The sequence below is a fragment of the Oncorhynchus nerka genome, linkage group LG21, assembly GCF_034236695.1.
Source record: "Oncorhynchus nerka isolate Pitt River linkage group LG21, Oner_Uvic_2.0, whole genome shotgun sequence".
In the NCBI taxonomy this organism is placed as follows: Eukaryota; Metazoa; Chordata; class Actinopteri; order Salmoniformes; family Salmonidae; genus Oncorhynchus; species Oncorhynchus nerka.
This window is the reverse complement of record NC_088416.1, coordinates 31760126-31829637: the sequence shown is the minus strand read 5'-3', so window position 1 is coordinate 31829637 and position 69512 is coordinate 31760126. Positions and strand designations below refer to the sequence as shown.

The window sequence follows — 69512 nt, the reverse complement described above, 5'->3', positions numbered from 1 at the left end:
GCTAAGGGTATTTATCTGCTACTGATTTATCATTATCAAGCCTGAAGTCGTTCAAACCGAAGAAATGGAAAAGGAGCGAAAATCCTCCAAACAATATGGGTCTTTGGAACGAACAAAATTGGATCGAAAACCCGATGAGAAGGGTGAGCCTTTGCAAAATGCTTAATTATATACAGTACATGGCATAGAAAGTTGTATATATGCGGGCTGCCTTTTTTTATCTATTCTACTGTGAGTTTGTTTTGCATGAGGAAAAATTGAGTTTGATAGAACGTGGTGCTGAAATCCTAACGTTTTTGTCTATTTTCTTTACAAAAATCCAATATGTTTTGTGATTTGGAGACTTTATGGAGATTTATATGATACTCAAACTGAGCTCCACCTATACATTGAATACTTGCAGTAATTCCGATTACATCAAAGTGTTGTCATATTATTCATGGCTATAAGGCTCGATGTTACTCTGGTCCATGTGCTGATCATAACATGAACAACACTTGACTGTGTTAAGGACACTCATGGGTGAGTGGAATGGAGTAGTTTTCTTCTGTACTAGTAGAATCATTACATGAACATGGATAATGTTACTGTATTTAGGAGTAAAAGCCAGGACGGGAAGACTCGTGGTGAAAGATAGATAGATTAGATCTGAGAGTGAGAATTATTTTCTGAAAAGAGAATTTGGTGCAACAAGGCATAGAACAGAGCGAACGTTCACAGGATCTTTACGTAATCCGGTAGTGGGTGTGCACTGCAGAATGCAGGAGAGTACACTTTAAAATGACATATGAAGGCTGGGGGCGGCAAGGCGACCTATAGAGCGACCTTCCTTGGAATTAGTAGGCAAAATGATGAAAATCGAGGGTGTTTGAGCTGAGGTTGAAGAAGTCGTTTTTTAAAACTTCTTCTTCGTTTTTTTGTTATATGCAGAGGGGCTCAGTATAGTGGACTAGTATCCTAAAAGAAAAAAAACTATCAGGAGCTGCTAAAACGCTGATGATGTGTGTGTTTTTTGATGGCAGTAGCCTTGTTATCCCTAGTGATTTGGCCTCTGTTTTTACCTAATGTTGTCTTTTCTGACAAGGTGAAGTAATTAAGAGCCATTTGCAGCACTGTTGGAGGAGTCATAGCTGGTTTGTGAGGATTCTGCAGGATTAACAGCAGTGGTGCATTACTGGGCTTTCTGTGGGCTGCAGGATTACACAGTGGTGAGGAGTCTAACTGGGCGGCTGGTGGTCAGAGTGAGTTGTTGACTCGTCAGGGCAGTTCACTATGGGAGGTGTCTTGAGTTGCCTCATTAAACTGTTAACTAAGAACACAATAGCATTGGATCAGAAAAGCACCCCTGTAACAATAGACTAAAGAAGGACATTCAGCCTTTAATCCAAAACTGAGATCTGAGTCATTTGTCATCAAGCTGCCTCAAATTCCCCTCGCCATCATATTCAATTCTTTCACTCATCCCCAGCCAGTGTAGCGCAAGTCTGTAGAGTGTTACACTGAGCAATGGATGGTTTATTCCAATTATCCAACCCATTGTCTATTGTAGGATGGAACATTTCTAGACCAAATGAAGAGGAATCTACATGATTATCAGTTATTGTAAACTAGTCCTAATTCCAAATGATTTATTGTTGTAGTTGCCCAATTCATGCCCAGTTCATGCACCAGTTAGTGTATGCATTGTTTACGTATGTATAGTGTTTGACAGTTCTAAGCCACTGCAGGTTGAGATGACTATAATGGAGATGATTATATTCCGTGTGTCATATCATCTTGGTAAACTAGGATCTCCTCACGGTAGCAATCACAGCGCTTCACAGACTATGACCAATGAAACAGACCGGCCCCCTCCTGGCACCACTGCCAAATTAGGAAATGTTAATGAGACTGCACGAGTCTACTCAACTGATGACCTTAACCAGTTCATTATAAATTCTAGAAATGTACTAGTTCATGGGTGCTCAGCATCTCTTTCCTACTTTAATTGTCACTGATTCTGTCTTCTTTCTCATTGTCTGAGATTATTTCTCATTGTTCATGAAACTCAGGCATGTATCAATATCCTGAAGTCAACTGTTTAGCGAGAGCTGCCGTCATGCCATGCCAGTCTTTCCACCACTGAGTCTCTGCCCAGCCTGGCAGTGTGCCACTCAGAAAGGCACGTTCCCTCCATGCTGTCCCACTGGGGGAGGAAACCCAGGAAGCGTGTTGCACACATGCTGTAATTAAGGCAGGCTGAAGACACACACTCACCACCATGCACACACCCACACACTCACCACCATGCACACACCCACACACTCACCACCATGCACACACCCACACACTCACCACCATGCACACACCCACACACTCACCACCATGCACACACCCACACACTCACCACCATGCACACACCCACACACTCACCACCATGCACACACCCACACACTCACCACCATGCACACACCCACACACTCACCACCATGCACACACCCACACACTCACCACCATGCACACACCCACACACTCACCACCATGCACACACCCACACACTCACCACCATGCACACACCCACACACCCACCACTTATGTTGCTGCCATACTGTTTACTATTGTTGTTATTGTTTATTATTATTTATCCAGGTACCAGTTACTTTTCCTAATCCCTGCCTACATTTACATATCTACCTCAATACTCCAGTATCCCTGTACATTTGGTGCTGACCCTGTATATAGCTCATTTATTTTTTTCTTAGTTATACTATTTTGATGTTGAATACTTTACTGTTGGGTAGGGCTTGCAAGTTAAGCATTTCACTGTACTTGTGAATGTGACAAATGAAATTTAACTTGAAAAGACAGGAGTTCTGTTCTGGCCTCTCATCTATGACCCGATCATGTTGTGCTGGGATAGGTGGCGTGAGCAGAATAAGCAGTCATTTGTTCCCATTTTCGTGCTGATGCACAGTACTATGTCAATGTAGCAGTATAATAACTTGCTAATACACTACATGGCCAAAAGTATGTGGACACCTGCTGGTCAAACATCTCATTCCAAAACCATGGGCATTAATATGGAGTTGGTCCCCCCTTTGCTGCTATAACAGACTCAACTCTTCTGGGAAGGCTTTCCACTAGATGTTGGAACACTGCTGCAGGGACTTGCTTCCATTCAGCCACATGAGCATAGTTCTAACCTTAAATATGAGTGGGAGAAGTGTCAAGAATAAGAAAGCAATATATTCCATACTACACTAGAACAACAAAACATGAACAACAACAGTCTAACCATAACTGAGGGCAAATTAAGCAAAATGTCCACTGGATGACAGCAAATGGACCCATCACAACCCTACAGGAAGGGTGAGAAATCCATATCTTCATTTAAACCAGGGTACTTAGTGGCCTGTAGTTTGTAAATCCATATCTTCATTTAAACCAGGGTACTTAGTGGCCTGTAGTTGTAAATCCATATCTTCATTTAAACCAGGGTATTTAGTGGCCTGTAGTTGTAAATCCATATCTTCATTTAAACCAGGGTACTTAGTGGCCTGTAGTTTGTAAATCCATATCTTCATTTAAACCAGGGTACTTAGTGGCCTGTAGTTGTAAATCCATATCTTCATTTAAACCAGGGTATTTAGTGGCCTGTAGTTGTAAATCCATATCTTCATTTAAACCAGGGTACTTAGTGGCCTGTAGTTTGTAAATCCATATCTTAATTTAAACCAGGGTACTTAGTGGCCTGTAGTTGTAAATCCATATCTTCATTTAAACCAGGGTACTTAGTGGCCTGTAGTTTGTAAATCCATATCTTCATTTAAACCAGGGTACTTAGTGGCCTGTAGTTGTAAATCCATATCTTCATTTAAACCAGGGTATTTAGTGGCCTGTAGTTGTAAATCCATATCTTCATTTAAACCAGGGTAGTTAGTGGCCTGTAGTTTGTAAATCCATGTCTTCATTTAAACCAGGGTACTTAGTGGCCTGTAGTTGTAAATCCATATCTTCATTTAAACCAGGGTACTTAGTGGCCTGTAGTTTGTAAATCCATATCTTCATTTAAACCAGGGTATTTAGTGGCCTGTAGTTTGTAAATCCATATCTTCATTTAAACCAGGGTACTTAGTGGCCTGTAGTTTGTAAATCCATGTCTTCATTTAAACCAGGGTATTTAGTGGCCTGTAGTTGTAAATCCATATCTTCATTTAAACCAGGGTACTTAGTGGCCTGTAGTTGTAAATCCATATCTTCATTTAAACCAGGGTATTTAGTGGCCTGTAGTTGTAAATCCATATCTTCATTTAAACCAGGGTACTTAGTGGCCTGTAGTTTGTAAATCCATATCTTCATTTAAACCAGGGTACTTAGTGGCCTGTAGTTGTAAATCCATATCTTCATTTAAACCAGGGTACTTAGTGGCCTGTAGTTGTAAATCCATATCTTCATTTAAACCAGGGTACTTAGTGGCCTGTAGTTTGTAAATCCATATCTTCATTTAAACCAGGGTACTTAGTGGCCTGTAGTTGTAAATCCATATCTTCATTTAAACCAGGGTATTTAGTGGCCTGTAGTTGTAAATCCATATCTTCATTTAAACCAGGGTACTTAGTGGCCTGTAGTTTGTAAATCCATATCTTCATTTAAACCAGGGTACTTAGTGGCCTGTAGTTTGTAAATCCATATCTTCATTTAAACCAGGGTACTTAGTGGCCTGTAGTTTGTAAATCCATGTCTTCATTTAAACCAGGGTATTTAGTGGCCTGTAGTTGTAAATCCATATCTTCATTTAAACCAGGGTACTTAGTGGCCTGTAGTTGTAAATCCATATCTTCATTTAAACCAGGGTATTTAGTGGCCTGTAGTTTGTAAATCCATATCTTCATTTAAACCAGGGTACTTAGTGGCCTGTAGTTGTAAATCCATATCTTCATTTAAACCAGGGTACCTAATGGCCTGTAGTTGTAAATCCATATCTTCATTTAAACCAGGGTACTTAGTGGCCTGTAGTTGTAAATCCATATCTTCATTTAAACCAGGTTACTTAGTGGCCTGTAGTTTGTAAATCCATATCTTCATTTAAACCAGGGTACTTAGTGGCCTGTAGTTGTAAATCCATATCTTCATTTAAACCAGGGTATTTAGTGGCCTGTAGTTGTAAATCCATATCTTCATTTAAACCAGGGTACTTAGTGGCCTGTAGTTTGTAAATCCATATCTTCATTTAAACCAGGGTACTTAGTGGCCTGTAGTTGTAAATCCATATCTTCATTTAAACCAGGGTATTTAGTGGCCTGTAGTTGTAAATCCATATCTTCATTTAAACCAGGGTACTTAGTGGCCTGTAGTTTGTAAATCCATATCTTCATTTAAACCAGGGTACTTCATGGCCTGTAGTTTGTAAATCCATATCTTCATTTAAACCAGGGTACTTAGTGGCCTGTAGTTTGTAAATCCATATCTTCATTTAAACCAGGGTACTTAGTGGCCTGTAGTTGTAAATCCATATCTTCATTTAAACCAGGGTATTTAGTGGCCTGTAGTTGTAAATCCATATCTTCATTTAAACCAGGGTACTTAGTGGCCTGTAGTTTGTAAATCCATACCTTCATTTAAACCAGGGTACTTAATGGCCTGTAGTTTGTAAATCCATATCTTCATTTAAACCAGGGTACTTAGTGGCCTGTAGTTTGTAAATCCATATCTTCATTTAAACCAGGGTACTTAGTGGCCTGTAGTTTGTAAATCCATATCTTCATTTAAACCAGGGTACTTAGTGGCCTGTAGTTTGTAAATCCATGTCTTCATTTAAACCAGGGTATTTAGTGGCCTGTAGTTGTAAATCCATATCTTCATTTAAACCAGGGTACTTAGTGGCCTGTAGTTGTAAATCCATATCTTCATTTAAACCAGGGTATTTAGTGGCCTGTAGTTTGTAAATCCATATCTTCATTTAAACCAGGGTACTTAGTGGCCTGTAGTTGTAAATCCATATCTTCATTTAAACCAGGGTACTTAGTGGCCTATAGTTGTAAATCCATATCTTCATTTAAACCAGGGTACTTAGTGGCCTGTAGTTGTAAATCCATATCTTCATTTAAACCAGGGTATTTAGTGGCCTGTAGTTGTAAATCCAAAAACTTTCCCTTTGGTTTAACTGTTTAAGATGGTCCCCTTTTCTAATAGAGTCCGGAATATGATCAATACCTATAGCTTGTAGGGAGGCAGGGTTGCCATGGTGTAGGGACTTGTAGTGCCTTGCCATGGGGTAGTCTTCATTGCCTACCCATATGGCGTACTTGTGTTCCGCTAAGTGTTCTTGAAGGCGTCTCTTTGTCCGTCCAATGTAGAACACCTTCCAATCTATAGATGACATGAGGGCTTTTGCAGTTAATGAAATGCTTGACGTAATACTCCATTTTGGAAGCTGTGTCAACAAAATACATCTTCTGTGCAATATCACTGCAATGGTTGCAATGGTTACATTTAAAAGAGCCCTTGGGTTTGTGGTCAAGCCAAATTTTTTGAGAGTCACCCGGAAGATAACTGTGGACTAATTTGTCATTTAGGGTCGGACATCTCTTAAAGTTTATGACTGGTGGCTCAGGAAAGACTTGGCGTAGTAGCGTATCACTTTGGATGATTCCCCAATTTTTTATGTTTCTTTTAATGTTCTCTGCTTCAGTGCTGTATTTTGTAACAACATACTCTCTCTCTGATGTATCACAAGGCTCTCCCCTTCGCAACAAGTTCTCTCTGTCAAGTAATCTAGCCCTTATACCGGCATCTTTCAGGACCTGAATGCTGTAGCCCTGATTCAAGAAGCGATTCTCCAATTCAGCAGATTTGACACTGTAGTCTTTTTCCTGATTCTGCGGACTCTTTGGAATTGGCCATATGGAATATTCTCTTTTAGCCTTTTGGGGTGAAAGCTGTCTGCCCTCAGAATGGTATGCCCATCTGTAGGCTTCCTAAAAATTGATGTGTGCAAACAACCTTTGTCATTTTTACTAATGTCGAGGTCCAAAAAATGAATGTTATCCTTGCTGTACTCCACAGTTTCTGATACTTGTAGCTTGGAGTTTATAACTTAGCTACAGTATTTCACCTTTTAATGTGTATAGTATTGCTTACTAGGTGTTGTCCAATCAATGTTGTAACCACTCCCTCTTCCAATTAGGGCTAATTGGAAAAGCTGTTCAAAAGTGGACATTCTATTCCTTTTTTGTACTCCCCGACGAAGGCCATGCTGCCCAAACGCTTCGGTTTTTAAAAAACGGTGTTTCTATTGAACATGTCATACTAATAAAGGCATTTTAATTAATTATATGAAGAGTGCCTTCGTCCTCCTTTCTTTTTGATGACCAATTTACCCCTTTTACCAAAGAGCACCTTCTATCTACCAAAATGTACTATTGTGTACCTTAGTAGCGCTTCCCTTCCTCCTCTTTCTACTAATGAAAAACAGCCCCAGACAATTATTGCTCCTCCACCAAAATTTACAGTTGGCACTATGCATTGGGGCAGGTAGCGTTCTCCTGGCATCCGCCAAACCCAGATTTGTCCGTCAGACTGCCAGATGGTGAAGCGTGATTCATCACTTCAGAGAACTCGTTTCCGCTGCTCCAGATTCCAATGGCGGTGAGCTTTACACCACTCCAGCCGATGCATGGCATTGCACATGGTGATCTTAGGCTTGTGTGCGGATGCTCACGAACTGACTTGTTGGAAAAGTGGCATCCTATGACGGTGCCACGTGGTAAGTCACTGAGCTCTTCGGTACAGTTTATTCTACTGCCAATGTTTGTCTATGGAGATTGTATGGCTGTGTGCTCGATTTTATACACCTGTCAGCAGTGGGTGTGGCTGAAATATCTGAATCCACTCATTTGAAGGCGTGTCCACATACACTATATATACGAAAGTATCTTTGTTTTCTTGTTTCTCTTCCAGCAGAGGAAGACATTGTCTCAATGGCGGACTCCACCATCACAATAGATCACATTGAAGGGGAGCTTTTCAGAATCGAGCGGATACGTGATGTTCTAGTACGGAGGGAATCAGAACTAAGATACATGTGAGCATTTTTTTAAATAACTATCCAATCACACCAACACTCAGTTTCTGACATCTTGTGGTGATTTATCAAAGCCCTCTAGTATGAGGTAGAAGAACAGGATACACATGTTGGGCCTTTTCAGTCTCACATAACATCCATGCCCTGGCTCCTTGTGGAATGGGTTGTGGTTGAACTGTAGCAGGTTTTCACAGGGCTCATTAGAGTTGATCCCTTCGGACTTGGTGACGCTCCACATATGACAGCATCTAGCGATTGTTAATGAAGGCGAATACTGTGTAGAGGACCGCAGCGCTTGGCCTGCTGTCCTATTAGTCTACCAGCTCAGCCCGCACACTTGTCTCAAAACTGCACATGGACTTTGTTCTGAAAACGAACGGTTTTATACTCCTCTCTGTCCGATCCCCTTGGCTGTAAAGTTTCTTCTTCATTATTGTGACATGTGCAGGGGAAAGAGGGGAGAGACTCAGATAAAAGATAATGATGCTGGGTATGGGGAGGTCCAGTTTCTGGGGAGATGTGCACCGATGCGTACAGTAGGCTACATTCTCACTATTGCTCCTCAAGACCTTTCTGGGTTGGAGCTGACATATAAGAATCCCTTTAATCAAAGTAAAACATCCTATTGGATTTCTGTGAGAATCAGTATGATTACTGAACACTAACCCTGCTCTACACTAACAATAATCACTATTGGCCTGGTAAACAACCGCACTTCCGCTCACCATTAAGTAGATGAGCACAGCGGCACAGAGAGCTTTTCTCACTTCTTACTGTATCTGTGATTCCTCGTCTTTCATCTCCAGGGACAGGAGCATATTGACGCCAGTCGCTGCAGCGCTCAAGGTCTTTTCAAGGCTGACCACAGCTCTAACAGAGAGAAACTGAACAGTGATAGCATAATAACAAGCAATGTACCTTTGTTCATGTGGAAAAGTAATTACTGTTAGGTTTCTGATGTGTAAAGTAGCTTGTTTCCTTATCTACGTAGGTGGAAGTGAAATTAAAAACAAACATGACATGGTTTACATATGGAATTAAATGAGAACTCTCATTTGCATGCAGTGCATTAGGTGTATGCAGTTCAGTGTGTATTCTTTAATGCTGTAGGCCCCACGAGGTGCTTTATTGTGAACGTGTAATGTCGGGATGCAGCTTCAGACACAATGACAGGGCAACACAAAGGGAATCCATATTAAAGCACGTACACAAGTTCCATGCAAATAAGCTGTGATGCAGGTACTGTATTGGTCACTCCTATGAAGTGGCTTGAAAAGAATAACACATTCCCCGTGTTTAAAGGGCTTGGGTCATGTTTATCTAGGAGTTCATTTTCCTCTTATTGTCTGACGGAAAAGCCCAGTTATCCAGAGCCTCAGTGTCTGACCAGTATTGTTTACTTAAACCTCCCTACCTGAGTCAATTAGTGAAATGAGATATGATGCAGCTGCAGCGCCGATAGATGGGGAGTGACTCATTCTCAGAGGCCCTGTGGTATCAGAGTTAATTCAGCTAATAAACCCTCAGCCAACAATCATTTCAGTCCACCTGGGAAGAGGAGAAAGCTAATTTAGTTCGCCATTTCCACTCAAGTGGTTTCTGTCTGTAGGATAGGCTAATATGGTTATTGTTATCATATCTATGTTTACCAAGCTGAAATGGGAAATCGCTTATATTCTATAGCGTTACATTCTACTATGTATTTGGCCATGTAAATGTACTGTGTTCGAAATGCTTGTGGAGTCGCCAAATGTTTTTTTTTATTTTTTTAAATAAAAGTCATTATCTTTACACTCATGTAGAGTAGCCCTGCCTGTCAGTTTAAAAAAAAATTTTTTTTTTACTCAGCAGCAATTATTTTTTAATTGCTATAATTCGCTGTCGTTATATTGACCACGTTCTAATAGAGGAGTTATTGCAGAAGCTGAGAGCTTGAGAAAAGTTATGCCTCAGTAGACCGGACACCTGTAGGGATGTCTGGCACATTGTGGTCCCAGGGGAAGGGTGATCACATCAGAAGGTCCTCTATGTCACAACCCTTATTACTGCCCAGCAGGATCTGTCTGACTGTAGTGACTGTCTGTATAACCCTAGCGTGGGGCTATACATGCAAGCCACAGTGTCTTCAGAGAGACCACTCAACACTGGAGCCAGCATCATTGTATCTTTAAGACTACAATCTCTCCGTCCTCTGTATGGAAGCATTCTGTATGGGATTCAGTTGTTCTGTCAATAAGAGCAATTAGGATTGATTCCTGAGTGTCAGACTAAGTGTAGTACAGGGAGAAGAACAGCCCCTGTATTGACAGTCGATACATGACAGGTTCCGATTCTCACCTCGTCCCGGGTTCTCTTCCCCTGGGTCATACTAAACGGCTGTGAAGAGAGATTGCCTTTGAAGTATATCAATGTGGTTTATGATTGAGAATGAAATAGAGGAATCTATTTTTTTCCCCTCAGGATGGACGACATTCAGCTTTGCAAGGAAATCACACGGCTGAAAAAAGACCTTCAGAAGCTGGTGTCTGTTTCAGGTAGGCTACCATACACTCTTAGGGAAAAAAAGGGTTCCAAAAGGGTTCTTCGGCTGTCTTCATTGGAGATCCCTTTTTGGTTCCAAGGAGATCCCTTTTTGGTTCCAAGGAGAACCCTTTTTGAGTTCCATGTAGAACCCTCTGTGGAAAGGGTTCTACATGGAACCCAAAAGGGTTCTATCTGGAACCAAATGCTTCTCCTATGAGGACAGCCAAAGAACCCTTTTGGTCTCTAGATGGCATCTTTTTGTGTGAGGTGTTCAATTCACATTATAGAGAGCACACACACGCTGTGCCAGAAAATGAGGGAATATCTGCATCAAAAGGGCATATGGTCCAGGTACAGTAGTGCTCTATGAAAGCCAATAATAAAAGATTTGCAGGACAAACAAGCAGAAGATTTGGAGCACAACATCCTCATTATCTCAGCTTATCATTTCAATGTTTCAGCCCCAGCCTCTCTCTGGTTTATCTCACATTTAGTAGGTTAGATCCAGTGGTAATGCTATCCACGCCACTTTCTCAGTATTATAACAGGAACACCATGCACAGTCATCTGGTGGTTATTGATCCATCAGCCTAAGATTCATTTACCTGGTTCTTAATCTTGAACTGGAGCTGTATGAATGCTTAATGATTCCTAACATCTATGATTACTATATGAACTGTCTGTGACTGCTGTATGACCACTCCATGACTAGACTGTCTGTATGACTCCAGACACAGACAAATCCAACGAGGACCGGCAGAGGGAGGAGGAGTTGCTGCAGCAGATCCACAAGCTGGTGGAGACCAGGGACTTCCTGGTGGATGACGTGGAGTTTGAGAGGCTCAGGTGAGTGCGGCCATGTTCTTAAAGGCAAGGAGGGTTGGGCCATGTTCTTAAAGGCAAGGGCTACTGTAACTATCCATGTTGCCGAAGTAGCATCTAGTGACCATTTAATATTTGTGACTCAGTTGTTGTCACCTCTGAGTCATACTGTATCTGAGCCAGTTGGGGAACATTCTTCCATGTCAATGTGAATTAAACCCATGCGATCGAGCTGTTGAGGTGAATTTAAAAGGGTATTTTTCACTTCTGTAGTTTATTGGGTATTGTATTCTCTCTAGAGGCTGAGTGTTGTGTTGCTCAGTGTATATTTAGTGTAAATGACAGTGAGTCTCAGAGGAAGCAAGCCCCTTCCACATTGCATGTGTTTACAGCACTAAATTAGCTGTCTTGCATGTCAGGCATCCCTGCTTCTCTGACTACAAGTCTGAGTGACACTTGACAGCTCTCGGAAAGGTGGGATACGTGGGAAGCAGATACTTAATAATTTACAGTAAAGTGATGTTGACAGTAGAAAATCATGAAGTGAGTTCACACCATCCACACATATGAACAAATGTCGGAGCTGTTCGCGTATGCCTCTTTGTTACTATCCAGTTGGTTATTTATTTATTTTGTGTGTGCATGCTTGTGTATGACTGTGTTTTATGGCAACAGTGGCTGTGAAAGATATAGGAAGATTTTACCTTTTTGTTAACTGTGCTCATACCAATAAATCTCCTTCAACAGGGAGAGAGAGGAGGACAAAGAAATGGCTGATTTCTTGCAGTCTAAATTTCCCAAGACCTTGAAGAAAAAAGGTATGTGCAAATGTGTTACCATAGTGCTGTTAGTCAAGGCTCTAATATGAAGATTCCTTTTGTGCAGTTAGTCCAAGACGCATTGAATGAACCAAGTTAAAATATGATAACAACATTAACAATGCTGATGAGGATGATAATGATGTCTCTTTTTTTTCCCAGACATCACAGAGGACCGAAGGATGACCTCCAAAGCCCAGCAAACTTCGTCCACTCCCTTCGTCACCAAAACCGGTCTCACCCTTCTGAAGGAGTGCTGCGGCTTCACATGCTCTGTCATGTAGACTCCCTGCCCTGTGGAGAGACTGAGACACGTTGTTGATTTCGGGATGGGGTCATTTGTATTGAGTGGGCAGACAGAGCTCTCATACTTTGACTATAACCCTAAACATATGTACAGTGACTGTTGGAACTGTGTTCCCGTCAATTAATCTATTGCTGGGTCATTGCACCAATTTAGTGCATTTTGAGAAGTGTAACTTGGTATAAAAAAACAACAACTTTAGATTTCAATTTTTTTTGCATTCTGTCATAAAGAGCACATGTACAACTTCATATTGAAACGAGAGTTCAGTTCACGTAACAGGGTTGACCTTAAAATGAGGGACAGATGTAAATTAATCACTAATAAATAACAATCTTCAGAAATGACTTTGTCAAAGCAACAAAATAACTAGGGCTTTACAATGATGGTGAATTTTGGGGGTTGTGTTTTTTTAGTCTTTTTAATTGAACCCTTTATTTAACTAGGCAAGTCAGTTAAGAACAAAATCTTATTTACAATGATGGCCTATACTAGTGAATTAACTGCCTTGTTCAGGGGCAGAATGACAGCTTTTTACCTTGTCAACTCTGGGATTCGATCTAGCAACCTTTCGGTTACTGGCCCAGCCACAAGGCTACCTGCCGCCCCATGAAAATCTTCAAATAAGTCACAGATTGTGCACGGAGGGACATGTCAAAGTGCTGATTTTTTTGCACTTTTCTAAGTCTTTATTTATATAAAAAATCATAATTTTAGAATTTTGATAAAACAGGCTTTTAAAATTCAACATTGGTGAACAATTTCTACTTATAATATCAAAGGGATGCAAAAGGCACTCTTTTCATGGAATGACCTTGCTGATCATTTCCTGATAAAGGCCAACTTGACTCAGCCAAGTCCATAAATCAACACATATCTTCTTCATCACCATGGTCAAAAAAAGTATGCCAATTTAAAAACCCTTTTTTTCTCCCCAATTTCGTGGTATCCAATTGTTTTAGTAGCTACTATCTTGTCTCATCGCTACAACTCCCGTATGGGCTCGGGAGAGACGAAGGTTGAAAGTCATGCGTCCTCCGATACACAACCCAACCACTGCTTCTTAACACAGCGCCATCCAACCCGGAAGGCAGCCGCACCAATGTGTCGGAGGAAACACCGTGCAACCTTGGTTAGCGCGCACTGCGCCCGGCCCGCCACAGGAGTCGCTGGTGTGCGATGAGACAAGGATATCCCCACCGGCCAAACCCTCCCTAACCCAGGCGACACTAGGCCAATTGTGCGTCGCCCCACGGACCTCCAGGTCACGGCCGGTTAAGACAGAGCCTGGGCGCGAACCCAGAGTCTCTGGTGGCACAGCTGGCGCTGCAATACAGCATCGTTAACCACTGCGCCACCTTTGGACAGAGTGAAAATGACAACAGAACGTTTCCATTCTGATACATTATTTTTATCTGTAGTCATTTTCAGGAGCTGACCCACATTTTCTATCTGGCCACCCTTGGATGGTTGGTGTATATTTGCGGATCTACAAATGATGAAAAAGCTGTCTAAAACCTGTAGTGTGATTTGAAACAGTGAGTAACAACGTTTAAAAGCTCTACAGCGGGAGAGTCATTGAGTATCAGTTTAATAGCAATTATCTTATTCAAATGGACCCTGTCCAATTAAAGTCATTAGACAGTTATGTGTTGCTATGACTACAATTATCATTTAATGCATTAGAGCTTGACACTTCATTCCCACGGGCATTGTCTACACAGCTATGACTAGCAAACCTCACTCTGTCTCTTGGTGACATTTTACATAGTCACGGCTAACTATGACACTGCTTAACCTTGCTAAAGGCCACTGCTTGCTTGGCTTCCATGGTATCTCCCCTCTGGACTAGCTGCTTTACTGTGGTACCTACCCTGTCATTAGCTGTGTCTGATTCCTGGGGAAGTCACCGGAATTACATTCAGCTCTCTGCTTTCACAATTGTAATATTGTTTCAATTTCAGTTTCAAATGCTATGTTTAGCTTTTTTTGTTCCCCATTTACCTTCTATTATGCTGATTGGTCTGATGGGAATTGCTGTTGCCAATTTGCAATACTTGTAATTCTTTGTGACAGAGGTAAATGTGTGAAACCATGTACTGTGAACGTGGCTTTGACAAATATCTCAAGAGTATCAAGGACAACTTTCCAAGCATAATGGAACTCAGAATTTCTCCCCTTTGAATTAGATAATATGCCTTGAAATACACTGTCTGCTGCTTATTCTATTACAAAACACTCTTTAACCTGACATCTATCAATGTGCGCAGTCTGCTCAATGTAACAGCTCATTCACAATGCTCTGTATGTTTATTTTTAATTCTCTACAATGGTTTAATCCAAACTGACATGGGAGTTGATTGTGATTAGGCTACTTGTTATTATGTTTTGTGGCTTAGAATGTCAGAACTTCTGGTTGTACATATTGTATCGGTTTAGCGTGCTTGTCTAATTAAAGACTTGTAATGTAGGTTTATTCTCCATTCTTAAACCATTTTTATTAAATAACTGTTTAAATCTGGACTGTTTTACCACCAAGCCAGGTAAAAGCTTGTGCACGGATATTGTAAGCTGGTTATAAGGAGCTAAATTGATTTATTTCAAGATCATGTACATCTTTACCTTAATTGAATCTTGCGCTTTCCGTACGCTCATCTCTATGAATCACTGCGCTAACAAATGCTTTGTGTTATCAAGTGAGTGTGATAATCAGGCAGTTTGCTTCCTTCTCTTCCATGCTCACATCTCAGAGACATGGTGTCGAGAGCATGGGAAACAAAGACACAGGAGCCAGTGGAGGCTGCTGAGGGGAGGACGGCTCATAATAATGGCCGGAACGGAGCAAATGGAATCCATGTGTTTGATATATTTGATATGATTCCACTGATCCAGCTCCAGTTAGTACCACGAGCCCGTTCTCCCCCGTTAAGGTGCCACCAACCTCCTGTGACAGGAGCGTTATTAAACTGTCACCACAAAGCAAATGTAATGCGTGAGGTTTTGGCTTTAACATCTAACCTATTACAAAGAGCATTCTGCCACATGCGTGTGCAACTGTCATGACAACAGCCCATGATGGGAGCGATGGTGTTGCTCTACACTAGTGAGAACCAACTGTTTGTATTTTCGCCCCAGAGCACGTTCCTCTCACCTCAGCCCCCCTGTGCTGCGCACACAGATGACTCATCCAAGGGACTCAGGGGGAGATGGATTGTGATCCACTGGCTTTTTCTTTCTATGAAATCCTTCACTCCATAGCAAGTCCACCACTGGGGGACCATCTGCAAAGGAAAGTTGATCCTAACAAATAATAATACACACTGCTTCAGAATGGAAAACTGTCAATTGACAATACAGTAGCTGTTCAAGAGTTTGGTTTACTGGACCTAATGATATGGGTGCTTTAGATGTAATTATTGTTTTGCAATATATTGTTGTGGATTGAAGATACTTGAAGACTCAATCATTTCTGTGGCATTTACCTGACAGCTGAGAGAGAGGCACAGCCGGTTGCAAATTACCAGACTCTGCGTCAGTGAAGACACCTTACTGCATTTCATTTGCAGGCCAAAAAAGCATACAATCAAGCAGCTGTACAGAGAGAATTCAGACACATTACTTCCAACCCACCCTAATTGGAAGCTGCTGATTCTCAGCTAGCTCGTTCTCATATGCGGCGTGGGCCGAGACATTAAACAATCCCTGCACAGAAGATAACACGCCTCACCAATTAGGGACCATTTCTGGCAAACACATGTTTCTCTTTTTCTTTCTTCCTCCTGTCCTCCTCTCCCCACCTGGACTTCCCCTCTGGTTGTGAGTTGTTATGACCGAAACACTCAAAGCAGGTTCAGACAAATCAATTCCTTGTAAATACAACCCCATAGTCAGGGCTGTATGCTCCCCTGCTGTACCTATTTTGTTCCCTTGACAAATGATTTTGACATTTACACCAGTGAAACTAAAGAAGACATCTCAGTGTGCATGTCAGATATGAAGAGAGGTGGCACATTGGGAGGGATCAGGAGGCTGCCCACTGGAAGCTGTTGGTGGAGTGGAGGAATATCTCAGGCCTCTCACAGAGGGCCAGAAGAATAACCCAGCATGCCTTAATAACATGCGTCCTGCTCCAACTGGATGCAGCCACTCTTCACAGTTTTGTTCCCTAGCAACATGTCACCTTGCCTTTCAATGTAATGTTGTTGTTATTGACGAATGTAGAAATGAAGGCTGTGAGATGATTCTTTTTTATAATTGAAAGCATGGTGTCAGAGAGAGCATGCTGATGTAAAGTGGTTTCAGTTAACAATAGAGGTGTTAGAATGTAAGTCAACATCATATCAAATTCATATGCTTTACAACATTAATCCAGTAATAACTTAAGCACTGTGCATTTAGTGACATTAAAGAAATTAAGTATAGGTTCATAATGGCATCTCAATTATATATGAAGGGCATTTGAATCATGTGGTTTCACAAATTTGCCTAGGAAGCATAGGTGAGCACAAGTTGCAAGAGATGGCCTTTCCAACCATGCATGTTGCTGCCTGTCTTTCTACTGCGTCTCCATTGACCTGTGACCTGTGACCTGTGCCCTGTGGCTGGTTTAATTTCATTCATTGGTGGAGGATTAGAAAACTGTTGAAGTGTGACAATGGGAGATTGAATCAGTACTGGTTGATAGAGCTGTAAAAGAAAACTTCTATGGAATTGTGTTATCTGACTCAGGGTTGAGGAAGAGTTGATGAGAGTTGAGACCCTTTCCTCCATCACATTCCATGCATTTCTGCAACCTTTTCTTGATCAATTTGAACAGTATTTATATTCTGAAAAGAATCTCACACCTGGAAGATCTAGTGTACAACAGCTAAATAATGATCTTCAATGTATCAAGTTACTGTCGATTATGTCTCAGTTCCCAGGTCAATATGTGATGTGCAAGATCTTGTAAACAATTGGCTCAATAACCGGAGATAGGAGAAATTACAGTACATTGGCCAGACATTGACTTGCTTCCAAATTGCATGGAATCTGTTTATATTTTCTATTCATCTTTATCACATTGATGATCAGACAGTGATGATGCGACATCATTTTATGTGACATTTCTGTCTATTGACTCAGAGTTGGGCTCAATCTTGGTGACCACTGGCATTTTGCAGTCCCTGTATTGAACCCATGAGCTTCCTCTGAGAGAAGAAATCACGCTGTGCCAGCGACTGTCTTTCAGCTGTGGATTGGACAGGACCATGTAGGCTGGCTATTGGTTCACTGCAGTGGTCACCAAGACTTTGCATTGGAACACACTGGTACCCTTCCTTACCAGAAAGACCCTTTCTCACACCCATTGTTCAACAAAAGATAGCATGGGCCACCATGATTCAAGGGCTTATCACTCCCTAAACATTTTTATACCAACATGTCCTAATAAGAAATCCCCATTGCATTATGATTATGGTATACATAGGCCATAATGGTTCATTCTCTCTGTAATCATCCAGATAGTTTTTGTTAGCGTTAATTTCATGGGTACAGATCAGTGGAGGCTGCTGAGGGGAGGACGACTCATAATAATGGCTGGACAGCAAATGGAATAGAATCAAACACATGGAAACCACCTATTTAATATATTTGATACCATTCCACTCATTCTGCTCAAGTCCTTACCACGAGCCTGTCCGACCCAATTAAGGTGACACCAACCTCCTTTGGTACAGTTGAAAAACACTTGGAATCAGATGGACAATTGAATGCCATTGAAATACACATACTGTATGTGGAGCAAAATGTCACAGTGAATGGCCAGTGCCTTTTCAGTCTCTGTGCTGTGGAACCCAGTTGTGTCAGAAAGTCCCTGGGTGTGACAGGCCAGCAGTAGAGAAGAGCACAGTGATGGTTACCCTGATTCAAATCAAATCAAATCAAATATATTTATATAGCCCTTTGTACATCAGCTGATATCTCAAAGTGCTGTACAGAAACCCAGCCTAAAACCCCAAACAGCAAGCAATGCAGGTGTAGAAGCACGGTGGCTAGGAAAAACTCCCTAGAAAGGCCAAAACCTAGGAAGAAACCTAGAGAGGAACCAGGCTATGTGAGGTGGCCAGTCCTCTTCTGGCTGTGCCGGGTGGAGATTATAACAGAACATGGCCAAGATGTTCAAATGTTCATAAATTACCAGCATGGTTGAATAATAATAAGGCAGAACAGTTTAAACTGGAGCAGTAGCACAGTCAGGTGGACTGGGGACAGCAAGGAGTCATCATGTCAGGTAGTCCTGGGGCACGGTCCTAGGGCTCAGGTCCTCCGAGAGAGAGAAAGAAAGAGAGAATTAGAGAGAGCATATGTGGGGTGGCCAGTCCTCTTCTGGCTGTGCCGGGTGGAGATTATAACAGAACATGGCCAAGATGTTCAAATGTTCATAAATGACCAGCATGGTCGAATAATAATAAGGCAGAACAGTTGAAACTGGAGCAGCAGCATGGCCAGGTGGACTGGGGACAGCAAGGAGTCAACATGTCAGGTAGTCCTGGGGCACGGTCCTAGGGCTCAGGTCCTCCGAGAGAGAGAAAGAAAGAGAGAAGGAGAGAATTCCCAGACTCATGAGACAATTAATGAACAAAACAACTATTCCAGGTGCAACACAGCAACTCACATCTGATGACCACAGACAGTGACCATCTCTCAAACACTATCTGCTGCACGTTCAATATTCATACTCACACATGCAGTTACCGGCTCTGAAACACTCTCGCAGCCTCAAAGCACCTGAAACCAAATCAGTCACACACAGGAAGATATGATATTTTTATTAGTGATATAATGGAATCATATCTGTGAGGTACAGAACAGTAAAGGCAGAGACGGTGAGAGTAACACCTCTAAAGTGTTTTCATTTTCGTCTCACATGAGTCATTCTGAGTCACTCAACTTTGTGGCATAACAAGTAAATTATTGGGCTTTTCTCCTGCATATCTCAGCCTCTTTGAGGAAGAATACAACATTTAAGGAATGTAATTTACAGGTTATTTACTTTAAATGCACAAACTATTCAATATTTTAGGAATTTTGCAATAAATACATGCTATTACAATGTCATAGCATCCACAGTACATATAATTTGTTTTTTTGTTGCACATATTCTCATTACTATCTAAAAACACTGTAATAAATAATATAGACGTGTCTATAACTCCTTATAGTGCACAGTAAATAAAGTGAAATAACCTATGTGAAATAGAAACCATACCATAACATAACTAGTGACAGACTGACTAGTAAATCTAACATAACCCTAACATGTACGTGATCTATAATGAAACAGTGCGACCTGGTGGCAGAAAACTGAATTAGTTGAAATAGCTGTAAAGCACAGAGCCAACAATATTGTTACTTTAAAGTTTACATGACTCAAGAAAACAATGACACAATTAGTGGATTCGGATATTTCAGCCACACCCGTTGCTGACAGGTGTATAAAATTGAGCACACAGCCATGCAATCTCCATACACAAACATTGGCAATAGAATGGCCTTACTGAAGAGCTCAGTGATTTTCGACATGGCACCGTCAACGGATGCCACCTTTCCAACAAGTCAGTTTAATAAAATTCTGCCCTGCTAGAGCTGCCCAGGTCAACTGTAAGTGCTGTTATTGTGAAGTGGAAATGTCTAGGAGCAACAACGGCTCAGCCGCGAAGTGGTAGGCCACACAAGCTCACAGAACGGGACCACAAGAGTGTTGAAAAGCGTAACGTGTAAAAATGGTCTGTTCTCGGTTGCAACACTCACTACATCGTTCCAAACTGCCTCTGGAAACAATGTCAGCACAAGAACTGTTCGTCGGGAGCTTCATGAAAATGGTTTACATGGCCAAGCAGCAGCACATAAGCCTAAGATCATCATGCGCAATGCCAAGCGTTTGCCGCCAATGGACTCAGAAGAAGTCAAAACACATTCTCTGGAGAGATGAATCACGCTTCACCGTCTGGCAGTCCGACGGACGAATCTGGGTTTGACGGATGCCAGTAGAACGTTACCTGCCCCAATGCATAGTGCCAATTGTAAAGTTTGGTGGTGGAGGAATAATGGTCTGGGGATGTTTTTCATGGTTCAGGCTAGGCCCCTTAGTTCCAGTGAAGGGAAATCTTAACGCTACAGGATACAATGACATCCTGGACTATTCTGTGCTTCCAACTTTGTGGCAACAATTTGAGGAAGGCCCTTTCCTGTTTCAGCATGACAATGCCCCCGTGCACAAAGCGAGGTCCATACAGAAATGGTTTGTCAAGGTCAGTGTGGAAGAACTTGACTGGCCTGCACAGAGCCCTGACCTCAACCCCATCAAATACCTTTGGAATGAATTGGAACACCGACTGTGAGCCAGGCCTAATTGCCCAACATCAGTGCCTGACCTTACTAATGCTCTTGTGCCTGAATGGAAGCAAGTCCCAGCAGCAATGATCCAACATCTAGTGGAAAGCCTTCCCAGAAGAGTGGAGGCTGTTATAGCAGCAAAGGGGGAACCAACTCCATATTAATGCCTGTGATTTTGGAATGAAATGGTCGACGAGCAGGTGTCCACATACTTTTGGTCATGTAGTGTAGCTTCATAGTCCACGTATTTTGATGGGGTAGAATGTGAAGATGGTTTATCGTTTAGCCTTTAGCTAAAATAGTGTTTATTTTGTTCCTCTCTGTGCAACTGTTCTGGTGGCTCTATTGTAGACTACCCTATTAATCTGCATATATTAATATGGTCTCATTTTATGCAATTCCCAATTAGTACAAAATAATGTTCAGTGAATGTAACGTTCACTTTAACAGATGACGTACCCTAATTTAATTCAATGTGTGCTGCTTCAGTTCTTTGCGGTAACTCCTCTGCTGTGGAAACGACGGAAGCGCAGTTCTGGATTTTGGTTTGACTGGCAGAAAGAAAGATGGAGTTTCTGACAGGAAACCCGTTTACTACACCGGTGGGCCAGCGAATAGGTAATTGTTACATTTTAACTAATAAAGTAGGTTTATAGTGGTTTGGCGCGTGAGTTTGTAGATAGTTTACATAGTTGCATCGGGCATGACAGGCTACAAGACATTGGTAGGCTATTGTTGGAAAACAGACACTATCACTCCATAAAACGACACTAGATAATCCGTAGGCTATGGAAAAGGAAATTGACGTTATTGTTTATGTATTTAATAAGAAACGAAACTGTGATAATTGCTTGCTTATAGTTAGTTAATTGATCAAGATTGACAGTGCAAAAAGATATTTAGATTACGCTATGACTTGACTGACACTTGCACCGCACAATAATACCCTAGAGGCGGGTCTACAGTGTTTTAATCCTCAATTTAATTGGCCAGTTTGGGTATTGTGGTTGGTCTATAGACCAATCGTTTGGCAAGCTCTGGGTGGGGTGGTGAAAAGTGTTCCCTTCCTTCGTGACCTAATTTTAAGAAAGGGGAATTTATTAAAGTTCCAATCCCTAAAATCTCACTAGAAGGAACAGGTTGATGGTTTCAGCCATGGTATTCTCATTTTCCTTATGTTGTTTACCTAACAAGCATCAGGTGACTATTTTTCAGGAATACTCGGGTATTTCAATTTATTAGTTTGTTCTTGTATGACCAGAAGACATATTTTGTTTACAAATTTACGAAGAAGATTGAAAGCTGTATTTATGTTTTATATATACAGTAACTAAGATACTGTTTTAAAGGGCATACAGGTCTGCTCTGACTTTACACGGCTATTGCTCTATTTAGTATTTAATACTTATTTCCAAAAAGGTCTTAGGAACGTTTATATGTAAAACATTTTTTATTCCATTATTTTATTATCAGTTTTCATATGCATTTAAAATAGTAGGTACCCTTTTATTTAAATTATTATTTGTTATTTTATTTCTCAGAATAGTTCCTGATTACACTAAAGAGGGTTTTTAGTCTCTCTTACTACAAGAACCCTTGGTTTGGTCTTGAACATAATTTTCAGTTGAGTTGAATTTCAAAGCCAGATAACGTCTAGCTCAAAGGTTTTGGTATAAGCTATTTTCACTTTAAATTGACTTAAATGGTGCAGATCTCGGTTCCTTGTCGTTTACGTTCACTGCTCCTACGTCTTTGACTCATCCTACTACAGTTTATACTTTTATATCATCTTTATTGTTTTGTCTTTGTCTATAGTTTCTCTTAATGCTAGGGGGGTTATGAAACAATGTGAAGCTCAAGGTCTTATTTTTATTTGCTAAACAATTTTGAACAGATTTTTGCTTTTTTCGAGAGTCTCACTCATGCCAACTTCTGGAGGTTACAGTGGGGCAACGATATTTGGCTTTCCCATGGATCTGAACACTCCGCTGGTGTCACTATAATGAAAAATACCTTTGGCGGTAATATTCTACACTTGGAATGTGACCCCTTTGGTCACTTTATTTGTCTTGTGATCAGTTACAATGACATTATGCTCATTACTGTAAACTTCTACAGGTACAACACCAAACATGAGAATGATGAGTTGCTTGAATCTATAGAGAAACATATACTTCATTGGTTATCTAAATTTCCCAATTTGTTATTATTGATAGGAGGGGACTTTAACATTACAATAGATAATTCAACTGATAGATGGCCGAACCAATCAGAATTTGGGTTAATACTTTTTATGGAAAAGTTTGATCTTACTGATATATGGAGAGAGAGAGGTTTCCGGCCGACAGATCATTCACTTGGAGTAACAAAACAGGTTCCAGACAATCAGAATAGATTTTTGGCTTATATCCAAATGTATTGATGGTGAGTGTGTTACTACAAATATTTGTACTACTCCCCTCACAGACCATAAGGCTATTTACATTGATATCAAAATATTTACCCCTGACACTAACCTTGGTAGAGCATTCTACTGGAAGCTAATAGCTCATTATTAAATTAAGATATAGTTCAATTTGAGGTTAAAGATCTGCTCTCACACTTTTGGGAAAGGGTTTGTGAAGAAAAATCGTATTGCAAGAACTGGGTGCTCTTTAAATTTGAGGTGTCCAAATACCTTAGAAAATATGGTAGTAATCTTGCTAAGACCAGAAGAGCTGAGGAGGAAAAGGTGATCATTAAGATAACTTCCCTTTCTCAGAGGTCCCCAGCCGACCTCTCGGAGGAGGAGAAGATGGAACTAATTGAGTTACAAAATAAACTGGATAATATATATAAATTAAAAGCAGAAGGAGCCTTTATTAGATCTAGGGAAAAATGGATTAAGGAGGGAGAACAGAATTCATCCTATTTCTTTAGACTTGAGAAATTTCACGCTAAAAATAACGCTATCCATAAGTTAAACATTGATGGTATTATTACAGATGACCAAAAATTAATCGCTAAATACTGTAGAAATTTTTACAGAAAATTGTATAGCTCTACATATTGTCAGGAATCCACAGATATGTTTTTTAACTCACTGAATAATGTTCATTCTATCAGTGATATAGAATCTAAACAGTGTGATGAACCCATCAAAGTTGAAGAGATTAGAGTCTATCAAACATCTAAAGAACAATAAATCACCAGGTGTTGATGGAATTACAATGTCAGACTAGTATTAGACATACTTGACTACTGAGACCTAATAACTGAGGATAGCTTCATATTATTATTTTTATTTTTATAAAGCATTTGACACAGTAGAGCATCAGTTTCTCTTCCACTCCCTTGAGAGACTTGGCTTTGGGGATTTTTTTTATGTAAGGCTATTAAGACTCTCTATGCAAATGGTAACAGCTCTATCAAATTGAAATATGGCGCCTCACCTAGATTTGAGTTAAAGAGAGGAATTAGGCAAGGTTGTCCTATCTCTCCGTACCTATTTTTATTAATCACCCAACTTCTTGCAAATTCTTTAAATAATAGTCCTGTACAAGGTATTTCCATAGCTGGTAAAGAAAATATTATAAGCCAGCTGGCTGATGATACTACACCTTTTCTGAAAGACGCTAACCAAATTTCCATATTGATCAATGTGATACAATCCTTTTCCAAAGCGTCTGGTCTATATCTTAACATTATTAAATGTGAACTCATAGCTGTCAAAGATTGTGACACTTTCATATTATGGTATTCCAGTAAAAGAATAACTTACATATTTAGGCATAGCCATTACAAAGGATCAGAAGTCTAGAGGCTTACTAAATTTTAACCCTCTTATTAAAAAACCCCAGAAGAAGCTAAATCAATGGCTACAGAGGGACTTATCTTTAAAAGGTAGAGACCTTCAGCCTTGGTTATTAGGAATCTCTAGACTAACATATGGTGCTCTATCTTTATATCTTGACAGTAAAATAAGCAAGGAGATAGACCTGATGCTTTTCAACTTCCTTTGGAGAAACTGTACCCATTACATTAGGAAAACCGCTGTAATGAACACTTGTGAGAATGGTGGACTGAATTTTCTGGACTTTACTAATTTAAATAATACTTTTAAGATCAATTGGATAAAACAATTCCTAAGAAGACCCACTTCTATCTGGAATTTTATTCCTCATCATGTCTTCTCTACTTTTGGTGGCCTTAACTTCATGTTATTTTGCAATTATAATATTGACAAAGTTCCAGTGAAACGTTCTGCTTTTCATCGGCAGGTTTTCTTGTCATGGTCTTGTCATTTATAAACACAATTTTTCTCGCAGAGTTTTTTTTACTCCGTTATAAAGAATTCTTATTACTTTACAAGGTCCCTGTAACACCTAAATATTTTGCAATTGTTTTAGATGCCATTCCCTCAGGTGTTGCTATGTTATTCAGGAACGTGTCAAGACCTGACCCTCAGAGCCTACCTTCTATTGACCCTGTTGACTCATCAGTAGGAAAGATTTGTTTCTCTTTTGGTCCATTCAACAACAGAGCGATACGAACCTTGTTTCAGCAGGATGTTGTATCTATACCTTATGTCATGCCTTATTGGAATGGATTTATTGATAATATCTGATGGAAAAAAATGTGGATGTTGCCACACACATTATTGTGTGTTGTTAACAAAATTAAGGGAGTTTCCTTTAAAATTATTCATAAATATTATCCTGCCAACCACTATATGAAGAAGTTTAAGGAAAACATCAACTCAAATTGCTCCTTTTGTAATGACCACCCAGAAACAGTGTTGCATCTTTTTTGGCATTGTATGCATGTAAGAAAACTGTGGCAAGACATCAGTAGGTTTATAATTGAACACATTTATGAAGATTTTACACTATTGTGGAGAGATGTACTGTTTGGATTCTTTACATACAATAGAAATAAGCTGAAACATTTTTATGTAATTCATTTCATTATTCGTTTGGCCAAATTTCATATACACAAATGTACATTTTACAAACAGAAAACCACATTTTCGTACCCTACAAAAAGAAATTGAACTGTATTTTAAGACGGTTAAATGCTCTACTAACAAAAAAAGCTGTTAGAATTGTAAGTATATGTATGTCCCTTAGGTCCTTGTGTAATTGTAATGTGATATTGTACCCCCTAGCTTGATTTTCCATTGTTTGTAATCTATGTATGCTTGTGTTCCCTCATGTGCTTTATGTATTGATCTGTTGTTAATTAAAATAAATACCATTTCAAAAATTATTTACAAAAATAAAAAACGTTCCAATGCAGCCATTTTTATCTCGATATCAAACCATTTAAGTACCTTACTGTGAATGTTTTAAATTCAAATGGTCAAAAATAAACAATCTACTTCTTAGCAAAGAGCAATTTCTCAAGCAATAATTTTGCTAGGACTGTGAGTGGGAGATGAAAACTAGCTGAGGTTTGGTACTCTTTCTTATTAATATATTAACACATTTACAAGGTAGGCCAAAATCCACCTAAACGGGTAACAATTTCAGGTAGACTTTTCCAACATCTCTTACACTAAAAGAACATTATCGTTTTCACAATTTCACAGTATTATTTCCACCTAATAGTGTGAAAATATTTATCAAACACAGGAAAATCACATTTTTTGACTGCACTGGGCCTTTAAGAAATAATGGAATAACATATATACATACTGTAGACGTAACGTTGCTGATTAATAATTAATCTGCTTGCCAACTTGTTTTTATGTAGTTTACAAGTGGCCTATTTTATCTTATAAGCTTAAACTCCCCCTGTGACATAATTATAGATGGAAAAGCAATCTGCCTATTTTAATGTATATGACCACAATGAGACGGTACAAGTAGGAGAGGTTGTTCTACTTTCTAAACTGAGCTAAGTCCTGTTTCTATCCCCTCCCTTTCAGAGGAATGAAGACAGAACATTTTAATCTGTTTAAATAAATGTCTGCCAAGGAACATAATGCTGGTCACATGAACCAGTCAGTTAGATGGAGAAAGAATGAGTTTGACAAACAAATAGGGATTTAACTGGCATGGATGAGTAGAGGCATCGTCAAAGTAAGCTAATAAACAACTATTGAGAGTTGTGTTATGAGGCAGAGACCGTTTCACAGTGACTATGTCTTCCAGATAATTTTATGCAAAATAAAGTGCAATGTCTCTATTGTTTTTGTTCTCAGAATATGCAACCAGCTCCAGTCTCCAGTCGGAGGACTGGGCTCTCAACATGGACATCTGTGACATCATCAACGAGACAGAGGAGGGGTGTGTATCCTCTGTTGACATAATGGACTGTTTTTTTCCTTTGACAGCTTACTGTATTCTGCTTTTGTTGTCTGAAGTTGATTGTTTACCTACAATGATTACAGGCCTAGAGATTCATACAAAGCAATAAAGAAGAGGATTGTTGGAAACAAGAACTTCAGAGAGGTCATGCTGGCATTGACTGTGAGTGTCACATTTACCTCTCTCATTCACCATACTTTTTCCTTTTCTTCATGAACTTGTAACCTAACTTTCTTTCTCTCTCCATCTCTCTTATGTCATGTTGGTTTTCAGGTGCTGGAAGCGTGTGTGAAGAACTGTGGCCACAGGTTCCATGTGCTAGTCTCAACCAGGGAGTTTGTTGAGGGGGTTCTTGTCAGGTCCATCTTACCCAAGAACAATCCCCCTCTGGTCCTGCATGACAGGGTGCTCAGCCTTATACAGGTGAGAGATGGCATTGGTACTCATACCTTCAGTAAGTCACAGAGCTGTGTTGGAATTGACCGCTAGCTATTGTCGGTGTGTGCGGTTTATGATGTGTGTTTGTCTATTGTTCAGGCATGGGCAGACGCATTCCGCAGCTCGCCAGCTCTGACGGGCGTGGTCTCTGTGTACGAGGACCTGAGACGGAAAGGACTGGAGTTTCCCATGACTGAACTGGACGGATACCCCCCCATTCACACTCCAAATAGGGTATACCTTCAAACAATGACTGGTGAAAATGCATGCATTTCCTCACTGACAAATACAGATCACAACTTTCTGCTAAACCTCTCTAAAGCTGTTTTAACTCCCTACTCCTTAACACTATTCTCTAACTCAGTTGGTCCCTGTGCTCTGTCCACCAGACTGTGCCTGATAACGGGCCTGTCACTGTATCTGCTGCACCCTCATCCCCCAGGCCTGTCCCCATATCACCACAGCTTCCTGCATCCCAACAGAGTGAGCAGAGACCCCTCACCTTCACACCTTATCAGGTGATTGGAATGCTCCCGTCATACAGGGCCCTCTAAAATGGCAAGGCTTTTATTTTAGTAACACAATCTTTTGCATGCAGGCTGAATTCACTCCAGGGCATTACTTTAAAATCCAATTACCTTGTGCACTGTGGATGTTTCAGTTACTTGTTTCACATTCAGAATGTATAATAAAAGTTGATGCTTTACAGTATTATGCCAACCCCACCCCACACAATTTAGCATATGAGTGCTGATGCCATTGACTCCTATTCCAGGTTAAAAAGTTGAAGACTGACCTGGGAGTGGTTCGAGGTAACCTGACAGTGATGTCAGATATGATGTCTCAACTGGATCCAGCAACAGCTAAGCATTCAGACACAGAGCTGCTTCAGGTTAGTTGGTTCGCTCGCTGGGCTCTCTCTATGGCTGTTCAACCATGGCTGTGACACATGTCATCTGTTTGTATCCATCTCTCTTTTGTCCATTGCTGTCTTTTTGCTGACTCTCTGTATCTCCTGCTCTCTGTCAGTAGGAGTTGTATGCAGCATGTAAAGACATGCAGGATAAGATAATGGAGCTGGTCCCAAGACTCAGTGAGGAGAAACTGACAGAAGAGCTGCTGGTTGCCAACGATGAAATCAATGCCACATTCACTCGCTACCAGAGGTATTGTCCTAAATGATCAACATCAGATACAGTCAATAATTCCTGCTGTGATAGCAGTATGATTTTCATTATTTCCTTTCCAGGTTTCAGAGACAAAGAGCTACACTGCAGGTAAGTGTTTTTTCTAAAGGATCTGTGGTCCTTTACCCTTATCACAAATGCATGTTTGGATGAGATATGTACTGTTCAACTTCACAATTTTCTCAATCACCTAGAGCCCGACCTACGTCAACCTTATTGACCTCAGTGCAGCAATCAAGCCTGTTGTTACAGCTCCCCCCCACAGCCAGCTCAGCCGATCAACAGTGGACACAGTGTCTAGTCAGATGACAGGACTCCGTAAGTAACTACAGTGTTCCTCGATCTGATAGAGGTTCTCAATGTGTCCCTATAGTACAATTCATTCTCTTAACCCTGTTTTCCACATAGGTATGAGGGAATTCGATGAATTTGCACAGAACAGGAGCATCTCACAGACACAACCGAGACCGAGGTAATAGACAGCTCCAACAAAAGTCCAGGTTTTGCTTTCATGGTAGAATGGATTGTTCAGACTCATAGGAAGAGTGAGAGGGAGCTTACTAAAGCAGGTGTCAAGACTTTCTCATGGCTTAGTACTGTATAACAAATGGACTAGTGCTGTCTTGTCAGTCCCTGGCTTGTTTAGGTTAGAAGTCCTGCTCCAGCTAAGCTGGTGCACTAGTCTAGACTGGAAGTGAACCTGGCTGTCTCAAAATATTTGTGCCATTCATTCTGTCAATAAGGATTATGAATGGAGTCTGGCATGAACTGCAAGCTTACATGGCTAGTGAGAAAACTGTGCAAACATTTGCAATACAAATGTTGAAGGAACATTTCTCCTCTGTATTTGGTTTTCCAATAAAGTTGTTTGTACTTTGGCCAATGGTTACTTGTGTAGATGGCTATTATTCTACTACTGTATGTACACTGTAAACTGCATCATTTTCTAAGCAGTGAAATGTGTGTTTTAGTGATCGGAATGAAGGTGTTGCCGACAGTCTGGCTCAAGCACAAAACACCAGATTACAGAACACTGGAACGGTCAGTAACCCCAGAATTATTTAACCCAGGACAGATTTGAAAGGATGTTTGTTTAGGAAGGGCATTGGTTGTGTCCATGGAGTCCTTATGCCCTGTGGAGTGTCACTAATATGTACAATAACCCTTTGTCTTAGTTCATGTGTAGGTCTACCCTGCCTTTATATGTTTAAACAATGTTCTCTGTGTCCTGCCACAATTTCACGTGCAAAATTGGCACTTTTGTTAGTGCTATAAGATTGTCTGTCTGTCTCTGTTTTGTCTCCTTGTTCATAACCCAATGGTTTTGTAAATAAATAAATAAATATCTATCTGTGTAAAGGGTGACAGCCCAGACTCCACCCCCCTGAGCTCCACGACACAGTTTGATTGGATGATGGAAAAGGGAATGGTGGGTCTGATTGGCTGGCACAGTGCCATTCCTTTTGCATTCTACCCCTGGGGCTTATGCTGGGATGTTTTGCATTCAAGCATGTTTAGTGTGTATTTAATTCATGATTGTTTCCTTTCCGTTTTGTACTGAGATGGTTGTATGATCTTTTTTCTGGTGTGCCTGATCTGATTATTTTTTTCTTACTTTGATTTTTGCATTCATGTTTTATAAGTGTTCATTTCTGAAACTGATAGATGGTGTGTATTGGCACATCCTAAAGGGATACTTCTGGATTTTGGCAATGAGGCCCTTTATCTACTACTCCAGAGTCGGATGAACTCGTTAACACCATTTGTGTCCAAAATGGCCTCATTGCAAAACTCCCCAAGTATCCCTTTTAAATCATGACTCTAAATTATTACTATGTTTGCACTCCCACTCTGTTGTTTTCCCTGCTATAACTTTGGTGGTGGATGGATCCCTTGTTTCCCCGTCTAAAATAAACTGGTTTCAATCAGAATACTAGGGGTCCGCATGCTTGAATGGTGGTTATTTGTAGATTGCCCAAGAAAAATCTAAAGGTAATGGTACTCTAGAGTCTGGCGGTCACAAGAAAACAGTGGCTTACAGTACATCCTGACAGTAACCTCTTGCCTAAATACCCCCAGATCCCTGTGAGTCAGACGTCTGTGATGGATGACATTGAGAAGTGGCTGGATGTGGACGAGGTGGGTCACTGTTAGCATTCACTCAATGTCATGGTATACAAGCAGAATCCAACTTGGTTCCATGTTATACCAGTGCCAGTCCTTGCACCCCCTCTCTAATTTGGTTTTATGGACTATACATAGTATACAGTAATTGAAAATGCCTGCATGGTGCTTTACCCCAGCAAATGAAACATTCCTGAATTTTTGAACATATTCAATTTTGTTTGGACATGTGACTGTTGACGTGACCATAACAGTCATGGCTTTCATGTGTGTCACAGGAGGACGACATGGCTGATTCAGAGGGTGTGACAAGTGAGGGTGAGCTTCTATTTCTTAATTCCTCATCCACTCCCTGGGTATCGCTATGTAGATCCAACAACAGTTTAGTTTGCTTCCTTTTACTATTACAAAGTCCTGAGTAATCCTTTTTGAGACCAAAAAAGCCCGCCTAAGGCTCCTTCTCCCTCCTTTTAGAGTTTGACCGGTTTCTGGCAGAAAGAGCGAGAGCAGCGGAGCGACTCCCGTCCCTGAAAGCTTCTTCTCGTGACAACAACCACTACTCTGAGTCATAGGCCAAGCTGCAACCTGTCACACAACCAATGCCATTTTCCCAAATAGTGTGAGAGGACTGAACTGGATGAATGTATGATTGGCACATACAGTGAGTAAATGACTGGTGGGAACAACAACTCCTGACAATTGGGTTGTGCTACTGACACTCAGGTGAACTACTTTATGTTCAACTCTCCTGGGTTAAGGTCTTTATCTAGTATGTTTAATGTATATTTTTATGTTAAGGCTAAATTAACTTGGACCAAGTGTTTTTAACTTACACTAAAAGAGTGCTTTATGATAAGAACTTAAGTCGTCCCGTGCCACTGTATATGGATATCCAGCAGAGGAGGCTGGTGGGAGGAGCTATAGGAGGATTGGCTTATTATAATGGCTGGAATGGAATTCAGTGGAATGGAGTCAAACATGTGGTTTCCTTATGTTTGGTACTGTTCCATTATTCCATTCTAGACATTATAATGAGCCCATGCTATAGCTCCTACCACCAGCCTCCTCTGGTATGGCTGCGGATACAAACATTTGCACAATGATTGAGTTTAATTCCTGTTACATTTCTTAGAAGAGAATGGAATATGCCCAATATTTTCAGAAAAACATTGAATGGTGTGCATTCCAGAAAATGCAGGTATGATAAACACAATGTTGGTAAATTGCAATAAGCTATAATTAGGGGAAATTATGTGATGCTCATGATGAATCCCATTTGTAATACAGGACACTTTTTAGGAAGAGCAATACAAACGTAATTGTTTCTGGAGTACTTGAAGTTTATCAAATGTTACACAATGTCATGATGAATTACTGTAACATTAAAAACAGGTGAAGTCTTAAAGATGGTTTGTTTTTATTCACTCTGAGAGATGGGTGCTCAGCGTCTGGGCTGATTTCATGGTTCTGCAAATATGACTGATTTCTGTGATTGAATAACACAAAGGTTTTGCAATTTCCAATGTCATTTAAAAAAGCATGTTGAATCTGTCAAGTACTTACAGGAGTGTTATTGCTTTTGTCATATCAACTTTAAAAGTTGTCTGAAGAAACTGGGATACCATAAGTTTTACACAGAACAGCGAAGGGCTGAGAGGAGCTCCAAACAGCTGTGGCAAGGGGAAGTTGAACTGTGTTTTTTCCTGATACAAGGAATTGATATCCCAAGTTCAACGTTTTAAAAACGAACGTGCCTAAAAACGAAATGCGTTGTGAAGCATAAACTAGGCCAATGTTTGGTTCTCTGAAATACTGCATTTTGATCTGTAAATCTATTCTGCATGGGATCTGAACTAAAACATAATTGACCATTTCAATAATTTTACTGAGTTACAATTCATGAAATAAATGTAATTAGGCCCTAATCTATGGATATCACATGACTGGGCAGGGGCGCACCTCGCTTCCAATGAGATTGCTCAGTGTCGGGGACCATACCATGAGGTGGGAATCGGGGAGGGGACCAGGGCCTCTGTTTTGGTGAATGTGGTAGAAACCATCTAAGCTTATGGAACGGTTTTAACATAGGAGCACGGACAAAAACAAGCCTTTTTGTGTTGGTCTTTGTGAAAAACACGTATGAGCAAAATCATGAATAGTGAATATGACATGTTTGAAAAGAGCAATTGAATCAATCAAATTCAATCAAATGTATTTATAAAGCCCTTCTTACATCAGCTGATGTCACAAAGTGCTGTACAGAAACCCAGCCTAAAACCCCAAACAGCAAGCCATGCAGGTGTAGAAGCACGGTGGCTAGGAAAAACTCCCTAGAAGTGCCAAAAAAAAGGAAGAAACCTAGAGAGGAACCAGGCTATGAGGGGTGGCCAGTCCTCTTCTGGCTGGGCCGGGTGGAGATTACAACAGAACATGGCCAAGATGTTCAAATGTTCATAGATGACCAGCAGGGTCAAATAATAATAATCACAGTGGTTGTCAAGGGTGCAGGTCAGCACCTCAGGAGTAAATGTCAGTTGGCTTTTCATAGCTGATCATTCAGAGCATCTCTACCGCTCCTGCTGTCTCTAGAGAGTTGAAAACAGCAGGTCTGGGACAGGTAGTATGTCCGGTGAACAGGTCAGAGTTCCAAAGCTGCAGGCAGAATAGTTGAAACTGGAGCAGCAGAACAGTTGAAACTGGAGCAGTAGCACAGCAAGGTGGACTCGGGACAGCAAGGAGTCATCATGCCAGGTAGTCCTGAGGCATGGTCCTAGGGCTTAGGTCCTCTGAGAGAGAAATAGAGAGAGCATACTTAAATTCACATAGGACACCGGATAAGACAGGAGAAATACTCCAGATATAACAGACTGACCCATGCCCCCCGACATATACATTTCAGCTGCATAAATACTGGAGGTTGAGATTGGAGGGGTCGGGAGACACTGGCCCCATCTGACGATACCCCCGGACAGGGCCAAACAGGCAGGATATAACCCCACCCACTTTTCCAAAGCACAGCCCCCACAACACTAGAGGGATATCTTCAACCACCAACTTACTATCCTGAGACAAGGCTGAGTATAGCCCACAAAGATCTCCGCCATGGCACAACCCAAGGGGGGGGGCGCCAACCTGGACAGGCAGATCACGTCAGTGACTCAACCCACTCAAATGACATACCCCTCCTAGGGACGTCATGGAAGAGTACCAGTAAGCCAGTGACTCAGCCCCTGTAATAGGGTTAGAGGCAGAGAATCCCAGTGGAGAGAGGGGAACCGGCCAGGCAGAGACAGCAAGGGCGATTTGATGCTCCAGTGCCTTTCTGTTCACCTTCACACTCCTGGGTCAGACTACACTCAATCATAGGACCTACTGAAGAGATGAGTCTTCAATAAAGATATAAAGGTTGAGACCGACTATGTGTCTCTCACATGGGTAGGCAGACCATTCCATAAAAATGGAGCGCTATAGGAAAAAGCCTTGCCTCCAGCTATTTGCTTAGAAATTCTAGGGACAGTAAGGAGGCCTGCGTCTTGTGACCGTAGCGTACGTGTAGGTATGTATGGCAGGACCAAATCGGAAAGATAGGTAGGAGTAAGCCTGTGTAATGCTTTGTAGGTTAGCAGTAAAACCTTGAAATCAGCCCTTGCCTTAACAGGAAGCCAGTCTAGAGAGGCTAGCACTGGAGTAATATGATTTTTTTTTTGGTTTGAAATAGTCTAAGGATTTTTTTTTGTCCACTCATTTTATAGAACTGAACTATTTTTGAAAACCTTGATCAAAAAGATTTCTGTGGGATTACAAATGAGTGGACACATCAACCTGTAGAGGGAGACAGAGATACTCATGATCTTTTGTATTCAACAATTTTGAGACCTAATAGGTTATTAGCTGCAAACTACACTGCTTGAATACAAGGACTGGAAAAATATATTAATTTGAATCAGGCCTCCAATCTGCCCTTTCTTGAAGAACTGTAGTATTCAGTGTTATGTCTATCTACTACAAGTACCCATTATTCTGTCTCCCACAGGAGTGTATGTGATTGGGTTCTCCTACCCAGTGGTACCAAAGGGCAAAGCCAGAATCCGGGTTCAGATCTCAGCGGCCCACACTGACCAGGACATTGACCACGCGGTGGATGCTTTCATACAGACAGGCAGGAAGCATGGAGTTCTGCCTTAAATAGAAGAACTCGTGGATCATTTTGCTGCCAATAAGCAAGTTTGCAAGCTCCTTGTCTTTTTGATTTTGGACTGCGGTTACAGGTTACACAGGAGGCCTATGAATGACAGTGCGACAATGATAATGTATTACATACAGGGTAATGTATTACAGATGATGCTCAATTGTGGGCTATTTGTGTTTTTTGTGTTTTGTGTTGCAATTGAATGAATAAAATACTTTAGTATTTTTTTGTATATACCAACAAACGTTGGTATTTTCCAATGGAGCTAGCTAGATATGGTTGTAATACTGGGTAAGCTAGAAGATATTTTAAAGTATTGTTTTTATTTCGAGCAATAAACGTGTGCTTGCATCAACAGTAACTTTGTAAACGCAACGAACAGGGTTGTTGTTTCAGTTTGTTGTAGAGCCACCACAATGTAATGTCCCTGGCTTGGTCTTATGTTTTTATTTTATTTTTATCCCCGTTCTTTTCCCGCCACAAACAAGTCTTTAATCAGGGTACGCCTCCTGAAATGTATTCAGCCAATCATTATCACTAGTCGATCATATCTCCCAATGGCAAAGCGTCACTGCTCGACCTCGCCGGTAAGTGACGATATTTTTTTGCCGCGAAAGAGTTTGCGTGGAATTCATTGTCCACAGAAGACCATTGACGTGAATCGCAAAAAACTGTTTTGCTTTTAGGATTATTGCACTTTGCGCACGCATACTTAATTTTCAGTACTTTGTAGATATAATCGGTGCATTATGTCTGGTTTCGACGACCCGGGAGTTTATTACAGTGACAGCTTCGGCGGTGGAGATGGACCCGGGGATGAAGGTGGAGTGAAACGGAGCCAGATCAAGAAACGATTCCGTGAATTTCTTCGGCAGTTCAGAGTTGGGACCGATCGCACCGGTTTCACCTATAAATACAGGTAAGATCGAGATTGTATTAAGTGCCACGAAGTCATTGTCGATGGCTACCGCCGGTTGGTGTGATGTTCCACAGATACCCAACGTTAAGTTAGCTAGCCAGTTAGTTAGCTAACAGTTAGCCAGTTACTGTAACGTTAGCTAACTAACTACCACTGATCACCACATTGGTCTTGAAGGAATAAAGTTTGACTCTTCAAGGTCCTGTGATTGAGTTTGTAGTTCGTTTTTATTTTCCTTATGATTATATTCGCATTCTGTTTTAAGATCTTTATCTTATTGTTCATATTGGATTGTTGACATGTGTTCTGCTGTGTAGAGATGACCTTAAGAGACACTACACCCTGGGGGAGTACTGGGTGGAGGTGGAGATGGAAGACCTGGCCAGCTTTGACGAGGACCTGTCAGACTGCCTGCACAAGCTGCCCACTGAGAACCTGCCGCTGGTGAGAAGATTGGATAGACTAATAACAGACAAATCATTTGAGGAGTTTTAATTGCAGAAATTGCAGGCTGAATAATTAATGGATTAGATGGATTCCTATATTTTCTGTTGCTGATCGTATCATACTGATCTTATATTCTATTTGGCAAATAATTATATCTGAAAATTATCCCTTTAAACTGAGCCCTGACATTCTGATTGGCAGCTGGAGGAGGCTGCCCAGGAGGTGGCTGACGAGGTGACCCGTCCCAGGCCTTTGGGAGAGGAGACAGTGCAGGAAATCCAGGTCATGCTGAAGAGTGACGCCCATCCTGCCTCCATCCGCAACCTCAAGGTAAGAGACTCTCTGAGGATACAATGCTGGGCCTTTCAGCTTTCAGTTGGTTCATGTAGAAGGTGGCATGAAAGATTCCCTCAATTTCCCATCCATGTAAAATGCCATTACTCTGAACTCTCCATCTCTTTCTCTCTGGTAGTCGGAGCAGGTGTCCAAGCTGGTGAAGGTCCCTGGGATCGTCATCTCTGCCACAGCTGTGAGGGCCAAGGCCACCAGAGTGTGTTTGCAGTGTCGTGGCTGTCGCTCTGTCATCAGTAACATCTCCCTGCCCCCAGGCCTGCAGGGCTACGCTCTTCCCCGAAAGTGCAACACGTGAGTGCAACCCTCTGAGTTGTTGAGTGTTTGTGTGCACTCTCCAGTGCATGGACAAAATGCATCAAGTCATTGTGTACACACTCCAGTGCATGGACAAAATGCATCAAGTCATTGTGTACACACTCCAGTGCATGGACAAAATGCATTAAGTCATTGTGTACACACTCCAGTGCATGGACAAAATGCATCAAGTCATTGTGTACACACTCCAGTGCATGGACAAAATGCATTAAGTCATTGTGTACACACTCCAGTGCATGGACAAAATGCATTAAGTCATTGTGTACACACTCCAGTGCATGGACAAATGCATTAAGTCATTGTGTACACACTCCAGTGCATGGACAAAATGCATTAAGTCATTGTGTACACACTCCAGTGCATGGACAAAATGCATTAAGTCATTGTGTACACACTCCAGTGCATGGACAAAATGCATTAAGTCATTGTGTACACACTCCAGTGCATGGACAAAATGCATTAAGTCATTGTGTACACACTCCAGTGCATGGACAAAATGCATTAAGTCATTGTGTACACACTCCAGTGCATGGACAAAATGCATTAAGTCATTGTGTGTGTGAAATCATCTGCTTTATCATTGTGTGTGATTTCATTCTTAAACATCTCTCTCTCAGTGAGCAGGCAGGCAGGGTGAGGTGTCCTATAGATCCCTACTTCATCATTCCAGACCGTTGTGTCTGTGTGGACTTCCAGACCCTCCGTTTGCAGGAGTCTCCAGATGCTGTGCCACATGGAGAGATGCCCCGCCACCTGCAGCTCTACTGTGACAGGTAACACACACACACAGCATTGTCTGTGTGCCTCAATATTCTCAATTAAATGCAATTAACACATGCCGATATATACACACAGTGCAAAGTGAGACCGACGAGTACATACCACATTACAGCTCATGTTCTGCCTCCCCTCAGGTACCTGTGTGACCGTGTGGTCCCTGGGAACAGAGTGACCATCATGGGGATCTACTCAATCAAGAAGGTGGCCCAAGCTAAGGGCAAGGGCAGAGATAAAAGTGCAGGCGTGGGCATCCGCTCCTCCTACCTCCGTGTGGTGGGCATTCAGCAGGACACAGAGGGAGCAGGTAGGCACGATAAGGCTACTAGAGGTTAGATTACTTATCCAACATGATGTCCTATGTGGGATAGTGTTATCGATATAATGCTATCTTTTTCTCTCAGGTCGTGGGGCCACGGGGTCAGTCTCCCCACAGGAAGAAGAAGAGCTGAGAGCGTTGGCCTCCTCCCCCGACGTCTACGGCTCCCTCGCCCGTTCCCTCGCTCCTTCCATCTACGGCAGTGATGACCTGAAAAAGGCCATCGCCTGCCTGCTGTTCGGCGGCTCCAGGAAGAGGTAAGTCATAAACATTGGAAATGGCATGTAGAATTTTAATAGATTTTTGATGTGCATACATTTCTCTCCAGTGTGTATGTGTAATGACCATTCCTGTCTCAGGCTGCCTGACGGGCTGACCCGTAGAGGAGACATCAACTTGCTAATGCTGGGAGACCCCGGTACTGCTAAGTCTCAGCTGCTCAAGTTTGTGGAGAGGTGCTCTCCCATTGGGGTAAGGATGGGCATGATGAATGATTATATTAATTCATATATGTGTGTGTGTGTGTGTGTATATTAATTGAAAAAATATATATTTATTTAGCAATCTTGACACTCCCTCAACATAGATTTAGACCAGAATTACAAGGGTGGATTCCAGAAGTTCCATTTGCTGACAATTTAATTAATCCGCATGCTAATGACCCCTATCGAAAGCGCTAACCCGTATCTTCCCTCTCTCTCTTCCTCTGTCAGGTGTATACCTCAGGTAAAGGCAGCAGTGCTGCTGGTCTGACGGCCTCTGTCCTGAGGGACCCCGTCACCCGTGGCTTCATCATGGAGGGAGGAGCCATGGTGCTGGCTGACGGTGGGGTGGTGTGCATCGATGAGTTTGACAAGGTAAGGAAACATGGACAGAAGTACATCAATTGCTGAATACTTGACTGGTTTGTTTGCAGACGCTTAACTGTGTCTCTCCTTCCTCTCAGATGAGAGAGGATGACAGAGTAGCCATCCATGAAGCCATGGAGCAACAGACCATCTCCATTGCCAAGGCTGGCATCACCACCACCCTGAACTCCCGCTGCTCGGTGCTGGCCGCTGCTAACTCTGTGTTTGGCCGTTGGGACGACACCAAGGGAGAGGACAACATCGACTTCATGCCTACCATCTTGTCCCGTTTTGACATGATCTTTATCATCAAGGACATCCACGACCATCAGAGAGACATGGTGAGGGAACACACTTTTGTGTGTGGAGGGGAAGGTTTATGCACAGGGATACTGAACACTGCCCAGGCTAGCACAGTGTTAACACTATTGACCTTCTTTTCTCTCTCAGACTCTGGCCCGCCACGTGATGAACGTCCATCTCAGTGCTCATACTCAGACTGAGGGTGTGGAGGGAGAGATCACACTGGCCACACTGAAGAAGTACATTGCCTATGCCAGAACGTGAGTCTTAAAATCCTTTATTTCTGCAGATGTATTCTGTGTATGTTAGATTCTGTTTAGATTGAGTTCATGAACTCTACTCGCAGAGAAACAATACTACACGCTAGTATGTACACATGAACTCTACTCGCAGAGAAACAATACTACACGCTAGTATGTCCACATGAACTCTACTCGCAGAGAAACAATACTACACGCTAGTATGTACACATGAACTCTACTCGCAGAGAAACAATACTACACGCTAGTATGTACACATGAACTCTACTCGCAGAGAAACAATACTACACGCTAGTATGTCCACATGAACTCTACTCGCAGAGAAACAATACTACACGCTAGTATGTCCACATGAACTCTACTCGCAGAGAAACAATACTACACTCTAGTATGTACACATGAACTCTACTCGCAGAGCACGCTAGTAAACATGAAATCGCAGAGAAACAATACTACACGCTAGTATGTCCACATGAACTCTACTCGCAGAGAAACAATACTACACGCTAGTATGTACACATGAACTCTACTCGCAGAGAAACAATACTACACTAGTATGTACACATGAACTCTACTCGCAGAGAAACAATACTACACGCTAGTATGTACACATGAACTCTACTCGCAGAGAAACAATACTACACGCTAGTATGTACACATGAACTCTACTCGCAGAGAAACAATACTACACGCTAGTATGTACACATGAACGGGTTTGGTTTGTAACGGTCAAATGTGCCCTGACAGGAAATGCGGCCCACGTCTGTCTGCGGCGGCAGCTGAAAAGCTGAAGAACAGATACGTGGTGATGAGGAGTGGAGCGAGGGAACATGAGAGGGAGAGTGACAGGAGAGCCTCCATCCCCATCACTGTCAGGTACCTATATGATACTTCACCTGCCAACGTCATTACCAGTCAGGATACTGTCCATCTTCATTGTCATAATGCTTTGTTCTCCGTGGTCCACTGCAGGCAGCTTGAGGCGGTGGTGCGCATCTCTGAGTCCCTGGCCAAGATGAAGCTGCAGGCCGTGGCTGGAGAGGAGGAGGTGGACGAGGCCCTGCGGCTCTTCCAGGTGTCCACACTGGACGCTGCGCTGTCCGGCAGCCTCTCTGGTGTGGAGGGCTTCACCACTCAGGAGGACCAGGAGATGATTTCCCGTGTTGAGAAGCAGCTGAAGAGACGCTTTGCCATTGGCTCCCAGGTGTCCGAGCACAGCATCGTCCAGGACTTCACCAAGCAGGTCAGTTACACTAGTCTACTTTGAACGTATACCTTGTTGAACAGAGACGGAACCACTTGGTCAAATACATTAAAGTACTTTGGGCATTGGAATGTTTGGCATTTGTGTATATGATTCAGTGCTGTCCTCAGTTGGCCCACGTGTTGCCCTGTAGCCTGTTTACCTGTCCACCGACCAGAATCTCTCTCTAAACTCTCCCATATACAGAAGTATCCAGAGCAGGCCATCTACAAGGTCCTTCACCTGATGATGAGGAGGGGAGAGCTGCAGCACCGCATGCAGAGGAAGGTGCTCTACAGAGTCAAGTAGTCTCTCAAAAAGATGTATACGCACAAATATTAAGTCACGATGGGCTTTGTAAATAGTAGAAGGGACAGGCGTCTCCTCAATTCACTCTTCCTCACAAGCCAGTGGACGTCTTCATGATGTCACGTCGATACGTCTTCATCTTAGACCACAGAGCCACTACAGAGCCACTGATGTCTACCTTTTCATGTGTTGCTTTGCCAAGTTAAGCCAACAACAGTTATTTACTGTTCTATTGCTCTCATAAGTATTTTGGTGTCTATTCTTTTTAGACTAAACAAATTATGTTATGGAGGCAATTTGGATGAACTGTATTGTTGTTGAATTGTTTGGGGTAAGAACATTGATGTGAGAATGCCTTAAAGATTGTTAACGTAGAATCATTGTGTAAGGTATTTTGTTTTGAAAATAAATAGCAAACTTCTTTATTTAGACATTTCTTATGTCAAAATGGTGTGCATAATCTTTAATGATACATACTATATACAAAGATATTGCAATTAATACATGTCAATTTTCATTTTAAAATTGCCTTAGGTGTTTTGTTTTTTTTTTAAGTAGTCGTGACAAAGTGCTGTAAGTGCACACACCCTTAGGTGGTTATGACTAGTGAAGTGATTCTGTCAACTACATAAAAATACATCGTTAAGGACCCATTTCAAGGCTTTAGAATACATAGATACCCATTCCGACTGTTGCTAAAGCAACACAAATACCCAGTGACAACTGCATGATGGACAAAGAGGGGATGATAGCTGGCGTCTCAGCCTTTTCTTGGTCCCCTGCAAAAGCAAAGTAATACCTTTCTATAACACAAAAGGAAGGTGAAAGATCACACATTTCCAATCAGCATATGAGCTTGTACTTACCATAAGCTTCCTTTGTGACACTTAACATTTTCTGTAGATCATCGAAGACCTGTACGAGAAATAACACAGGATGTCTTCATTGAACAAGACGTACACAATCATCAGCAATATGCGATGGCACCCAGTAACATGTTTACACTGCATCGTTCACTAGACCTTCCCAGTTTCACTTCCTCTTCACAGTCATGTTTAGCTAGTTTTAATGTAACGTGCACAAGTACAGTGAAAAAATGCCTTTCTTGTAAGCTCTAAACACAACAGTGCATACTACAAATAAAGTAGAACAAAAACATGAGAAAGCATACTATATACAGGGACAGTCAGTTCCAGAACCATATTTAAAATGTGCATGGATACTGGAGTGATCTCGGTAGATAGGCATAGGGATATATGATAAACAGAGTAGCAGCAGTGTGTATGATGATAGTATGTGAGTGTGTCTGTGTAGAGTCAGTATAAATGTATGTGCATATTATTTGTGTGTGAGAAAATTATGGAGTAAGTGTTTGTGTCTGTTGGAGTGTGCATACAGACAGTGCAAAAATAAAATACAAGGGTCAACTCTGTGTAGCTATTTAGTTAGCTATTTAGCAGTCTTATGGCTTGGGGATAGAACCTGTTCAGGAGCCTGTTGATGGCAGTCTTGATGCACCGGTACCGCTTGCAGTGCAGAAGCAGAGAGAACTGTATATGACTTGGGAGGCTGGAGTCTTCAACGATTTTCCAGGCCCTCCTTTGACACCGCCTGATATAGATGTCCTGAATAGCAGGGAACTCGGCCTCAGTGACGTACTGGGCTGTCCGCACCAACTTCTGTAGCGCCATGTGTTCAAGGGCAGTGCAGTTGCCATACCAAGCAGTGATGCAGCCAGTCAAGATGCTCTCAATTGTACAGCTGTAGAACTTTTCATAGTGATTTTTCATTACTGTATTAGTTCCCATAACCTATATTCTTACCCAGTTTGCTTCCACCCTCTTCTCTTTCACTCACCTGGATGTTGAGGTCGAAGGCCATTATAGCCTCCTCCAGCACCCCCTCCCTCTCCTCCTTGGTCAGCTCAATGCTGTTCATTCTGCTCCTGTACAGCTGCTTGAAACGGTTAGGGCTTGACACTCCAGGGAAGGAGAAAAACGACAGTCCCTCTCCGCTGCTTAACCCAATTGACTTCTGGGTAATCTTCCCCAAAACTTGTCCTCCTGACAGGTCACCTAGGTAACGGGTATAGGCGTGGGCCACCAGCAATTTAGGATTGCCTTCACCAATCTGAAGAGGGAAACAAATAAATTGTTATTACTAAGCAAGTACACAATTAAGATAGTGTGCCTACCCTGCATGTTGGTATATCTATAGCCTGTACCTTGCGAAGTCTCTGTATATCTGTGTGTTGCAGCAGGAATGATGACTCTTTTGCCACTCCTGTCCAAAGAAGTGTTCCAGATCTCTCTCTAGTGTCTCCAGTCGGGCCAGTTCCTGGGGGAAGTATATTGGTGCGACACCTGGTTGGGAAGCATTTCTGTCCATCTCCTCTTCCAGTGCTTTGTAGATCTCGTAGAGGGAACACAGAAGAAGCTGCCATGGAAAAGAGGGGTTACAGATGAATACTTAGTACACAGTGAGTGCTCATTTTCCATGACTATGTAGAAAGTTAAACAAAAGGCATTCTAGGCCGTTCATAATATGAAAACCACAGTAAATTATTTTGGCAAGTGGTTTTTAATATACTCTCAGATGGGCTTTTCTCACCTTGTACTGCGGAAGAGTAATCTGTCCCTTCTGATAGCTCAGCATCAGTTGGGTGTTTTCTGCCCTGACATGGATCTCTTTAGTCGCTGCTTTTATCTGTTCTGACAAATCACTGAGGAAAGATGGAGAACATTAGGAGGACATCCTGATTTACCTGAGTACAGTCAATGTGAACACAGAGTTTGCAGTTAGTAATTGTGTTCTGTATGTTCAATACCTTTACTTTACCATATATTAGCCCTGACCTGGTCTGAAATACAATAATCTAGTTAACATATCGACCATTCATTACAAAATTACTGTACCTGCCAGGGTTCTGCATATCAACTTTCCGTGTCGAGTTGACTGTCTCCATGTCTGTAATCCAGAATTGTTTACATGGTGGTTATAACATTATTACCCAAATCTGACCAACTGTTACAGTTTATTAAAAAACAAGTCAGTGAAAGAGGTGATAATTTACCTGTGGGGTATTTCCTTGTTGATGTCTTGTTATACAGCTGGTAAATGAAAGCTGCCTCCTTCTCAAACGAGTTTAGAGTTGCTGTGTCCTCTTTGAGCTGTGTCCCTGTCTTTATATTTGACTCCCTATCCTTCTTTCCCAATGCTTGTCAGCTAAATCAAATGGGAAGTGAGTGTTGACTCAGTTCCCTTATCCTGAAGCTTAACATGACAGGGCAGATTTACCAGTGAGGGGAGAGCATGAGTGAGCAGATGGAATGGTAGAAATCATTAAACACAGAGTCACATGAACTACAGGAAGTGAATGTGTTCCTTCTGCTATTGAGGGAGAGTATGTTGACTACAGGTGAGAACAAAGTTATAAACACTGAGTGTTCAAAATATTAGGAACACCTTCACAATTCATTTCAGGGGATTACATTGTAAACTCTTGTGTTCAACATTCAATTTGTATGATTTACCATACATTTGTCTATTATTTATCTATTGATCTATTACCAATCTATAGATAACCTGATTCAACAGGTCTCAACAAAATAGAGAAGGGGGATACCATGACTCAACAGAAATGTATGTTGCAGTTGCAGAAGGCAAACATAAGAGCAATTTCTAGGCATGAGAATTTTATGAATAGTTAATTGTGTTTATGATATTATAATAATATGCATGCTATGTTTTACTTAATTAACATTTGATGATGATTAGTATGTATTTCACTAACAAAATATCAAACTACTACAATTATCGCAAAATCTCAAAAATTGCAACATTACAAAGTTTATAACATTGTAATAAAGAAGGTCAAATGTGTTACTTTTGCTACTTGATACTTTTGTATCAAAAGTATGGAACATTTCTTGTCCATCACTTTAAGTTTTATCACGCCCTCTATTTTACACACAAGCTCTTATTGGCCAGAATAGAGCAGCTTTTATTGGTCAGAATACTGTGGTATGAGTGTCGTATCAAGGGATGTTGCTCCGTTATGAAATCCCGACTATAGGTTGTTGGGGAGTTTTATTTACAGACCAAATGCAAAATGATATGGGATTAGATGAGAGGGAACCACTGCAGTGAAAGGTAAAACATCCTACTTTAATAGATATGCTGTGTATTTTGTGCTCGTGGAGCGCTTCTCAACCAGCGGTCTAGTGCAGCTGCATCCCCTCATGTCGAGTTATGATGTCGGGCCAGAGTTTCAAGGCAAGCACGGGGATACACCCCATGAAGGCCCGCTATTGTCGTAGTTTCTCTGTTCTACCACTCACTTGAACAATGCTATCTGATATTTCCTTTCAATTGACCTTCTTATGTTGGTAAAGCCATGGAAAAGAGTTGCATGACTCTGGCAATAATATGGTTGCTGCTCAGTATATATTTTCAGATTGCAGCTTTCAAAACTTAAATTTGCCGTTGATTATTGTCACCAGGGTATTGCAATGGCCTTCACTAAACTCACTCTCCCACTAATAAATGCCTTCATTGCCTTTTACTCGTTCATAGGTCATGGATTCCCCTATCCTTCTTCTCCTAGCCCTCCTGGTCACCCTGGTCCAATGTTTTCCTGATGACTACCACAGTCACAACAGCACCCGTCACCATGACTACTGTGTGCTTGGTGCCGGGCCTGCTGGCCTTCAGATGGGTCACTTTCTCTCCAAGAGTCAGAGAGATTACATCATCTTGGAGAGGAACTCGGGGCCAGGGAGCTTCTTCAATATGTGAGTGCCTCTGTAGTAATGGGTGTCGACTATATCGTGTATTGCACTTGCTGAATCAATTTTCCAACTCAGCAAAGTATTTTGTAACAGTGCAACAATGATGCAACTTTCTCTATTGCCCTGCTCATAGAAATATGTCCTGATCTACACCATGTACATGAACATGTGTTGTATCTCATGGATGTTTTTTTCTCCCTTTAAAGATACCCTCGACACAGGAAACTCATCAGCATCAACAAGATCTACACAGGAAGGCGGAACCGCGAGTTCAACCTTCGTCACGATTGGAACTCCCTCCTGAGTGACAGGCCCGACCTGCTGCTTCAGCGAGTCAGCCGAGAGCTCTACCCAGACGCAGACTCATTCCCCCGCTACCTCTCCATGTATGTGAAGGAGCTGGGGCTGAAGGTCCAGTATGGGGTGGACATCGGGAAGATCAGGGCCTCGGAGTCTGAATCACCTAGAGGCAGGGGATACATACTGACTGACCAGCGTGGACTGGACTATACATGCAGGTACTGTGTTATATCTATACACATATCTAATGTAAAAGGATGGAAATATGGAAACATTCTCCACTATGCATACCATTAAAGAGATGATTCTCTCTCTCTTTCTCTCTGACCCACAGAGTCCTCCTGGTGTCCACAGGACTGTGGGATCCTCAGAAGGTCCAGTTTGAGGGCTCAGACCTGGTGGAGGGCTATGAGTCCATCCCTGTGGACCCAGAGGAGTATAAGGACCAGGCCGTGCTGATCCTGGGTAAGGGGAACTCAGCATTTGAAACAGCTCAGAGCATCCTGGGTCGGGCCAGCCGGATCCATCTCTACAGCCCGAGCCCGGTCCGCCTAGCCTGGCAGACACACTACGTCGGAGACCTCAGGTACTGAGAGGCATCATCAGGTTTTGACTCCCATATTGTCCTCTCCTACCAATTGTTCTTTCTTTTCTTTCACTGATTTAGCACTCCTGGATTAGTGTTTTAGATCAGAGTATGTTGCTATTCCCTTAGCATAATCTGTTCATATCAAAGTGACCTATTTTCTCTCTTCCACAGAGCTGTGAACAATGAGCTGCTAGACACGTACCAGCTAAAGTCCCTTGATGGGCTGGTGGAGGGAGGCCTTGAGGACATTGCTATCGTCAGAAATGGAGAGGATGAAAAGAAGCGCTCAGGCAGAAAGAAGAAGTGCAGATCCAGTGGGAAGGAAAAGCGTGGCAAGCTGTTCCTTACTCTATCTGAGCTTCTGGACAGTTCGGATGGGAAGAACAGTTCAAAGGTCACAGCGACAAACCTGCCTGTGTACCACAATGACAACTTCTCTCTCCGCCTGGGGTTCCGGTTCAACTTCAGCATCTTTGATGGGTACGTAAATGAATATTTTACAGTGGCATGTCTTTACATAATGCAAAAAGAGTTCTGTTAAAGTTATTGTTTTCTATGGAAGTGGTGGATCTTCTGTTTCATCATATTCATTGGAAAAGCCATGCTATTTCAGTCAGATAATGTCAGCCTGTCCTAATGATACCGTTAATCTCTCCAGCTCGGCCCGCCCACCAAGCAGTGAGGGTGCCAGGGGGCGGTTGCCAGGGGTGACAGCCTGGTACGAGGGGCGGGGAACCCCAGACCTTTTTGTTCTGGGGACGGCTGCCCACTCAAGAGACTATCGCTCTTCTGCGGGGGGGTTCATCCATGGCTTCCGATACACAGGTAACCATTCAAACTGCTGGTATTACAACGTAGACAGAGTAAATTTGACTTAGTTAGTAACTGCCTGTAAAGGGGGGAAAAACTTTGAAATTACACATTTGTCAATAAAGTAATGTTTTTATAGACAAAATGTGTGTTTTTTGACTATTTGTTGTTGTAACTTTGTTATGTGTTCCACCCTAGTGCGTGCTGTACATAGAGTCCTTGAGCTGTGTTACCATAGCAACTCCTGGCCATCAATCAAACTGTCAATCAGTCAGCTGCAGTCCTGGCTGTTGAGGAGGGTCAATGAGGCCTCTGGACCATACCAAATGTTTGGGGTACTTGGAGACATCATTTTACTAAGAGGGTAAGTAGTGCTGAACACTGTGCACATTTTTCTTCATGATTATTGTCCCTCATGGAAATTACCTTTCTCTACCAATGAATCTCTCATTGATTGATTGCCTATAGATATCCCAATTTATGTTCACTAAGGCTGTGTTTACACAGGCAGACAAATTCGGATATTTTTACATCTGTATTTTGACCAATCTGAGCAGCCCTGAAAACGATCTGAGGTGAAAAGATCTAATGTGATTGGTAAAAATACCAATTTGTGTAAAAAAGGTTCAGAATTGGGATGTCTGTGTAAACGCATCCTAAATTCATCCATTTGTGAACCATTTTAATTTTGAATAATCTTCTCCTTTCCTGTCAGCTCTCACTGTGAGTACCTGGAGGAGTTTCCCCTCCAGGCCCTGCCCCAGTTCTCTTCTCTGTCTGGCCACCAGCTCTCCAAGCATGGGCTGCTGGTTCTGGTTCTACAGTACGGGCTGAACCGCACAGACTCACTGGGCCCTGGCAGGGCAGAGTCAGAGTGGACCCGTGCCTGGAGGTCCAACTTCCTCCACCCTGTTATATATTACTACGACAAACTTCCCACTGGTGAGTCTGAGAATGTTAGAATCTTTATGAAAAGTACAAAACAGTTTGACCTAATGGTTGTGTTGAAGACTAAGTTAAGTAATGACATTCAAATGAAGAGTATATCTGTGTATAGTACAAGGCATCTTTGTGGTATGACGTCAGCACTCAAACCTACGCATGTATGTAAAAACAAATACATGTTATTCTTTCATCTGTCTGCCATCCTAAACAGAAAGGGACATGAGACACCGTCCTGTTGGCTGGCCACTGCCACGGCCCAAGGCAGTGCATCACATGATCGAGGACTTCTTGACTGAGTGGGATGGGCCCATCTCCCACAGCCAGCCACTGCGGCGCTTCCTGGAACACTGTCTCCACACTGACCTCAGGGCCTTCTATGCAGGTAGAGCATGTCCTTACCTGATCCCTCATTACAACAACTTATTATACTAGGGTAGATATGCTCTTAGGATATGTCCTTTATATTTCCATATACAGTACCTCCTACTCATCTATTTATATCACACAGGATTTGTTTGTTCACTTGTGACATACTTTCATACAGGATCTGTGTTATTACTGTTTTATTATGGTTCTGCCCACTCAGTTGAGACATTTTATTACTTGATTACTGTTTTACCATGTGTAAAACTGAACTTGTTTCTTTTCCCCACAGAGTCATGTTTCCGCTTTTCTCTTACCAATCGAAAGCCACCCCTGTTTTGTCGTCAGGGATACCTGAGGAAGCATGGGATTGTTAGGAATAGTCAGCTGTGGCAGCATGCCCATGAAGCTGGGCTAATGCCTGGAGGACAGGACTCTGCATCCCCAGACACAGACCCAGCATTCCCTGATTACCTTACACGAGCTGGAGCCTCAGTGTCCTCTGCAATAAACCTTGACTTCTGATTGTTTACCCAAGGATCCCAAAACTAAGCCTATGACAGTTTTGATGTCCCAAGACATTCTCTACCTCTCATTATAATGTCCATGAATATATACAGTATATACAGAGTCTACAAAACATTAAGAACACCTTCCTTATATTGAGTTGCACCCCCCTCCCCTCCCTCTTTTGCCCCCAGGGCAGCCTCAATTTTTCGGGGCATGGACTACAAGGTGTCGAAAGTGTTCCACAGGGATGCTGGCCCATGTTAACTCCAATGCTTCCCACAGTTGTGTCAAGTTGGCTAGATATATTTTGGGTGGTGGACCATTCTTGAAACACACAGGAAACTGTTGAGTGTGAAAAACCCAGCAGTGTTGCAGTTATTGACACAAACTGGTGTGTCTGGCACCTACTACCATACCCTGTTCAAAGGCACTTAAATATTTTGTCTTGCCCATTCAGCCTCTGAATGGCACACATACACAATCCATGTCTCAATGCTTAAAAATCCTCCTCCCCTTCATCTACACTGATTAAAGTGGGTTTAACAAGTGACACCAATAAGTGTGTCATGGAAAGAGCAGGTGTGCTTAAAGTTTTGTACACTCAGTTTGTATATACAGTACCAGTCAAAAGTTTGGACACACCTACTCATTTTTTCTTTATTTTTACTATTTTCTAAATTGTAGAATAATAGTGAAGACATCAAAACTATGAAATAACACATGGAATCATGTAATAACCCAAAAAGTTTTAAACAAATCTAAATATATTCTAAATTTGAGATTCTTCAACGTAGCCACCCTTTGTCTTGATGACAGCTTTGCACTCTATTGGCATTCTCTCAACCAGCTTCATGAGGTAGTCACCGGTATGCATTTAAATTAACAGGTGTGCCTTGTTAATTTGAGGAATTTCCTTGCTTCTTAATGCGTTTGAGCCAATCAGTTATGTTGTGACAGGGTAGGGTTGGTATAGAAGATATCCCGATTTGGTCAAAGACCAAGTCCATATTATGGCAAGAACAAGTCAAATAAGCAAATGACAGTCCATCATTACTTTAAGACATGAAGGTCAGTCAATATGGAACATTTCAAGAACTTTGAAAGTTTCTTGAAGTGCAGTTGCAAAAACCAAGAGCTATAATGAAACTGGCTCTCAAGAGGACTGCCACAGGAAAGGAAGACCCAGAGTTACCTCTGAACTCTGCTGCAGAGGATAAGTTAATTCAAGTTACCATCCTCAGAAATCGGCAATTAACTGCACCTTAGATTGCAGCCCAAATAAATGCTTCACAGAGTTCAAGTAACAGACACATCTCAACATCAACTGTTCAGAGGAGACTGCGTGAATCAGGCCATTGTCGAATTGATGCAAATAAACTACTACTAAAGGACACCAATAGGAATAAGAGACTTGCTTGGACCAAGAAACATGAGCAATGGACATTAGACCAGTGGAAATCTGTCCTTTGGTCTGATGAGTCCAAATTTGAGATTTTTGGTTCCAACTGCCGTGTCTTTGTGAGACGCAGAGTAGGTGAACGGATGATCCCCGCATGTGTGGTTCCCATGAAGCATGGAGGAGGAGGTATGATGGTGTGGGGGTGCTTTGCTGGTGACACTGTCAGTGATTTATTTTGAATTCAAGGCAATTCACGTAACCAGCATGGCTACCACAGCATTCTGCAGCAATACACCATCCCATCTGGTTTGCGCTTAGTGGGACCATCATTTGTTTTTCAACAGGACAATGACCAAAAACACACCTCCAGGCTGTGTAAGGGCTATTTGACCTAGAAGGAGACTGATGGAGTGCTGCATCAGATGACCTGGCCTCCACAATCACCCGACCTCAATCCAATTGAGATGGTTTGGGATGAGTAAGACCGCAGAGTGAATGAAAAGCAGCCAACAAGTACTCAGAATATGTGGGAACTCCTTCAAACTGTTGGAAAAGCATTCCAGGTGGCTACCTCATGAAGCTGGTTGAGAGAATGCCAAGAGTGTGCAAAGCTGTCATCAAGGCAAAGGGTGGCTACTTTGAAGAATCTAAAATCTGTTTTTATATTTGAAACACTTTTTGGTTACTACATGACTCCATATGTGTTATTTCATAGTTTTGATGTCTTCAATATTATTGTACAATGTAGAAAATTGTAAAATAAAGAAAAACCCTTAAATGAGTAGGTGTGTTCAAACTTTGATTGTATATTCCAAATATTTTGGTTGAACAACCATCCTGATTCCTCTGAGAGTTGACTGCTTATTCCATTTTATTCCTTAAATCATATTTATATATTACACTAAATTGTGGAATGTTTTATATTATGAAACGTTAGATTTGAATGTGTGTACAAACAGTATGGGTGATGTTGGGTTTTAATTGCATTGTGATCTATGAATTATGCATTATTTATTTTTTATACTATTTGTTATTTATCTGCTTAGGGTAGCCTAGTGGTTAGAGCATTGGACTAGTAACCAAAAGGTTGCAAGTTATTTATCTGTTAACCCACTGTTTACATTTATTTGTTTTCTGACTTGCTAGTAAAATAAAAAATAAAAAATATGTTGCAGCAGATGTAAGACATTAAAGAGAGATAACATAATGCTCAGATGTTTCCATGTTTTTGTAGTATTATACAGCGTACATGGTTATGGGCAAATAATATTTCTTGAATTTCTTCACTCTAAATTGTATCTGTTTTCCAGATTTCTTGAGTGCAACAGCATCCATGATTTTATTCATAATATCACATTTGATTAAAGATATTCAATGTCCCAACATTGAAGTTGAAAGTTGATTAGGGTAGGGTTAACATTAACCCGAAATTGAATAACCCGATATTGCATCACACATCTCGCCTGTCCTGCTTGCTCATTTGCTTCTTTTGCACGTGGGTGGGTGCTTTGTTTCGAGAGAACGAACAACGTAGGCTCTGATTGGTAATAGTCATTGTCAACGTTTCTCTTACAATAGGAGCGCCTTTTACAGCTTGTTCTCGTGATAATTTAAATAATGAAACAGGAGACATTTTGGTTCTTGTAACCAGGGACGCATCTTGAATTGAAAGCATGAACATATGAGCCACAATGGTAAATATGCAAAAATCGTTTCTGTATTGATGTTCTAGAGCCAGCGATGTCAACGGAGTAAATAAACGACGTATTCAAAGTCGCAAGTCAGTTCATCAACATAAATGACTATTTTGTAGCTCCTAGTATTGGCTTGCGAACGAGGATCATTTTGAAGAGAGAAACACCCAAAATAAATATTCCACATGAGTCGTTGAACATGGACGGGTGGAGTCCAATTGTTGCAACAGCTTCTGACGAGGAACGTTCAAGCTCCGAGGGTGAATGCACGGTGGGAACTGGACCAAAAGAAGCGGATGAGAAAGAGGGTGAACTAAAGATAATTGATGAGAGGATGGATGGAGGTGCTGCTGAGGGATTTGGGATAACTGGCTTTGGAGAGGGCACCGTGAGATTAAGTCGTACAGGACAGACCGCTGAACAAGAACTTCGGTACCTCCAGTCGAGTTGTCAGGGGCGGTGTGGGGAACCCGGGAAGGTCAGGGTTAGAGGATTAGGAGAGCCCGGGTGTGGGGCCCATTGGAAAAGATATTTAGCATAAGCAAACTCAACATTGGGAAAAAAGGTGACAGGGTCCACACCCAGTCATGAGGTGTAAAGCTGTATGAATAGTGTAAAGCTGTATGAATAGTGTAAAGCTGTGTGAATAGTGTAAAGCTGTGTGAATAGTGTAAAGCTGTATGAATAGTGAAATGAATAGGGGCCCATGAATGGAAAAGATATTTATGGTAAACATGAATAGTTAAAGCTGTGTGAATAGTGTAAAGCTGTGTGAACACTCAAATATTAAAGCAGAATAGTGTAAAGCTGTTTAGTTAAAGCTGTTGATGGAGCTGTATGAATAGTAAAGCTGTATGAATAGTGTAAAGCTGTGTGAATAGTGTAAAGCTGTATGAATAGTGTAAAGCTGTATGAATAGTGTAAAGCTGTGTGAATAGTGTAAAGCTGTGTGAATGCTGTGGAGGGATGGGATGTCATGCAAGGCATCTGCCTATGGCTCCTGAACTTTGACAAAAGTATCATCAGTATGCATTATACTAGCCTAATACATCAGATGGTGATAGGCATGTCAACACTCAAAGCACAATCAAACCTGATGTTTACCTAACCTTTGGCTTGTTTGTTCATTCTCTCTAGCGGTGAAGAGGTTTCGAGAGGCTGCCAATGGCAACGACATTGATACAGGTAGGCACTGAAGAGAACTATTGGAACATCAACTATTGTGAGACTCAACAAGACCAAGTAATATATGGTATCCCTTTCAGGTGTTTAACGTTTCTGTCTCTTTTTTTATCCAGTGCGCAGGCTTCTTCTAGAAGACATAGACCCTTGTGCAGCAGATGACAAAGGAAGAACAGCCCTCCACTTCTCCTCCTGTAATGGCAACGAGAGCATTGGTAAGTCAAATTGAGAAGTGCAAGGGGCTCCTGATTCATTAATCAACAGTAATGACATTGTTATGAACTAATAATAATCACAGCAGCATTAGCATTGTGAACAAATGATTAACTCGTCCCCTTCCTTCCAGTGCAACTTCTTCTGAGCTACGGCGCTGACCCTAACCAGCGGGATGGCCTTGGAACACCCCTCTCCATCTGGGTAAGAACAACACATGGTACTGAAAGTATGGCATTCAGTTCATGGGTGTACAACATTTCTACTTTAGGTCCCAATGGCAGAAAAGTAAAGATTAACATTTATTTTGATTGAACTTTTCCATATCTGAAAATGTATATTTTCCACATTCTTTCCACTTCTGCACCTGTCTATGTCTGCAGCGGCCTGTACCAACCACGTGCCTGTAATCACCACATTGCTGAGAGGAGGTGAGAAGCCATACTGTATGGAAGACACATGGACATACATACTGTGCACCTGCTAATGATAACTTGTTAATGTTGTGTTTCTGTTCAGGAGCACGTGTGGATGCCCTAGACCGAGCAGGAAGGACCCCCCTGCACCTGGCACGCTCCAAACTCAACATCCTGCAGGAAGGAGACTCAAGGAGTATAGAAACTCTTAGAGGGGAGGTCACACAGGTAGTAAGGGGTTATTACAACAGCACTATGTAAACATTAGTATACCAACATTTATTTGTGCAGTCTGAAATGCTCTCTCTCCATGGCTCTGTAGATCATTCAGATGCTGAGGGAGTACCTGAATGTGATGGGACAGAGTGAGGCCAGAGAGAGACTGGATCATATCTCAACACAGCTGCAGCACACACGCACCAAAGAACAGGTAAGACACATTTGTGTTTAACTCACTCTCTCTCACACATCATTCTGATTACTTGTTACAGGACTGAATGAGCCTTCATAGGTGACAATTATGGCTTCTCTTCTATTTCAGGTTGATGAGGTAACTGACTTGCTGGCCAGCTTCACATCACTCAGTCTACAGAAGCAGAATTTGGGGGATAGGTAGAGGGGGCTCTCTTTGTGGATACATTCTTCTGTTTACGGCAGAGTAATGGGCATACTACTGTGATAAAGTAAATAAAAGAGATCTTTATGAACTCATTACCCTTGATTGTTGTTTTGGTCTTCCTCTCAACATCTTTATGTCACTGCCTTTTTTCTGTTGCCTTGCATGTGTTGTACATGAATGTTTACTGTAAAAAAAAATGAATCTTGGTCATTGTTGTAAATGGTTGTAACAATCTGAGTTAATGGATTAAAAAATATTTGGAAATATTTGTTGCTTCTGCTTTATAAGAAAATATTGTGTAACATCAATATGCATTGTCAGTTAATGCAGTTATCATTATCCATTCATATAATTAGTAAATGAAAAGTAATTGTTACATATTGGTTACAATATCTTCAAATTAATAGACGCAATGTATATTTCCAGCCAATTGACATTGTGTACGACAATAACGTACACGATTTCATTGTTCTGATTCGTTACATCACAGTCAAGTCCCTCCCCCTGCCGATACGCATCGTTGTTGACTGATATCAAAGATGGCGACTGGAACCGCGTAAATTGGTGATTCCGGAGAGGTAGTAAAATTACATATAATTGTACATTTCTTCTCACTTTGCGACAGTAAAATTCACATATTCTCAACTCAGCATGCTAAAACAGAATTTATGAACCAAATGCATGAACATTTATTTATTTGTCCGTTTAGACTGACATAGGCCTAGCTGCACCAGAAGCCACGGACTGCTATTGCAGTACCTTCCGGATAACCCAGCACATAATCAGCAATACGAGTTAGAAGAGGTTCCAAATGTTGGGAGTTAGGGACTCTCAGCTAATGAAAGGGGGTGTGTTTGTGTATTTTTTCGAAAGTAGGCGGGAATTTATCCTTCAATTGCCTAAACACACTTCAGTTTTGTAATGTATCTATTATTACTATAGGCTCAAGCATGCCATTTATCAGTGTATACTGTTATCCAAACTTTAAGGAGAGACATCAATTACAGAAATTGAATGTCCTCTCTCATCAACCATATGTGGTGGCGAGTTGTAACAAGGCAGTTCTTGCTTTTTGAAGGGGTTTACTCAGTTTGATCAATTTGGTGTTAAAATACTTCTTTATTGTTGTCTGTCTCTTATTTTTTACATCCTTCCATTCACAGTGAAATGTAAATATCCTGTATTTTTCAGTAAAACTGCTCCAAGTCACAAGTTGCATGTGTCTGTTATATTGGCTGAGTCAGTGGCTGATGTTTCCTCCATATCCCTATGACTGTGTTCTAATATCTTGCTTTTGTTAGTGACACAGAGAGACGGGCAAGCCTGTTGAGGAGAAAAGAGAGATCATGGCTTTTGAGGAGATCAAGAAGAAAGGAGTAGTTGGTAATTTGTGCCAGTTCTTTCCTCTAGTACCTCTTATGTTATTTTGAAGAAATCTGTCAATAATTTAGTTATTAAAAGTCATCATCATCATTCCAATTGTCATGCAATGCCTGATGTTCCCAGTGTGCATTACAACTCCTCTTTCTCAGAGGTAGGGATGGAAGGGGAAGTGGGCCTTGTGGCTGGTCGCAGTCAGAGAGAGAAGAGGAGATCATACAAGGATCTGCTCAGAGAGGAGGAGGAGATTGCTGCACAGGTCCGCAAGTCCTCCAAGAAACGGCCCAAGGTAACAGCAGAACACTGGTTTCACAATGTAGTGCCTTGTAGTTTCTGTTGGTTGTAAATTTAGTCAAATCCTGACTTTTTCATTTAGGACTCAGAACCTTTCTTATTGGGAGGGGACTCCCACAAGAAGAAGAAAAAGCACAGTGAAGACTACTATTACAGAGGTAAAGGAGGAAGGAATTCTGCTCTGTCAATAAAAAATATTTAATTATTTGCATGAATTTTATGCTGAACTGATTCATTATGTTCTCACTCTCCCTTCACGATGTTCTTTACCAGACCAGCAAGGCTCAGGCCCACCTCTCCACAAGAAGAAGCGAAAGTCGTCGGACCACTCCCCTTCCCTGTCCTCCTCGTCTTCCTCCCATCCCACAGACACAGCCATGGGGCTCCTACAGGCCATCACCTCCCCTATGGCCACCGGCTCAGACCCGAGCCCACACCTGCACAAGAAGCCCTCCTATCCCTCCTTCTCTTCCTCCCACTTCCTCCAAAGACCGCAAACGTGATGGGAGCACCGGAGGAAGCAAAGGCAGCCACTCCTCTCATTCCCGCCCTATGTCCTCATCCTCCTCTTCCAAAAAGCACTCCTCCTCCAAGTCGTCGTCTCTGTTCCATGGTGGTACCGGTACCCCTAAAGGAGATCTCCTGAACATACGTGAGCCGGATGGGCTGAGGATGAAGCTCATGGTCTCGCCTAAGGAGAAGGCCGAAGGAGAGGGCTTTCCCTTCCCTCCCCACTCCTCCTCATCCTCAAAGGGGGATAAAAAGGAGAAGGACAGAGAACGGAAGCAGCTCTCTAAAGTCCCCAAGAAGATGCAGCAGAGCCGAGATCCACTGCCTGTTGTGGGGAAGGAAGTGGAGGTGGAGGGTAAGAGGGCCTTTGGCTAGATTTATCGCTATGAGAGACATTATTAGAAACTCATTTGTATGTGCACTTAACCACTTTTCCTGTATTTGTGTTGATTCCTGCATGAACCCTATGTCCCTCTCTCTTGTGTGTCAGGGCACTACGGTGGGGGTATGGGGGGAGACAGCTCCTCCTCGGGGGGCGAACTGGAGGCAGGAGAGCTGGTGATAGACGACTCGTACAAGCATCTGTCAAAGAAAAAGAAGAAGAGCAAGAAAAGCAAGAAGAAAAAGGAGAAAGAGAAGGACAGGGAGAAAGACAAAGGCGGGAGAGAGAAGAAGCACAGCAAAGGATCAGGAGGTGATTAGAAACTTTTGGAACGCTGCCGCTAGTCTGCCTTAGTCCTATTGCAGAAAGATGTTTAACATTGGTTACTTCAACAGTTACTTTATTATGCATTCTAATATGTGCTCCTTGTATGCTTTCTCCAGGGGACCCATCGAGAGGCCACACCCACACCCATGGCTCAGCCAATCACTCTGCAGCTGGTGGAATGTATGCCATGGGGGCCCCCATCCCTACTCCCATCCTTACTCACCATCATCAAAGTAATGAAGTAGCAATGATGGAGAAGAAGAAAAAGAAGGAGGAGAGGGAAAGGGAAAAGCACGAGAAGGAGAAAGATAAGGTAAGAACCAAAACAGATTGGTAGTTTAGGCTTTTAGACAGTGGTTCCTGCATTTTGTACAGTGTATATATATAATATATCAAATCAAATTTGATTGGTCACATACAAAGATTTAGCAGATGTTATTGCTGTTGTAGTGAAATGCTTTATATATAGATACACTTCATCTCCTTTCTTTTTTTCAGCCCAAGAAGAAGAACACAACAGCGTACCAGGTGTTCTGTAAAGAGTACAGGGTCAACATCAATGCAGAGCAGCCGGGACTAGGTGGGCAGAGTTATCCCTTTTTATAATTACATTGTAACTATTAATGATTGTGGTACATATGTTATACAAAATTTAAAGAAAGGCTTTACTGTGTTTGCAGTGTTGGGGAGCTGAGCAAAAGGTTGGCAGAGGTGTGGAAACAGCTCCCAGAAAAAGATAAACTGGTAAGTTTAACTTGAAATTAACAATTTAAGAAGAGATTTGATTGATAATTCTAATAAACATTTGAAATCAATTTAAGAATGGCCTGCCAGCACTATGCTATGAGTCATGATTCATGGCCTAAATTGCTTCTATATACACATAGGTGTGGAAGCAGAAAGCTCAGTACCTGCAGCACAAGCAGAACAAAGCTGAGGCCACCACAGTCAAACGCAAGAGCTCCACAGATGGAGTCAAAAGCAAAGGTAAGAGCTAGGGATGCACGATAAATCGGTGAGCATATCGGAATCAAACGATATTAGCTAAAAATGCCAACATCGGCCCAATGTCTAGTTTAACACCAATGTGCAAAACCGGTGTCAAAGCTGACGTGCATACGTATATAATGTAAGTAGATGACTACAGCAGTACACAGAACAAAAGCAGAAAAATACTAAGCGCACACTTCCAACAACTTAACATGTTCAAGTTGAGCAGTCATTTGAAAGAGTAAGAACATTTCAGCGAGACAACGCAAAGGCAAAATCCATTAACGCCAAGAAAATGGAATTCATTATGCTACTTGCTATGGACTGACATTTGGACCAGCGATGTCAGCCCCATGAGAATGTTGAGTCTGACAGCACAGTGTGTCAACGTGGTATTGCATGCTCAAGAATGTGCTGGTTCTCATACCGCTGCTTCCATTTAAAAATGTTTGAAACTTGGAAACATGAACACACTTCTAGTGTCATTAGAACAACTGACTGGAGAAATAAGATAATCAACTGTGTCTGCAGCAGATACCCTCTGTCATGGCATTGAAACATCTGCTCAACAAAACTGCCCACACTGACCGTGGGGTTATAACTTAGGCCGTGAACAAGCGATTCTCTCTGAGCCTCTTTACTGTGTCACCACCATGCTCGATGCTAGCTACAAGGACCGCTACTTCGATGCAGATAAACAGGATTTACGTGAAATGTTACAACGCTGGGCCAATTGTGCGCTGCCCTATGGGACTCCCAATCACAGCCGGATGTGATACAGTCTGGATTCGAACCAGGGACTGTAGTGACGCCTCTTGCACTGAGATGCAGTGCCTTAGACCACTGCATCTATGTGTGTGCGTTAACTATTTAACCTCACTAGAATGCTTAAAAGGCTGCTAAAATGTCAAATATCGGTATCGTTTTTTTGGGGCAAGGAAAATATCGGTATCGGCCAAAAATGTGATATCGGCGCATCCCTAGTAAGAATCCACCCTGCAGACACATTGGCCTTGCAGCTCTATCAGCTTTGACAGTGATTACAAGTAAATCAGTAGTCCTGTCCCTTCTCTATGCTTCTTTATCTCTCAGTAGCCCACAGGACTCATGGTCAGTTGGTCACTGCGTGTGTTGTATTTGTATGCATCTCAGGCTCTATGAAGGGCATGGGGCTGGGAGCAGGGCTGGTGTCCCCCAACCGGGCGTCTGTGGGTGTGTCCCTGTCACCAGCACGGGTCCCTGATGTCGACCCCATCGATGCGGCCGCCCACCTGCAGTTACTGGGAGAGTCCCTGTCCCTCATCGGCCACCGATTACAGGAGACAGAGGTACACACACACCAACCACCTATTCCTTGTATCTTTTAACTTAGCTGTTGTGTCCAAACTTACTCTCTTCACCTACAACAGAAATGTGTCATTATCACATTCATATGAGTAAAGACTGAACAAAGATTTGTGTGTGACCACTAGACTAACTAGCCTCTGCTCTCACCTCACTCAGGGGATGGTGGCGGTGTCAGGCAGTCTCTCTGTACTGCTGGACTCCATCTTGTGTGCCCTGGGACCCCTGACCTGCCTCACAGCACAGATCCCCCAGCTCAACGGATGTCCCCGCCAAGTCTTGGTAAATCACTCACACCTTGCCATCTATTTGAAATGTTGTTCTGAAAGGTTTCATCTTCCCACTTGGGCTGTAAAGTAAAAATATGTGGCTGTAGTGACAGAACATTGTGTGATAGCAAGTGTGTTGCATGAGGCCAGCCTGAAACATTTCTCTCCTTTTATGTCTCTTTCAGTCCAACACCTTGGACAACATTGCCTACATCATGCCAGGGCTGTGAAGCCAACAGAAACATTCCTTTCCCGTCTACTGAGTGTCCTCGCCATGAAGTAAAACATTTGGAGTGAGAGTGCCCATCATAGAAGCGTGGCTTGTGGCTTGGGATGCAGACAATTATTTATGCAGCAAGGCATTGGAAAACATGGATATTAATACTTTCAACATGTTTTTAAAATGTATTTTAAAATTGTTCATTTCTTATTATTTTTTTACTGAAACCTATTTTAATGAACACTCTTTTCTTTCCCTCTGGCATGTCTGTTAGCATCTTCAGATTTAACTGTATGTTCTTGTGTGAATGTGTGCGGGCGTGTGTGTTTTCTATGTGTATACAGTATCTCCAGAGGCTAGTTTTTACTCAAAAGGACAAGCCAGGGCCCAAGTCCACCATTGTTCCTCTTCCATCAACATACCATGAAAATAATATATTTGACAACTGTTCATGTTTGTTTTACCAGTTAATTACATAATGACTTGTTCTTTTGTATATATGCTATTTTACTGAGTATTAAGGTTTAGATTTTGATTGTAGAATGACATTTGTATACGGTTGAAACATTTTGAGGCAACTGCAATCAAACTACTGTTGTGGGTTTTGTAGCTTTTGAAGCACAAAACTGTAACGCCACATTTTCATGAATACATTTCTTCCTCTGAGTATACAGTATGGAAATGTTGGCAATAAAAATGACAGTGTCAACATGCAGACTGAGAATAGCAGACTTATATGACTGGTATGTACCACCACCACCTTCTTTCAACTACAGCTGTTGTTCTGACTCCTAAACACAAACCAATGAATGAATAAGGCTTGTATTTATTGTAACAAACCATTGTAGTGTATCAAGATAATTTACATTTTAAGGCCAGTTATACCTACAACTGAAATTGCTATTTTTAAGTGAGTAAATGAATTGTACATAAACTGCAGCAGCTACCTGTGAATCCTCAGGATCCTTGTCAGACTGAGGATGATATGCTTTTTTACACATACAATAGAACTAGAACACTATGTCTGTCTGTGCTTCCACATGCCTCTATGCCCCAGCCAGGGAGGAATGCAAAACCTTCCCCAATGACCTGCTTTGGATTTTTGTTAATCTCTGTAAACCCAGAAGTAAAATCTAGTGTAATTTGGTCAACTGCATAATTAATTCATACGTTTTAGAAATTGAGAGAACGTTTGGTGATACTGATGATTTGTCGCCACAGATGGTTTATTTAAATGGCAAGTTAAGCAAACTAACATGACTGGTTAGGATAATAAACGTGTCAGGTTAGGAGAACGAGGTCAAGGTTACGCCTCGATCACACTGGCATTGTGGTTGCATTTTGGTTCATCAGAAGTACATTTCCGATGGAACGCTGCGTTTTACTTGCAACATTGCGTTGCAGAAACAGTTGCAATGCATTATGTGGAGCAAACATTGGATTGATTGAACGTAGACGGCTTGACATAAATGGTAGAAGAAGGTGAATGTTTAACTTTTGTGGCACGCATATCCAGATGATGCTGCGCCATTTTGCGCTTGACTGTTGGTGTGATCGAGGCGTTATGAAAATTGCTCAGTTACAACGTTACGTTGTCAACAACAGTTGTCCCCGACGCGACCACTAGATAGAGCTGTAGGCCTACTCCATTTAACCAAACCAGTAGAAACGTAAACAAACTTTTTGGCGACCAATCACTGTATGTGTATATGAAGATGGCGACAAATAATAAGTATCGACATAACACAATGGTCTTCAACCTGTTCTTCCCTAGGGACCGCTTTCCAGGCAAATCGGTGTTCCAGGGACCCCCATCCTATATTAGCACCCCAAAAAATATCACGTCTTATCAGGTGAATGAAGTAATCAACGTTTTAAAATGAATATATTTGGTAAATCGTTTTTCATTATTTTGACCCCACATCAGTTGGAAGAGGAAGTGTAAACTCTAGCATATCATATTAGGTAGAACGGTAACACATTTTCGCTAAGAGCATCTGTTTAACTGGTTAAACAAAGGTTAGCCATGTGTTGTCAAACATTTGTCCAAATCAAAAAAGCTTACCAGAAAGCCAGTGGCACTTCTGCACTGGTGGCCTATTTGCAAGTGCTTTTTCAAAGCCTATGTCAGACACTCCAGTGAGTGTCATTTTGTATAATTTTGACCTGCACTGTTGGAGCTTGAAGTTTAAGAATTTCACTGTACCCTGCAATTACATCTGCGACCATGTCATTGTGATGAATAAACTGAGAAATAAAACTGACGTCATTGTATGTCATTCAAAATTAGTTTATTCTGTTGTTGCTAGCAGTAGTCATTAAAAACATTGAAATACACATATTTATATTCGCGGACCTCCGGTTGAATGCCCCTGACATAATATAATGCACATCCCTTTCAATTCTGGCAGATTATCAATCTACACAGAGAATGTGCTCACGTGAGATTAGATTTTTTGGAATCTTGAGCAAGTATGCCATGAACATATTGATTCGAATGTTGATGCATAATTCGCATTTTAAGAAGTCAGCCTACTTTACTTTTTGTTTCACTGCATCAAAAGATACTACAAAAACGTAGCAGGCTAAAACCGGCTTTTCTTGAAGAGCATTGACTGTACGGCTACGCCCTGAAGACTGCAGAAGCACACCGCACAGATTGATCCTTCTTCTAATGAGTCAGGACGTAGGCACGAGGAAGTTGACTAGCGTTCATACTAAATACGGCAATAATATCTGGCAATATCTCACAATCAAGAGATGGCATCAGGTCCCCCACAAACAGGTACATGTAGCCTACCAATTATTCACGCAGGTTCCAGGAAGTGTAGGCTTTGACTTCGCGTTTGTTTACGACTATTTCATACTCGCGTGTGCGCTGTTAACTCGCCACACACGCACTTTTCGGCCTGTCAGTTTTTAGAACGTGGGGTAGGCTGTCTCCGCATTTCGTTTGAGCTGTCTCTTTGGACAGTAGATACAACGTGTTTACATCTTGTGCTACATTTTATAGCCAAGGGTTTCCCAAACTCGGTCATGTGGCACGTTTTGTTTTTTTGCCCTAACACTATACAGATGATTAAAATAATCAAAGCTCGATGATGAGTTTGTTATTTGAATCAGCTGTGTAGTGCTAGGGCAAAAACAAAACGGACCGAGTGTGGGAAACCCTGGTATAGCCTATGAGATGTTTCGTGATTCGAGTTCGTTCTATTCATATATTTTTTTGTCTCACAGGAAAAATATGTACAATGTCTCCATTGTTACAATACATATTTTGGCAGAACTTTCAGAGATACAAAAGTCGTTGGTTATTGAACAGTACTAATGTTAACGGAAACTAAAAGCAGAGATCAGATGACAGAACTTGTGATGTGTGCGGGCTACTAAATCCTCCCTTTCTAAGAACACTCCATCTCCTCGTCTTGTCCCAATGCAGAGCTGAGGCTGGTTCTGCTCGGCGGGACAAGAGCAGGACAGAGTGCAGCTGGAAACGCCATACTGGGCCGCCAGGCTTTCCTTACCCAGACTGCCAGTGAGCCAGCTGTCACTCAGAAATGTGAGAAGCACAGAGGAACCATTGCAGGGAGATGGGTAAGATACTTTGTTGATTCTTTAAAAGGACAGTAGCCTACACACTGATTAAATGACTTAAATGTCAACCAGAGGTTCTAACATTACACACTGTTTTTGCCTGCAGGTATCAGTAGTAGTCGCCCAAGACTGGTTCTGCTCAGAGCGCCCCCCGGAGGAGGTGAGGCACCATGTCTCCTCTTGCATGGCCCTGTCGGCCCCGGGGCCTCATGCCTTCCTGCTGTGTGTCCCTGTGGACCGGCCGGCTGACATGGAGCTGCGGGCCCTGGAGGCCCTGGAGAAGGTTTTTGGCCCCACTGCAGTCAGTGGACACACTCTGGTCCTCTTCACCCACACAGACCAGATGGTTCTGGGACAACAGCTGGACGAGTACATCGCCACCAGACGCAAAGACCTACTGGAGCTGGTGGTGATGTGTGGAGACCGCTATCACTCTCTGGAGAGGAGGAGTAGAGGAGAGAAGGATGAGAGGAAGAGTGTGGAAGAGCTGCTGGAGAAGGTTGAACAGACTGTAAAAGAGAGCGGGGTGGAGTTCTACAGCTGCCCCCTCTACCAGGAGGCTGAGGCCAGGGTGAGAGAGAAGCAGGCAGAGATAGTGTGGCAGAGAAGAGGGGGAGCGGTGGTAAATGAAGAGGTGCCTCCTCAGCCTCCCCTCCAGAGGAAGAGCTAGATGATGAAGAGATGGCAAAAGTTAGGGAGGAGGCAGAGAGGAGTGTGCACAACCTGAACATAGACACCGAGGGTATTGCCTCTCTTTCTCCTGCCTCCTCCTCTCCCTCATTTCTCTCGTCCTTGTGGCAGGGATTGACAGGGTGGCTGAGGAGGCTGCCCAAGATGCTGAGGATGGAGTCTCTGCTGGGGGCTTTTGTTGGCCTGTTCGTAGGTGGGCCCGTTGGGCGGATGCTGGGGGCCACTGTGGGCTCAGTAGCCACTGAAGTGGGGAGAAGGAAGACCCCGAAGACAGAAAAAAACAAATAATTGCAATGGGATACATTTCTCCAGTTATTAACATTAAAGGGACATTTCACAATTTTTCAACTTCATATTCATCATCTCCAGCACCAACCCAATATCAACATATGTGTAAATTGCGTATTTCTGTTTTGTAGTAAAAAAATATTGAGAAAGATGTTTCCAATGACATCATCAACCGTTTTGTATTTAATGCCTACTCACAATTAGTCAAAATCATCTTCCTCTTTATTTTTTACTACAAAACAACGCACCATTTTCACATATGTTGATGTTGGGGTGGTGCTGGAAATGGTATATATGAAGTAGAACAATTTTAGTTTCCTTTTGTTATTTCACTGCACTTATATTTGATTGTGCAATTGGCTTGTATTTGACCAACGTACAGTCCTCACAATACTTGTTATAATATTTGTTGTTTCACTGCTGGCATGCCTATTTTGACTGGTCATATTTTCAAAACCAATTATTATAGAAGGTATGGTAGGGTTTACTAAAAACTTCAAATAAAGGGGAAGTTACATACACGATCCACTTGGTGGAGACATTGACCAAAACATTGAAGTTGAACATTAAATATTTGAGCTCAACTGAAAACAGATACCTTACTGCTAACTGTAGGAAATATAATGCCATTTCTAAGGCAGTTGTGTCCTGTTTATGTCACACAGTTGACACTTTTAAAGCATACAATTACACATTTCCCTCAGACTGAATTTAGTCATTTATTGGCCAAAATTTTCAAGCACTATATTTAGTAGTTGAGTATAGGCTACATCTCGAAAACAAGACTTTCACATGATGCATGATAGATAACGGAGACCTCCGCTATAGACGGACCATCTGCAGCAGTGTGTGTTAGCTGAGGACAATTGCTGGAGCGTATACAGGGTGTTAATAATAGTGGTGTGGAGTCCTAAGTGAAAGTGCCTCTGACTTTGGAAAACACTGAAGCACTGCTCTCAAAGCTTCCTCTTTTTTCTTTATGCAAAATGGTAGGTTACGGGTTTGACATTGATGTAATTGATACTCTGTTAAAACCATCAGTCAAACCCATCTTTACATCTCTATCTTTAAGGTTCTCTCCCTCTCTCTCTAAGCTGACAGAGACCCTGCCTGTGGAACAGCTAGGCGTTTCCGAATGTGGGTGGTCCGCCGGGGGAGGGAGGGAGAGAATTAGTCCAGCTCTCATGTTTCCTGAGAAGAGAGGGAGGAAAGGAATGAGAAAGAGAGAGTGGGGAGAGAGCAAGAAAGAGGAGAGAGTGAATATGTGTGCGCGAGAGAAAGAGAGAGAACATGCTCAGGGATTACATCTGTCTTCCAGATGTGGCCTCCACAGTTGTCTGAAACAGGGGGAAAAAAAGAAAGTTTAAAAGTAAAGGAAAATTGGTGCTAAACAGTTTTTTATTGTTAAGGATTACGCATACAGTACAGTGCGGACTACAGTATGGCGGTCTACAGTGAACCAGGGTATGATGCCAGTTCATTCCTTATGAAACTGCAATGAAATGACATGGTGCACCCGTCCAGTAGACCCCTTAAAGATAATGCATATAAAAAGAACACCTGTCCAAATATTGTTCTGTCTTATTGGATAAGCATCAGTGAGAGGACAGTGAGTAATGATAGAGGGAGGTAAGAAGAAAGAATAAGAAAGGATGAGAGAAGGGTGGAAAGTAGGGAGATGTATTTCTATACTCAGACACTGTGAGTTGAGGCAACCATGCCGTTAGGCCTAAATCAGAGGGAGACTGTATCTCGTCTGTGTAGACAGTTGTGGCCCAGGGTTGGTCCTCAGAGGCTGAAGCCTCATCAGGACGGCAAAGGATGCAGAGTTGATTTGTGCCTGTATGCATAACCAAAGCCAAAAATCTGAACGAACAGCTCATGGAATCACTAGTGACCCATCATTAACACAACGGCTGTAACTTATGAAGCTCTCCCTCTGAGCAAAAATGTTGTTCTAAGGACCTTGTGGTCCTCCATTGAAGTGGGGGCAGCTCGCTGTGAGTCGTGGACACCGCAATATTTTTTTGTTATCATCGCGCAAAACCAAAGGAAAATAAACAGGATGACACACTTTTTCCTCCACCGCACACAAGGCCTCTCCCTTTGCTAGCTCACACAGCACTCACCGTAAACTGCTCAAAATATCAACAGGACAGGACTGATTACAACCACAGCATACCCTCTAATACACATCAAATACTGTATGGTCTCTTTGTGGTTTGTTGAGAAGAACATCTGAATAAAAATACAGCAGGCTACAAAGACATTGGCTGAATGAATCTGGACCACATAAAAAGATAGTGTTTTATCCCTGGAGGTAATCACAGAGGAAATAACAAATACTACACGTGCCAACCAGAATTAACAAAAATACATTTTGAGAAAGGTAGACAGAAACCTTTGTTAAAAATGTGGGCTAATAATGTGGTGATATGGTGTGTCTAGATATTAGAAAGGCCTTTTGATGGTGGCTAGCCTACTGGGTGGGTAGCAAGTGATATGCCAACTTGGAAATTCAAGGTTGATTGTTACTTTGCGTCATATATTATTTTGCTTTGCATATAGCGAGGCATACTGTAATAATTATATCACAGCCCATGCTGTTCCCCTTCCAACAGAGCAAGGCCTAAAAAGTTAGATCCAGCGGCCTGCCTGCCTGCTCTCCTCTCTCCTCACCAAGTGTTCTCCACGGCACAGGCTCTAAGTCCACTCATCTTTTTCCTATTAGTGCTGTTTTCATGTTCCTCCCTGTAGCGTGAGCGTGTGTGTGTCTGAAATTGTTTACGGAGCACTGTGAGGAGCTAACATTTGCCCTGTCCATGTGTGGGTTGGTGCGACAACTCATAAAGCCAAGATGAAAGCTTCGGCCAAGTTAGCAAATAATAATGCAAGGAAGATGTGTCCATTGTAATGGCGCATTGAAGGGTTTGAAGATGTTTATAGCTGGCTGGCAATATTAAAGTAGTTGACGTTGAATGGTAGTGTCAGTTTATTGCTTCATGAGGTGATATGTCATGCCAAACACATGATTTAATATTATGGCTTTTGACATTTTTTACCTTAGAAGGGGTAAGACTACCTCTGTCAATAACCACATAGAACAGTCAACATAGAACTTCCAAATGAATCCGTTTATTTCAGTTATCCAGACCATTTGACATTGCTTTGATTGGTAAAGCATGCAATACATATTCTGTAGCTATTAACAAAATGTTTTATAATGCACAACTGAAAACAAGGACAGCACTAATTTTCTTAGAGTACAATTAGTGCATGCTTTCACGCAAATCAATGTAAGTGTCAGGACAAAGAAGAGACCACTGCCAACATGACTGTAGGCCTACAATCACGTACATCTGCCGAGGTTAGGGGGAGCTAGCACGATCCAGTGGACGGACGGACGCACGCACGCACGCACACAGCCAGCCTCACATGCACCAACAGCTGGACTGATGTTTAGGATGGGAGAAGCATGACTGGGTGGAAGTGGACTGGTGCAGTCAGCCAATATGAGAGTCACCATTCATCCTCTCACACATTGCTGGACTGCCTTGGACCTGAGCCAGATGTGGAGAGGAAGCTAGCGGAGAGGGACGGAGATGGAGACAGAAGAGGGGGAGTGTAGCGAAAGAGAAATTAAGAGAATTAGGAAGTTCTTTTGGAACTTTTGTGAGTGTAATGTTTACTGTTTTTTATTGTTTATTATCTATTTCACTGGCTTTGGAAATGTAAACATGTTTCCCATGCCAATAAAGCCCCTTGAATTGAATTGATTTGAATGAGAGAGAGAGAGAGAGATATGGTATGCATCTCTGTCAGGAGGAGTGTACAGTACTTGGTCCCACTATGTGTGTGAGAGCGGTACCACAGGAGGGGAAGAGGGGTGTGGATGGACAAGAGGCAATTACACAATTACATAAAGAGGAGGAGGCAACACTGAGCCACCTTAAAAAGACATCCAAGCTAAATTTCCCAACAGCTTTGGAAAGTTTTAAAAAGAGTTATCTGTGCTGCGGTGAACGTTTTAGAACCTGGGATAAAGGGCTGGGAGGGCTGGGTTGTTGTTGGTGTGACAGTTCTTAAGGGTTTGTGGTTTTACACCACACCTCCTACAAAAGCCAGTGCTTGAGAATTTACAGGAGGGAAGGGGCCTGACTCCGGACT

The 69512-nt window shown here is 42.0% G+C and overlaps 8 protein-coding genes across 13 annotated transcripts in view; 7 read left to right on the top strand and 1 right to left on the bottom strand.

Annotated features, from left to right (window-relative positions):
- The window catches only part of LOC115109921 (bMERB domain-containing protein 1-like), a 15479-nt gene extending 480 nt beyond the window's left edge, over positions 1 to 14999 (top strand). Inside the window, exons 1-6 of one of the 2 annotated variants that reach the window (XM_065006612.1) lie at positions 1 to 143; positions 7939 to 8062; positions 10523 to 10596; positions 11317 to 11431; positions 12155 to 12225; positions 12388 to 14999. The exon at positions 1 to 143 is cut by the window's left edge and continues 480 nt beyond it. In XM_065006612.1, the coding sequence (XP_064862684.1) occupies positions 65 to 143; positions 7939 to 8062; positions 10523 to 10596; positions 11317 to 11431; positions 12155 to 12225; positions 12388 to 12509 (585 nt within the window). In that variant the 5' untranslated portion in view covers positions 1 to 64 and the 3' untranslated portion in view covers positions 12510 to 14999. Of the gene's footprint in view, positions 144 to 6589; positions 7745 to 7938; positions 8063 to 10522; positions 10597 to 11316; positions 11432 to 12154; positions 12226 to 12387 lie in introns of those variants that run through there. The other variant, XM_065006611.1, reaches the window with a different exon arrangement.
- Positions 15000 to 21394: 6395 nt separating this feature from the next.
- On the top strand, positions 21395 to 32349 carry LOC115110633 (target of Myb1 membrane trafficking protein-like). 4 transcript variants are annotated; one of them, XM_029636445.2, is made up of 16 exons: positions 21395 to 21523; positions 27090 to 27174; positions 27279 to 27357; positions 27469 to 27618; positions 27733 to 27867; positions 28023 to 28151; positions 28409 to 28525; positions 28666 to 28799; positions 28883 to 28910; positions 29015 to 29138; positions 29229 to 29292; positions 29792 to 29861; positions 30181 to 30249; positions 30900 to 30959; positions 31223 to 31262; positions 31419 to 32349. In XM_029636445.2, the coding sequence occupies exons 1-16, from the start codon at positions 21472 to 21474 to the stop codon at positions 31514 to 31516; spliced, it is 1434 nt and encodes a 477-aa protein (XP_029492305.2). In that variant the 5' UTR covers positions 21395 to 21471; the 3' UTR covers positions 31517 to 32349. The 4 variants fall into 4 exon arrangements, with proteins under 4 accessions (XP_029492305.2, XP_029492308.2, XP_029492306.2 ...); XM_029636447.2 differs by lacking the exon at positions 21395 to 21523 and adding an exon at positions 22023 to 22105; XM_029636448.2 differs by lacking the exon at positions 28023 to 28151.
- A 2617-nt stretch (positions 32350 to 34966) lies between these two features.
- LOC115110631 (DNA replication licensing factor mcm5-like) lies at positions 34967 to 41656 on the top strand. Its single transcript, XM_029636442.2, has 15 exons — positions 34967 to 35268; positions 35633 to 36052; positions 36370 to 36496; positions 36701 to 36829; positions 36972 to 37144; positions 37786 to 37941; positions 38083 to 38252; positions 38350 to 38521; positions 38624 to 38735; positions 38978 to 39121; positions 39211 to 39453; positions 39563 to 39675; positions 40423 to 40551; positions 40648 to 40918; positions 41126 to 41656. The coding sequence occupies exons 2-15, from the start codon at positions 35883 to 35885 to the stop codon at positions 41225 to 41227; spliced, it is 2211 nt and encodes a 736-aa protein (XP_029492302.1). The 5' UTR covers positions 34967 to 35268; positions 35633 to 35882; the 3' UTR covers positions 41228 to 41656.
- A 4-nt stretch (positions 41657 to 41660) lies between these two features.
- hmox1a (heme oxygenase 1a) lies at positions 41661 to 44437 on the bottom strand. Its single transcript, XM_065006610.1, is given in 9 exon segments — positions 41661 to 42006; positions 42094 to 42142; positions 43085 to 43357; positions 43452 to 43467; positions 43469 to 43504; positions 43506 to 43663; positions 43838 to 43949; positions 44143 to 44194; positions 44301 to 44437. Coding segments are annotated over 8 exon segments (810 nt in total). The 5' UTR covers positions 44193 to 44194; positions 44301 to 44437; the 3' UTR covers positions 41661 to 41890.
- An 806-nt stretch (positions 44438 to 45243) lies between these two features.
- Positions 45244 to 51714, top strand: foxred2 (FAD-dependent oxidoreductase domain containing 2). 2 transcript variants are annotated; one of them, XM_065006609.1, is made up of 10 exons: positions 45244 to 45379; positions 45834 to 46020; positions 46224 to 46535; positions 46652 to 46903; positions 47078 to 47386; positions 47565 to 47731; positions 47915 to 48080; positions 48432 to 48658; positions 48873 to 49043; positions 49317 to 51714. In XM_065006609.1, the coding sequence occupies exons 2-10, from the start codon at positions 45941 to 45943 to the stop codon at positions 49547 to 49549; spliced, it is 1917 nt and encodes a 638-aa protein (XP_064862681.1). In that variant the 5' UTR covers positions 45244 to 45379; positions 45834 to 45940; the 3' UTR covers positions 49550 to 51714. The 2 variants fall into 2 exon arrangements, with proteins under 2 accessions (XP_064862681.1, XP_029491030.2); XM_029635170.2 differs by having other exon boundaries at positions 45803 to 46020.
- Positions 51715 to 53331: 1617 nt separating this feature from the next.
- ankrd54 (ankyrin repeat domain 54) lies at positions 53332 to 55152 on the top strand. The gene is given in 9 exon segments (XM_065006608.1): positions 53332 to 53355; positions 53765 to 53812; positions 53926 to 54024; positions 54156 to 54203; positions 54206 to 54226; positions 54406 to 54453; positions 54542 to 54666; positions 54761 to 54868; positions 54980 to 55152. Coding segments are annotated over 9 exon segments (594 nt in total). The 5' UTR covers positions 53332 to 53333; the 3' UTR covers positions 55055 to 55152.
- Positions 55153 to 55537: 385 nt separating this feature from the next.
- On the top strand, positions 55538 to 60971 carry hmgxb4a (HMG box domain containing 4a). The gene is given in 14 exon segments (XM_065006607.1): positions 55538 to 55635; positions 56359 to 56440; positions 56590 to 56726; positions 56814 to 56889; positions 57005 to 57210; positions 57212 to 57596; positions 57732 to 57935; positions 58067 to 58263; positions 58449 to 58530; positions 58609 to 58694; positions 58838 to 58937; positions 60093 to 60268; positions 60444 to 60566; positions 60739 to 60971. Coding segments are annotated over 13 exon segments (1854 nt in total). The 5' UTR covers positions 55538 to 55635; positions 56359 to 56403; the 3' UTR covers positions 60784 to 60971.
- A 2409-nt stretch (positions 60972 to 63380) lies between these two features.
- Positions 63381 to 65936, top strand: si:dkeyp-69e1.8 (uncharacterized protein LOC100001340 homolog). The gene is given in 4 exon segments (XM_065006606.1): positions 63381 to 63558; positions 64213 to 64367; positions 64474 to 65005; positions 65008 to 65936. Coding segments are annotated over 4 exon segments (1050 nt in total). The 5' UTR covers positions 63381 to 63533; the 3' UTR covers positions 65346 to 65936.
- Positions 65937 to 69512: the final 3576 nt, after the last annotated feature.

Coding starts and splice junctions, on each gene's coding strand:
- foxred2 (XM_029635170.2), top strand. CDS start 45,806: ATGGATTCCCCTATCCTTCTTCTCCTAGCCCTCCTGGTCACCCTGGTC. Junction 46,021..46,223: donor CCAGGGAGCTTCTTCAATAT/GTGAGTGCCTCT, acceptor CTCCCTTTAAAG/ATACCCTCGACACAGGAAAC. Junction 46,536..46,651: donor GGACTGGACTATACATGCAG/GTACTGTGTTAT, acceptor TCTGACCCACAG/AGTCCTCCTGGTGTCCACAG.
- LOC115110633 (XM_029636445.2), top strand. CDS start 21,472: ATGGAGTTTCTGACAGGAAACCCGTTTACTACACCGGTGGGCCAGCGA. Junction 27,358..27,468: donor AGGTCATGCTGGCATTGACT/GTGAGTGTCACA, acceptor GTTGGTTTTCAG/GTGCTGGAAGCGTGTGTGAA. Junction 30,250..30,899: donor GGATGATGGAAAAGGGAATG/GTGGGTCTGATT, acceptor AAATACCCCCAG/ATCCCTGTGAGTCAGACGTC.
- LOC115110631 (XM_029636442.2), top strand. CDS start 35,883: ATGTCTGGTTTCGACGACCCGGGAGTTTATTACAGTGACAGCTTCGGC. Junction 38,522..38,623: donor TTCGGCGGCTCCAGGAAGAG/GTAAGTCATAAA, acceptor TTCCTGTCTCAG/GCTGCCTGACGGGCTGACCC. Junction 39,454..39,562: donor ACGACCATCAGAGAGACATG/GTGAGGGAACAC, acceptor TTTCTCTCTCAG/ACTCTGGCCCGCCACGTGAT.